Here is a 72,089-nt window from a genome sequence, read left to right on the forward strand (position 1 = left end):
ATTACTGAGGGACAATCTCCACTCATTGATATGTTTTGCTTTCCACAACCAAATCTCTGTACAACTTCTCATCAGTGATGTACCTAAATACTTGAATGCTAATATCTAAACTGTATTCTTAAATTTATTTTCCTAAATTTGGGTTATTGCTGATTATGTGCTCTATGTATCATATGACTTTTAAAAACAAACTTTGTATTTGTGGATAATCTAAGCACTATACCCAGATGTACAGACACTCTTTTCTCAACCTATGTATTACATATTTTTTTCTTTTAACATTAGCTTTAATACAATTTTAAATATGTTCTTATCAGTTTAATTACTGAGGCAGAAACTACACCTTCTAAAAGACTCAGCTTGCTATCCTGAAGAAGACTACTGCTTTGAAGATGGATTCTGCTGCTGCTGCTTCAAAAAAAGATCTGCATGCTGCTTTGGAGACTCCAGGACAAGCTGAGAAGACAAGATCTCCCTTGGTGATCCCACAGAAACCTTTAACTGCCGCTCGAACCGCTGCTGCTCCATGGAATGCCCATCGGGAAACAGCCTCTAAGAAGACCCTCATTGCTTCCAGGACTTTCCAGATGAGTAGCCTGAATGGGAAAACCAGCGCTTCCGGGACATCACTGCCAGGACAAACATCGTCTCCCCAGCTCTTCAGGCAAAGCATGATACAAGGAGAACTTCTTCCACCTCCTCTACTGCCCAGGACCCTGATGCTGGTCGTTGTCCTGCTGTACAAAAAGGTCCCTCAGCCGGTGGGACCAGCCTCTCCTCAGAAACTGCCCAGTGGGACCTCAACACCTCACTAGATGCTTGCCTCACTAGATGAAGTTCTGAGATTCCAAATATCCTTGATTTAGTGCTCAGTCAAGGTTAGGCTCGTTGTTGTTCAGAGTGGTGCTTATGTAATTGGGGACACTGTGATCACTCTTACAAAATAAACTCTTCTGGGAAGAAAAACTCACATGACACATCAATATCCATTTATACAAAATACCTCTGGGGCATCTTGCAACAATAAGTTATATATTAATAGAACTTTTCCCCTACTAAATCATATTGCTACAGTTAAAAGAAAGATCGTCCCTTATATCTCTAAAAGGGAACCTCAGTTTTAGTGGTATGCATTCAGCTAATACATTTAATACCACTAACTTATGAACTTAGTCGCTTTGCCATATCAAACACAGACATTAAATAGAATTGTGCAATAGCTATATGTTCATGCTAATCAAGCCATGGAAAACAGACAATATCAAATTATTCCTTGTAGACAATTCATGGCTTGCTTTAGATTTTTCCAAAAGTTAGACATGCAGCATATGGATTTGTCCACATTTGCCGAGGCTTTATGGTGATCCTTCTAACATGCAGGCTTCTAGAGAAGACACTGTCTTTTTTTGCTGTTACAAAAAAGCAACAGTAAAATGTTCTTATAAAATGAATATTTGTATGGAAAGTCTGAACAACAGATTTTGGTAGTTTGTTTATGTGGATAAACTTATTACCTCAGGCCTGATTCCCAAAAGTGTTGAGCACCAGCAGCTTTCATTGACTTCAGACGGAGTTTGAACATTCAGCACTTCTGGAAATCAGTCCCTTAATGGAAACAAAGACTTTGGGCCAGATTCTTCATTTGGATGTACTTGTATGGGTTCTATCAATTTTACCCTTTCACAGGGCCTGATCCAGACTGAATTTGCCTCTGCAGCACAGAACCCATGGAAATTATGGTGCTATCTCATCTCCACCTATGAACAAACCCACGAAAGGGAGAAGACATGTAGGCTATATTGAAGGTTAACACTTCATAATTCCCAACTCATCATCCCCACACATACAATAAATTTTGGGATTCATGGAGTATCATGGCTGTTTGATCAAGTGCATGTCTAAAGGTCTGAGGGGACATTTATATGCAGGCCAAGCCTTCCATAAGCCCCCTTTCACTCATGACAGCACAGCTCCTTTTAGAGCGGCTGGCCCCAGCCATCTTCCCTTCCACAAACCCACAAGGTAAGGGTTCAGTGGTGGGAAAGGGACAGTTGGGGCTTTTGGACACCAAGGAAGTATCAGAAGGCAGTTTGGATTTTCTGGCACCCAGGAAATGGTTAAACCTTTTGCTTCTTCTTTGTTTCTCTGCATTCCCTCCCCCTTACTGTGGTGCCAAGATTTTGTGCAGCGTCACTTGGCGTTTCTTGCCAGTGAGAACAGTCAGCTGATTTCCCCTTCAGGATGCCCCCTGAACAGTGGGAAGCGTGTGGCGGGTAGAAGGAAGATGCCTATCCCTCATGCCTTGCAGAGGCAATGAGTTGGAGGGGTAGCTTGTAAGTGGAGGGAGCTGAGGTGACTTGGGACTCTGGAGAAGCTAGTAGGAACCAGAGCCAGTTAACTGCAAAGGGAAACAAAGGGCTTTTTTTTTTGAGGATGGTAGAAGACCCTTCTCCATCCTAGCCCCTCCTTCCCATTACTATATCTGTCCCATCCTAGTAGTCTAGTGGTACCCCAGACTGTCACAGTCCTCTCTGTTCTTGTTCTTCCTCAGCCTCTGACTCCTCCACCCTTCCCTGGCTCCTCTCTGCTCCCATTTGGCCCTTGCCACTGTTCCTTTCCCTCTGTGTTTGATTCAGGGATTTTACTGATCCTCCTTCCTACAGCAGGCAGCTCCATGTTGCCAGGGTGCCATCAGGAGGAGCAGTGAAAACACAGGTGAGACACCCTGTTCTTAGTGTAGCACACAGCATGACAGTAATTGCAATAAATGACTAACAGAGGGAACACATGAGGAGAAGGGAAAATGTGTGACTGGCATGCCTAATGCATGACACTTGGCAGGTCTATTTTTATAGGCAAGGTCAAAGGTGACTTGAAATTTTGGGATGTATTTGCACTCGTTTCACAATGTAACTATCCTTGATAGCACCATCTTCCCCACTGAACTGCTACTTCAATATCTATCTTAGCATTCAACAAGGTGAATAAGCATAGTTAATGGGTGAGTCTGTTAAAAGGATCAGCAGAAAAATTGTTTTTAAAATACCATTTAAATTGTCACTATTAGATGTTAGAGTCAACACCTCATTGAGATGAGTGGGGCAATTTACACCTCCGTTGGAGTTTCTAATATCAGGTTCTTTCTCTGCAATTACTGCATTGGTTTACAGTCCATTCACTTTTGGAAGATTATCTTAAGCTACGATAAGTACTAAAATTTTGTTGCATAAAATGATGGATTATGCCACACAATTCTGTGATGAGGTGGATTCACTTGGAAATCTTGCAGACAGAATCATAGAGCTCTGTTTTTTGGCAGGTTTGTAAAAGGAACCTAGATTTTTTTGTTCAAACTTTATCAAGTGTGTTTAAAAAAAAAAATACTGTTCCTAACACAACAAATTAGGTTTGAAAAACATACTAGATTTTTAGTAGAGAGCCTTAAAATCAATAAGCAAAAAGCCTTAATAACTTCTTCAAACCTTGTTTTCATCCTGGCATGAAATGGGCTCATTACAAATACACATTAGTTTGCTCTCTATGAATAGCTAAGTGAACATCAACACAACTGGGGAATTTACAAAACTGTACCATTTAATGCAATATAAAACAAGAGGTTTAGGAAGATGCTACATTAACATGTGGGAGATGTATGAGGAAAATGCAGATTTCTTTGTAAGAACATGGAGGATATTTGAATTTGTAATTAGGCTTTGAAAAAAATGTAACATATTGCAGTTTTCAAAAACCTCAGGGCTCTTAATTTGGTAATATAGTTCATGCACTCCAATTTTCCATATAATTTAAGCATACTGAATATTTGTTTTCACACTTTAGGTTTGTCTGTTTTTCTGACAAACAAATTTAACTGCACAGTTGTTATGAGAAACTTCATCACTTTTTTCAGCATTTCAGAGATGTAAGGTGGAGCCACCTTTTTATAATGTTTTAACATATAAGGAACCCCAGAATGTATCTATTTTTCCTAGCCAAAAAAATAAGTCCTTTATCATCACAAAGGGCAAATTCTGGCCCTTACCCACCTATGGACATGCCCATGGAAGGCCCCAAGCCCTTGCAGGAAGCTAGACATTGGCGCGTCCAGGACTTTTCCCCCTCCCCAGCATGTCACAGAGTTCCATAGTGGCTCTTTGTGTTGGAATGTGTAAGTGACAACAACTTTGGGCTCAGGGCATGACAGGGCTAGCAAGTCAATTCATTCTGAGGGTCCACTTGTCTGTAACTCCACCTACAGCAAAGGGTGTGTAGCAAAGCCATATCAACTACTACTCTCCATTCCCTGTACCAGTGGTGCTGGAACTAGGAGTGCTGGGGGTGCTGCTGCACAACCTGGTTTGAAGTAGTAATAACAAACACCAAATACATTATCAGCACCCCCACTACAAAAATTGTTCCAGCCCCTCTGCCCTGTCATAGTGGGCACAGCCCAGCTATCTAAACATCCTGACTGGATGAGTCTGAGGATTCTGATTCTCTGGCCCACAGTATAGGTCCACTTCATGCAACAGAACTGGAATGAAATGGCACAGTTTGCTCTCTGTCTGTTAAAGAGTATTGGACCATCTTGTGCTTGCAGGGCCATATCATACTCATGTTGTTCCACCAGCAGAAAGTGTGAGAGGTCTAGAAGAGTCTGACCTAAAAAGTGCAGAAAGATTAATCTTCCTCTTTTTACTCAGGCTCCCTGGAAGCCCCTCCACAGAGGCTCCTTGGGGCTCAGGTTCTTTGACAGGGAAAGGAGAAGGAGGCAATGAATCGGATAGAACAGCCATTGTCTGTGCTGTCCAAACCCACAAATCTTTTGTGTGTAATGTAATGATGACCAGGTCTTAATTTACCCAGATTCCTCCACTGTAGGTATGAATTTCATCCCCCTTAGGGACCAACAGACTAGTCTCTGACAGAGCAGCTCTTAGCTACACTTTCAGGGAGCTGGAGGGGGCCAGCATGAAGTAATGAGACCTCTATGAAGATGACTCTGGACCTCCACAGATCCCTCAGCTTCCACACGGATTTCAGAGTTCTACTCCCTCATCCTCCGATGGAAGAATTCCAGGGAAATTCACAAAGTACAAGTATAGAAATCCCCAGCTCTTGTGCAGAAGGGAGTAAGGGGGCATGATGTGGCTCTTCGTTACACTGATACAAATCTCAAGTAATCCCACAAACTTCAGTGGAGTCACTCCAGATTAACATTGCTACGACTGAAAACAGAATTTGAATCATAGTATTTGGGGGGTGGAGGAGTGGTGTTCTGATCATTTAAAATTGTTGCATTGCTATCATTTCAACAAGAAATGCTTTAGCCAATTCAATTCACATAAAATCTGAGCAGCGTTTGATCAATTAAGAGACCTGACTGTATTCAGAGATTTGGTTTTTGCATGCTGTCCTGGTTACGAAGAAATCTAGTAATATTATGTGTAAAAACATTTTTGAAGCAAATACTACATTAGTTGGGAGCTGTCAGTGATCACATTTTTCAGGACACAATTATGCTGGTGAATTTTACTACTCAGATGGATATTCATATCAGAATACAGCCTGAGAATGTTCAGCTAGTTCCGCTCAAAGGAAACAATGGAGCTTGTAGACATGGTAGGCTACCATTCTAATTGGCAAGCTTCCCGTTACAAATATTCCCTCCTTTGAATATCTCTTGCCATCCAAGCCCTACATGATGCATATAATTTAAGCATTCTTATTAATGAATTTCAAATGAAGAGCAATGTTTACAAGGAAATTTCAAGTAAAGTATGGGCTTTATCCTGTGACATGCTGAGCAAGCACTTCCACAGAAGTCAGTGAGAGTCGAAGGCCTGATCCCTGATCCAAAGCCCATTGAAGTCAACATGGAAACTTCAATGCTGATTGAAAAAGGCTATGGATCCAGCCTGGTGGGCACTCAGCGCTTCTCAGGTGGCATTCAACCACTTGCAGGATTGGGCACTATCTGAACACATAAAGATTAGTGGTCTGTTAAGTATTTTTTCTACACTTAGGGTGTAGTCCTGCAGTTCTTTCCCAGCAAAACTCCCGTTGGATTGGCTAAGTGTTTTGTCTGAGTAAAGGCTATATAGGGCAGGGCCCTAAATTACTGAAAATAAAATGTATATTGTTATATGTTGCTACTATATGTTTTGTACAGTTTGTATATGAAAAAGAAAGTATGATTAAAAGTCGATGAGAGACTGTTTATAAATTTTGATTGCTTCATAATTTTAACTTTGAGCAACATTTTTATCATAATTATAGGCTTTCTTAAAGCGTTTATGCAGATTGTTTTACTCAAAAGGGGTTTATTCCATTTTTGTATAAACTACACTCTTTTATCTCTTCATAAAATTAGTGTGGGAATTTCCAGCACCCAGTGCTCAACTAGACAGACACAACACAAATAACCAGGGAACTTTCCTTAAATGCAAGAGGTACTCTTTCCCTTCTTCCTCACTTTCCCAGTCCAAGATTAGTAGTAGGCCTAGTAATGATAATATTATAATAATATAATAATAATAATATTTAGCATGCATATAATCTTGTTGCTCTCAGTGCACTTTAGACCCATTAGTTTGCTAATTCTTGTATGCCCCTAAATGGTATCACACCCATTTTACAGGTCGTTCAACTAAGACTCAGAGAGGTTAAGTCTGAGACTATTCGAAGCCATCTATAAGGATTTAGATGTACAACTTCTGTTAATTTCAATGGGAATTCTGTGTCTAAATCCCTTAGGCATATTTGAAAATCTCAGCGAAAGTGACCTGCCCAAGAGCACCAGGACATTTCCTGATCACTTTACTCATTCAAGTAATTCCGTTGACTTCAGTGACTGTTTTTGTGATGTGAATAGTATTTAGCCTACTGGAAGAATAGGTACCTGATCTGGGAACACAACACCGGAGTCCTATAAAATTATTATTCCTTCTTGGAAGAGCAGCAATAGGATAGGAAGAGCATTGTAGCAACTGCATCACCATGCTACACAATCCTGGAGCCTTAGTGTGATTACCTGTAGGTTACTTCTCTAGTGCTACAACACTCATCACTGTGAGTGTAACAGGACAAAATATAAACACTCAATTTAGATATAAATAGGCCTGAAGAACACTTAGTGAGGAAAGAGTCATCACATTACTAAGAAATATAAATAAATGAAACATATTTTGATAAATATATAAACTGGTTTACATGTATTTTTTTTCTTGTGTTTAACAGTCATAATTGGACCTTTCAAAGCTTTTTTAAACTTTGAAATAAAATGATCATTGTAAAGCTATAGCTTATTCAAACTAATTGATGTAAGACTATGATGATGAAGACTCTATACATTATATACTCCTCCTTCATCTCTTTGAATGGTAATCACAGGGCCTGATGCTAAACCATTCCAAATGTTCTGTTCACAACAGTTGAATCTTTAGTGAATTCCTCTGACAATTGGACCAGGTTCAGTCATGGGGCCTGATTCACTGCTGTATTTCTTCAGTCCTGCACCAGTGTCAAACCATTTTAAACAATGGACTTACACCAACATAAGACTGGAATTTAACGTTACAATTATATAGCTATACAATTGTAAAGTGATAGTACCCAATCCTGCAGGCCTTGTTCCAGAAAATTTCTAAATATTCCTAATTAATATAATATGATAAAATAATGAATGTATGGTGCAGCATGTCCGCTGCTATTAAATTAAGTGTGATGGTCGTCACTTTTTACTGACCCTATTGATTTTAGAACAATCAGGTTTTCTCCTCATTTCTCTTTTCAATGACATGTTATAGCCTCATTCTGATCTCTCTTATAGTGATGTAAATCAGGAATAATTCCTTTGAAGTCAATGGAATTAAGCTGACACACCAGAGTCAGACTCTATAGTTCTATTTCCTTCCTACAGACTGACACAGGCTTCCTCCCTTAAGCTGTAAAAAACTAGTCTCCTTCATTTCAGTTCCCAATGTTACTGTACAGTCATTCACCACATCTATTGTTTATAAAAGTGCAATAATACTTCCAGCTGAAAAACATGCTAATATTAATGCTTGAAATACAGGAATAAATATAAATTGAGTGCTCTGTTTTTCTGGTGACATTGCAGTTACAGAGATGCTGATGTATGTTTTAAAGCAATTTTAAGATACTCAGACTGTCACTGGATTTCATTTCTAGACTTCATAAAACTGCAGCAGTTGATTAAAAACTACAAAACTAGGGTCAATTACACTTGGCAATCTGGGGATTAGAACTACTTCATGCCAGTGTACTGGAAGACATGGAATCATGCTTATATGGAAATGTAATAATATACTTACTTCTGAATAGCAAGAAAATAGTATCAATGGCCATAATAGTTAAAGAATAAAATTATTTCTTTTGGGATGACAATAGCAGTCACTGTCTATCAAAGACTATTGGTATTAAATATTAATATTTTCCCAGAAGAGCTGATCACTTCAGTGAAAATAATGATCACACAGGTATAGTTTTACAGTGGCACTGCATTTTGTATACCTTCATTGGATTTTGGGAGTATATTATTTTTCTGCATAAGAAAACTAAATAGAGAATTCCAGGGCACACATTCTAATTCCATGGAAAAATTTTTGGTCCATTCTGTATATTTTAACACGTTGCTGAACAAGCTGTAGCTATAACTGACTTATAAAGTTGGTTTCTCATGTGTATAAACTTTAATGTAAACATGCAAAAATAAAGCAAGTGGATTCACTTAATATTTTGCCAAATACAAAGTTTGTATTTTTATTTATAATGGCATGGACATAATAATTCTGCATGCTAGATGCCACTGTGAGTTCTGCTATTGACTCCACTGGCTCAGGATCAGCCCCAAGAGGGCTTTGAGTAGTCTGATAAATTCATATTATAGACTCACAGATGTTCATTATCTCTTTCACATTTTCCAAAGTCTACATTTTATTATCAGAAATGGAAATGAAGTGCAGGGCAACTTTCAGGTGAATTTCAGTTGAATTGGGTCTGCTTAATTGACAGAGGAGTCCATACTCTGATTATGAACAATTGCTCTGAAAGCGCTGTGAGTCCATATTTGCAGCGCAAAGTCAGAATTTTAAAATAATGTACTAAATACAATATACTTACTAAGGAGGGAAAGATTTTCCCTGCCCCCGAGCTCTAAAAAAATCTGAAGGATAAAGTATATTCCCTTCACCAAGTTTTGTGAGTAGTCAAAATCTTGTAATCTAATGTTCCTGGTACAAATTACACTTCTAAAAATGAAGAATTGATAAGTTATACCACGAGGAAAGCATTGTAATCAAAACACTAATTGATACTAATTTCTATGAGTGATCAAAGCCAAATATGGCATAAAGTTAACAGCAACTATATATTATTAATAATAATTTCATATAAAATACTCTATTAAGTCAATGTAAAATATGATCATGTAAATGTGCCAGTTAAGTGCACAAACCTATGTATAAAATCATCAGAGTGTGTGTTTAATTTATGGTTAATGATTAATATGAATAATCCTACATATACCTGTTTCATTTAATCCACTCATTATGTTGCTTTGTTCAGGAACTCTGAAATGATAAAGTGGGCACAAAGAAAGTGATACTAGCAATATAACATGCTTTGTAGGATGAATGATCATTTTTCCCCTTGCTGCATTCTGACCACCTCATGCAATGAACACTTTTGGGTATAAATATTTATGACCTTTTTTAAATGTTCAAAGGAAATTTGACAGGGGGTGTCTAAAGCAAAAAAAAAAATCATATATTGGGAAAGAGAGAGACCTTGAAATGACACGTTAAAAAAAATCAGCTCGTCATTTGAATATTAGCTGCAGTTAAATTAACTGTAAACGTTATTTTCCTCAGCGTGTCCTTTAATGTAGTGGCCAAGAATCATTCCGATGATTTTCTGGTGTTATGGCACAGTTCCTTAAACACTCCTGGTAACCTATGCACTTTGCATGGCTCAGCCTCAGTCAGAATTGTATCTGTTTTATGTGCCCTTCCCCACCCCACACCCATAACTCCAGTTCTGCCCAGAGGAACTTATGGTTTAACAGTCCCCCAAAACTTCAGCTTTACAAATACCTTTCTTTCTCCTTCCTAATACTTTACAGCTGAACAGCGAAACCTTACGGAAGAAATCGAGCTTTCTATTTTTCAATATATTCGGCACTCAGCCCTTGAAATGCGCCATCATATCTGTCTTTAATTTATACCTTGCCAAGAAGCGTTCTTATAGTCCACTGCTAGGGAGATGTAACTATAATTTGGCGGTCAGATTTCTAGTTTAAATAACAAGCATACACGGGAGATTGTCAGTGTCTCCGTGTTGTATAGAGTTTACACACTGGCATCGCTTTTTAAAAACCTATATGTGGGTTAAAACTCAATTTTACAACCCACATTTATATGAGATGTAGGTTTGACATCTGTTTGCCAGAGTGTTTTGCACTTAGCCTAACACCCACTATTAAGTGACAAAATTGTGGCAGGCTGTCAAAGCCAGCTGACTGACAGCTGCTCTACTTTACAAAACCCATTCAAATATTTGCAGGGTTTGAAGCTTGCCGTAATGTCGTACCCATTCTTTCGGTTATTTAACATGTAAAATATAAGTCAAAATTTTAAATCTGTCTTCCAAAATGTTTCCATTTTCCATATAAAAAGGAAACGCGTTTGCTGCTGGAAAAGATCCAGTCCCAAACGTATTGCATGTGCATTTTTTCTTGTGTCCCCGAGTTGCTCCTGTCTGCACCAGCCCGATAAAACTGCCATTTATCAGCGTTTCTTAATACTGCAGGTAGTTAGAGTCGGTGTGTTAGGGAAGTGGGAGCAAAAATTCACTTAAAAGCAACGGGGGAGTTAAAATAAATAGAATTTCAGAAAATGGACCCCCAGATTCTGTTTTATTGAGGGGGGTTATTTATACATATACGTGTGCGTGCAGGGTTTTTAAAGACCCATTCCTCTGTGGAGAAATACACAGACCCTTCAGAAAACATGCACGGTATTCCATTGCTTTTCTACCATTCACAGTTTAAAAGGGGGTCCTGGGATGTTTTGCCTTGGCTAATTCAAGCGCAGCTAAGAAACAATCTACAAATGGCAGCGTTTGTCTATGGATTGATACTGGTCGAATAACGAGCAGTTACGTGTTCTGTGTCTTGGCTCTCAGAGTCATACCCAATGATACATATAGAGCATGGCTTTCTGGGGAAATCATATTTGCCTTTCCATTTCCAACAAACAAAGACATAACAAATAAAAAGTATTCGCTATTTAAAATGGAAAGCGGCTCTTGTTAAAAGATCTGTAATGAACGTAGGTGATTAAAAGGCATCTTAGATACAGATAATCTTAGAGTCACTGGACAAGAATTGCTGCGGGATAGGTTAACCTCAGATGCTTTCTGTAATCTTCACAAGACAAACAGGTAGAGCTCTAATCTCACTGCAAATATAACAAGTAGCCGCTTAAAGTTAGGATCCTTTGTTATGAGGACTACATCCATTCCAGAACGTATGGAAGCAAATGGACAGTATCCATATATAATAATGTTGGCAAGCAGCTGCCTCCAGTGCCCATGCAGACTGCCCTGGCCTCTCTGATCCCCCTGCAGGGTAGGAACGGCCACAGCCTCCTTCATGGCTAGCTCAGGCTCAGGTGCTGGCCAAAAATCCCCATTACCCCCCACCCCCTTCCCTACACACACACACATATACGCCCTCGCCCACCCAGCCACCTAGAGCAGAAAAAAAACGGGTTGCTCTTCGCTTTACCTGGAAATCTTTAGCTGCTTTGTGTCCATTTTAATAACCTCTATCGACTGTCTTTCCTAGATCAGTTGTCATGTTGATAGGAAAGGGACTGGAGAGGAGTGTTACAAAAAGTACATGAAGAAAACTAGCAGCTCTCTATATAAAACAGAAGAGATTAACATGAGCATCACAGATTGCGAAAGGTGCAAACCTTCAATAAAATCCCTCGGGAAGAGAAGGGGAAACTGACAAGGAGCAAAAAGCTTTATCCTCAAGAAACTAAAGGGAGGAAAAGAGCGCGGAATAAGCAGCTCATCCTCCAGATTATATAACCCCAAGGAAGCCATGGAAGGCTCAGTGAGAAATCCAAGTTTATTGGCAACAAAGGAGTGGCAAGGAGAGTCTGGCAGTGTGCGAAGTGTTAATTCGGAGCTGTGGGGCTATTTAAAGACTACGGGGAAGAAAAGAAGGAAATCTAAGAAGCGATCAAAGACAGGGATGATCGAGGGGGTGGGGGGTGAAGGATCCAAATAGAGGTAACTGTGCAGCACAGGTGCCTGGAGCAGCTGAGGCTACCGAAAGGATGCTCTTTGCATACACGAAATATTCCCAGGGAAAGGGGAAGGCTGAGAGAGAGAGAAGGGAAAGTGGGCCAGCACGCAAAGGAGGGAGAAAGACAAGGTTAGAGCAGAAAGCGCATCTGAGCCAGAGAGAGAGAGAAGGGAAGGGAAGAGAAAGGAAAGGAAGGGCTCGGCTCCACCTCCCTGTTCAAAGCAGCGTCCCAGCTGCTCTCAAACCAACTGCTCAATTCTATTCACTGTCGAGACGGAACAAAAAAGTGGCTATTTATTAGAGTACTTGTTTGGTATTGTTCAAGGCCACACAAAAGGCGTTTCATTATGTGAGGGGGGGGGAGAGACAAGCCCCTCTTTTTCCAGAGCGAAACAATAACTTGAAATTGTCTTTAAAGTCTTTTCTATCAATAATAAATTTCATTTCCTTCTCTCTCTCTCTCTCTCTCCCGTGCAGTGTGTGGATGGGTGTGAGTGCTGAGTGTGCCTGTGTAGCCGGGCACTGCTGGCTGTGACACAGCAGCTTGGGCTCTTAGGCTGGGCTAGGGGCTAGGGGGGTAGGTATTTCCCCAGCTCGCTCGAGGTGTAAGTCGCCAGCGCTGTAGCGAGCTCGCCAGATGTGTGGGTCTGTACAGCGATGCTTGAGGAAGGTGTCAATGTCAGATTGCCCAGGGGGAAAGCCTGGCCCTGAGCTGCTGTTGGGAGGAGGCTGGAGCTGGAAGAGGAACTGTAAGTGTGCCTGGAACTTTTTTGGGGAGGGGGGTCTTCACCCTGGCGGGTGCGGGTGGGGGGGCCGAGGGGAGGTTTCAAAGCTGAGTTTCCTGAGGGTAGGGCTGCTCCCAGCTTGCTTTTGACAGAGCAGGGGGAAGGGACGTTGCCCTCGCCGGTTTCTCGGCTGTGACACTAAGCGGGGCTTTTTGCAGTGTTTTTTTCGGGCTGTGCACCCCCCCCCCACCCAGAAGGGAGCGGAGGGTGGAGTGGTTTCTGGCGTGGCGCGGGGCTGCTGCTCTCTCCAGGCTCAGCGGAGGGGGAGGCTGCGGGCTCCCCTCGCCTGCGCGCTGCAGAAGGCGCTAACTCGGCGGGTTTACAATTACATTTAAAAAAAATTAACATGTCGCAGCGCGAGTGCCATTGAGTGAAAGCTGTTTGGGGCAAAGAATCAATTTAACGTTGACTGACCGGCGGTCCTGACTGTATAATCCTGCCAAAACCAAATCAATAGCAAAGGCAGCCCTCTGCTATTAGAAGGGATGCCCTGCCTCGGGTGAGGCGCGTTCAAACGGGCTGCGAGCATTTCTCATGCTGCCTGGTTGAGCAGCACCTACTCTCTATTCTCCCCGCGAGTTTGGGGCAACACATACTTTGATCTGATCTAATTACATTTGGGTCGGAGCCTTGTGTGAAGGTGACACGGAAATCTATTACTTCCTGCGTGTGAAATCGCACTCCCGTTAAATTTCATTATGTAGAAGGACGAGAGCCTTCAATCAACAAATAAGTACCGCTGAAGAAACTCTTAATTCTTGGGGATAATCTTTCCTGGTCTTGAGATCAGAGTGTACCCTCTAGCCCTGAGCTGTTGTAGGTATTGTGTGTGGCCTCCCCTTATGGTTGCCATAAACTGTGACGAACTTTAAAAGGTGAAATGGATTTTTTGTTTTGTTTTGGTCGATCAACAGCCAGTGGAGCAGCTATCGATTGGGGAGGGGACAGGATTTGGCTGAATCTCCTTTCAGAAACAGGTGTTTAAACATGATAGCAACTCCAGTCAATTAACCCATTAAAACCCCGTTTTATCGCATTGATTCCCGCAGGCTGCTGCAGCGGGTTTCGGTTTGAAAGCCTCTTTGTTAAGGGGGGGGGGGGGTGTGAGCGAAAGAGAGATTAGGGGAAGAATTTGGATATTTACAGGATTCACTAGAGAAAGGGACGCGGAAAACTCTTCTTGTCATTAAGCAAAGTTGTTGTAAAGTAAACCGCGACCCCCCGCCAAATCTGCTAAATAATAGCTCATTGCTGATCACAAAATATAGATAGTAGCTAGTTAGCTTAGGGAGAGAGTAGCTATGTTACCTGCAACATTCCGTTCGAGATAAACTTCATAGGTCAGGCTGCCTATCTAAGGAAAACGCTATGCCTGTACTACAGCATGCTTAAAAAGTTGGCCCGAAACTTTAAAAATGTGAAGGTGTTCTCCCAGCTAGTGCACGCTTGGGACTAAGAGGATATCCAGGAAAGGGCGAGACAACCCAGCGGTCTGCGGGTAATTTAGTTTCTCTGCCTTGTAAATGTTGGAACATCCACCTTGACTTGAGCGCGTATATATTGACTTGGGCGTGACAGTGAGGTGCAGTTGGGAGCCAATTTGCGAGGCTTGTCTTCTGTATGAGGCCAATGGTGCCTTGGTAGCCATCAGCCCCTAAAGTGTGATGACACTTGCAGCACATGCAGATAGTAGGAAATGAAACCCTGGGACAAGAGTTCAAAGTAACTTCACAAATCCCTCTTGGGAGACGGACCCTTCAGGGGCGGGGGAAGACAGCCCCATCAGAGCTAAGGGTTAACCATGAACCTGCAATCTCTGGAAGTCATGGAGTTGGCTCCACATGTGCCTGGAAGGGGGTGGGGGGAGGAATGCAGCCCCGGTCCCAGGACTATCCTGCCCAAGTGTTGGGTGGTGTAGGGCAAACGGGGAGTGACAGGTATTGGGCGGCTGTAGCCAAAGCGCAGGATACACACGATCCTGCATACAACTACGTTGTGAAAATACCCTCCTGTAAACCAGAACAGCGGGATTTGGTTTAGTGAAATACGATCCGGACTAAACAAACGAACTATAGGAATCAAAAGGAAGGAAAGGTTTCGGCGTTCAATTTCTCAAGTTTAGCGATACATGCAGATTATTGTCCATCAGAAAGGATTAGTAGCTAGATTAATAAATCCAGATAATCAAAGTAAATATAAATAACCCTTGTCATCCGAAGTTCCGTTACAAATAGGTTTAGGAAGCCAGAGCTGATTGGACGATAGTTACGTGTATATGGCACTAAAGAAAAAGAGAAAAGCTAGTATTATATTTTGAAGCGAAGAAACCTGTTTTTTACCTGCACAGGTTCATAGACCTGAGAGTGTTCTAAATTAGCGGAATCTGTGTGGTTTTGTATACATCTTACCTTTTGCATCAACGTTGCTGGTTTCAGTTAAAGAACAAACGTAGGAAGTTGCGAGCGCTTTCATTTTCTACTCTGGACTGTTTGTTAATAAAGCAGCCCCCCACCACTCTTTTTTCAGGCTTTCCAATGATCATGTTATAAAATATTTATTTGTATAGCGTGTGTAGTTCTATAGCTATCCAGCATTACAGTGTGCAGAAGGTACACCTCATTAACAATTCGTGCAGGTATAATGTGAAGTATCAGGGAAATGATCTTGTAAAATTAGGATTTTTTTTTCAAATCACTCGCACCCAAAGAGGCAAATAAACACGGCGAGGGGATCTCCTAGCTGCAGCCAAGTAGTCATAATATCTCCACTTGCTGCAAAGGAAATAGGATTATTCTCTTTACTTGGTGGAGTTAGGTTGATGCCTTTGGATGAATACGGTAATTGCTTTAGATGGAGCAAAAGGATCATTTATTTCCTCTGGGTGTTTTTAACTTCCAGTATAGAATTGTGAAATTATTTAGATGTTCCTACTTTTCCCCTTGTTTGTTTTTTTCTGAAATAAGCACTGGATGCGACTGAAAAGGCTTGAAATCGTGTCAAAGTGATGTTTTAATCTCATTGAAAAGTGTATTAAAGGACAAGATGTAATTTATGTGAGATGCTTTGATGAAAAGAGAGATTGGAGTGGATGATACTTTCACTCTCCTGTGAACCTCATGTCATGTTTATATTGAAGCCTGTGTAGCTAATCTAATTTGCAATAACTAGAATGGTCCGCCAGAAAAAGCTGCTGTGATTTCTCTTCTTTCTTTATTTACTTATTTCATGTAAATTCGTTCTGACTTGTCTACCTCTTTGACTGAGTGAGGCCTTTTCTATTTTTGGCTAACGAGTGAGGATGTCAGATATAAATATTTTAGTTAAAATGCTATCATTCCAGTTTTTCTAGGCGACGCGCCATAAATTCGTGAGATATCGTCTTACTGTTGTTTACAAACAATACTGTACTGTGGTTGTAGCGCTTTCCCGTATCTTAATGATACATATACCAGAAGCCCAATTTTAAAGCCTAATTTTCTAATAATGCCCGTTTCTTGCCCACTTTACCTGGTCTTTTTCTCGATTTAAAAGTCTAACTTCACAAAAACATAACTACAATTTTTTTCTCTATACTAGGCTGTCAATTATTCGACACATTTTTTGTCTAAAGTATCTTTTGTTTAACGTATCTTGTGAAAAGAAATGGTCTAGTATCCCTTAAAACTGACAAAATGAGACAACATAAACCTACATTTCATAATACATTTGGTATTTTGCATCCTGACTTGCACATATTACACGTGTGTACTTCAACAGTAAAAAAAAACAGAATAGACTTGAAAATTACAACTTTTAGGTAAGGCAGAAAAGGTGTATTCAGGCTGTTAATTACAGGGGTTCGTGTCACTGGAATCTTATCAATGACCCGTTTAATATTACTGTAATTACTGACAAAATAAGACAAGGATGGATCACAATACAGAATATTTCTCTATCAAAACAATATTGTGCTGGAAGTCTGGTTAATATGGAATATAAACAAACATTTTATAAAAGACTCGTTCTGACAAAACGTGATTAGAAGACTCGTCCTGGCTTTTTTTTTTTTGAGAACCCCAAACTCCTATTGGACTAAGGATTAGGCCCTGTTCAAATAGATACTAATATCGATATAACCTGTAATGAAAAAGAAAAAAGAAAAACAAAGGCAGAGAACTCTCCCATTGGTCTCAGGCTAACAATCCCAACTTCATTTAAGTGTGTCTTGCAGTTTCTCCCTGATCGTTAGCTCTTGAATCTGACAACTTGGTACTGCCAGTTCATTCACAAGCCAGAGCTCCGATGAAACTTCAGTGTTACTGCAGACTGCAGTGTAGATCAAACATACAGAAGATCGATACTATTTCATTTAGGCGCAACCAAAACATAAAGCACTTACTGAAAGTCAGTGTCAGATAGAAATGAAGGAGTGACAACAAAAGCTAGGGATTTCTAAACTCTTCCTATCGCACTGAAGAGTAATTTATCAATACTGGCTTGAGCTGGAAAAAGTTGAGCAAAATTCCCTTGGAAAATGGCTCTTCCGGACCTCATTTAAACATCTGGTTTTGCGATAATGATGGTTTACAAAACCATAATTACAGACGTATTTAGTAAGTTATCGAATTGTTTATTAACAACCATTTATTCTTTTTTTAAAATCAGACTAATGTACTGAATACACTTTTTTATTTAGTTTAGTATCTCTATCTAGAGAACTGCTAGAAACGTCCCAGGAGTACAGTCAGTTCCATTTAAGTAGCTTCAGAGGTACATTTATTTCCCACGCAGTTGGAGTTGTTGCTTGTACTAAGGGAATCTGCTTGGTTTTAATAATATTTCATCGACATTTACATTAATCGTCACACGTTAATATCCGTCTGTTTTTCCTTTCTATGTGTATGTCCCATTCCTTTGTCCCTTACGGATTCCTGTCTATTGTCATTAAGTTTTGGTGACTTTGGCGTTTGCTCATCAGTGCGCTAACATTGAAAAAAGAGCAGTGGTCCATGTTTACGAAGCTCTGTTTTCGTTGATTTTGAGGGGAAACAAGATCGAACCCAACTTCAGAGATAGGACAAATCATTCCAGTTTCCTAGTAATAGTTTGTATGACTAACAATAAAAAGCTGCCGTTCGAGTCTCACTGGGGTTTTCATTTTAACCGTAATACGGATAAGAAAAAAAAACAGTAACTAAAGGATTTGGAGAAGGATCATGACTGCTCATTTTGGGGGGGTACATGGTGTGTGGTTAGAGTAAGCTTTGCCTTTTGGAGCTTTCCCTTGATGGCACAGCTCGCCTTGGGAAAGGGGAAAGACATTTCTTGACGGAGGTTTAGCCTTTTCCCTTTTCTTTCATTCATAAACCTGGTGGCTGTAGACACAGCTTGAATATTGACGTCTCTTCCCCCAACTGCTCCTCCGTTAACCCAATTACAGAATTCATCAAGAACTGTGTTGAATTATCTCTTTCCATACAGTATCAGCATTAGCCTAATTAAAAGCTATAATGTCTGATATAATGATTAAATCGTTAGCTCTGCTGTAGGGAAGCAATATTTTGTTTTCCCTTCAATTAGAAGCTGATTGAGGTTTTCAGAGCAGGTCAGCTGTGAAATTTGAATTATATGTGCGAGTACTGTTCACAGGGTGAGCCCCTACTCGAAAGCTCCAGAGATTCTCCAAACGCTTTCACCCAGCGAGCAAGGAAGCGTCAACAGAAAACACACAGAGAGATTATATATTTGCTTTAGGATTGTGGAGTTAGGATCTCCAGATTAACTGTTAGTATTGGAAAGGGAAAGGACTTTATTTATTTATCCTTGTCTCAGTCGCTATCCATCCCAACTGGCTATTACTTTGAGTCCAAAGCATGATCACATTCTTGCGAAGTTACCGAGACACTAAAGACTTGTTCTTTTGCTCCGGTTGCTTGTCGCTGGTCCAGAGGATGCTCCGAGCTGGATTTCACAAGCAGAGTCGGTTTTGATTCTGCACTGGCCAGGAGCCTGTTCAGTAAGGGCATGGGCGACCTGGAAGGGATGCTGCTTAAAGCCAAGGCTGTGGGGGGACATCCGCACGGGGATTGTCACAGGACTGCAATGAGACGGGGAAGAGGCTGAACCCGGGGCTGTGGGGAGAGAGGACTAGAGCTGGAGGGGGCGGAAGCAGCCGGCTCCGGGCACTGCTCTGGGCAGGGAAGCAGAGCCAAGGCAGCGAGGCGGTGTTTCTGAGTTACTTTGCAGCCAGCAGACGGCGATCGCAGCCTGCGCTGGGGATCTCCTCCAGAGTCCAGCGCTGGCTCGCTGCAGCCCGCAGCTGGGTCCTCTGCTGCAGGCGTTGCTTCCTCCTCCTCCTCCTCCTCCTCACAGGGGCCCAGCAGCTCACGACCTCTGGCAGCAGCCACAGCGCCGGCTTCTGGCCCGCTGGGGGAGGCGCAGGCGGGCTGCAGAGGAGGCAAGGCGGGATCCCCCAGCTGGGCTCCCTTCCCGCCACAAGCGCGCTCACGCAGGAGGGAGACACCGCCTGGGGAGGAGCGGCTCGCAGCCAAGAGGAGCCTGGTGGCAGGGGAGGGAATCACTTGTGGCTCCCGACGCAGCGCAAGCGGGGCAAGCCTGCGCTTCCTCCACCCCAGCGCTGCGCCAGCGCCGGATACGGGACCTTTCACCCTTTCTTCCCTGCTGCCGGCGCGGGGGGGCGGACGCATTCCGCTCTCTGGGGACGCCTCCGCTGGGCGGGCTTTCCCCGACATTTAGGTTTCCTCGTGGGATCCTGGTCCCAGAGGAGCGGAGGCATCAGCCCTGTATTTATTTCCTAAAAATACCGTCCCCCGCCCACACACACACACACAGGCTCGCCCCCGCCCCCGCTCTCCTCTCCTGCCCCCGCCTAACTTCGGGGCTGGCTTGAACTGCACTTCTCGCTGCAGAGAGCGAGTTTAGGGAAATCTCTTCCCCGCAGCCAGCCCAAGTAGCTGCCGGCAGCCTCCGCTCCCGGCCGGGCGATGCCAGCAGGTCATGTCCGTCCTGCCATTACACAGCGTCGCGGAGTCCACTGGGCTTTTAGCTGCACGCTGGGAAACTTATGAATAGGGTGACCAGACAGCAAATGTGAAAACTGGGGGGGGGGGGTGTAATAGGAGCCTGTATAAGAAAAAGACCCCCAAATCGGGACTCTCCCTGTAAAATCAGAACATCCTAGTTGTTCAAGGCCTGGAGGCCTGATTGCTCGAGCCTGGATCTGCTCTGTAAACCAGGACATACTGGGAAGTGAGGCCAGAGAAAAGAACAGGAACTTAGATGCCTGCTCATGACCCTGGGCTGCTCTTTATCCTAAGTCGATGTTGTACAAGAACACCACAATCTCCTGTCAGAATACACAAGAACCAAGTGCAAATATAGTCAAGGAGCTAAACTACACACACACACACACACACAAAATGAACCCACCAATGAAGCTCTGAGTGTGAGTGCAAAGATTGGCAGTCAGCCCTCTCGCTTCACAGCTAGCTGTGCTGTCTGTCCCGGGGGGCCATGGGGTGTGCGGGCTGCAATCATACAGCGCTATTCCCCTGGAGATCTTCAAAGGGATGGCTCAATGTGACATGGCCTCATCCAAATAGCATCAGTGCTGGGCAGAGCTCCTCGCCCTGGCCTGTTTGTGTTTGGTTTGCTGGTGGGTATTTTCTTCGCGGCATTTTTGTAGTTGTGGAAGGAGAGGAGCCGATGAGTTGTATTGTTTGGGGTTTGTTTGTTTACTGGAAGAGGGGGTGGCATTGCTTCCAGGGAAAGCAGAAAGATTACGGATGAGCTAGTGTACGGCTTTTCTTCTTCCTTTGCCAGACTCGGAGTCTTGGCGCTGGGTGTCCTGCTGCTGCCTGATTGGCACACGCAGCAGCTGTCAATCAACTGTCACTTGGCAACAAGTTACACCTGCCGTTTGAGTTTAACGCTCATAAATGCAGGCACCCAAAGTGCCTGCAACTGGGCCATAGTAACATAATCCATAAAAGCTTTATTGCGGATGCTTTGAACACTTGCTATAGCGCAGTATATATAATTCAAGCCTAAGCATCTACTGTCAGTTGAAATGCACGGGGAAACAAAGGGCAATATCATATTTGGAAACAATTTGCGAGAATATGATTGATAGAGAAAAAAAATCTACACTGAGTCAAAGTCAGTTATCTAAATTCCAAAGATTATAACTTCTTCCTGTGATGAACGTTAGATTTCGGGGCATGTGTTAAACGAATTGCCGGACTCCTATGGAAAAGATGGCACCAAAACTGTTTCATACAACTTATTTTCAGGTCTTTGGTATTTTAAAATCTAATTTCAAAAATAAAATATCATTCGGTCCTTAAGTGACAAAAACAGTTATAACTTCTCATAAATCATTGCCTTTATCTGTTGGTTTATTACAATACTCAACTCTCCTTTCTTTGTCAGCTGTCAAAGGGGAAACGTATTTATTTCTTAAACAATTCCCCTCCACACACACACACACGCACGCATATTAATTGGTAACTTTTAAAATGCATTATTAAACAACTAAACTGTTTGGCTTATTTTTTCCCCTACAGATGTAACAAACTATTATCATTAACTAAAATAAACAAGCTACTAAAACACGGAGGGCCCGATCCTATAATCTTTAGTTAAGTAAATCTCCCATTGATTTCACTAATGACTTCAAGGGAAGTTTTGCATCAAAGAAACAAACAGCAGATTGCAAAAGAGCGCCTGGATCCTGCACCCATTAAAGTCAATGGCAAAACTCTCATTGAATATAGTGGGAGCAGGATCTGGCCTCATACATTTAATCGAAAATGTATGTAAAGTAATATTATTCCTCTAAATTAATCAAAATGAACGTGAGGAGATTACTACTTAATGTCAAGTAATCTAAAATGAAAATTGTTTAATCTGGACACAGAACATCACGCTGTTGCCTTGTATATTATAACAACCCTACTATATAAAAGTTCTACAGCAATAACAGTAATGGCGATGACTGGTATTATTTCTGTAATTTGGACAGCCATTAGGGTCACGAAAATTAACACTCACATAAAGTGGGAGAAAAAGAGGAGATGCCAGGTGTCCATTTCCTCCCACACAATGAAATATTATTATGATCGTGATTCATATATGTTTATTTGTACTATAGAATGGGCATTTGCAGAACGATATTAATGGTATACAGTCACTTTCGTTATACACCCTTATTTGCACCGCAATACAAAATCACTGGAATCTGTCTCACTGCTCAGCCAGGGAACAAAAATGTTCCCTTTAACGTTTTCACAAAGAATTAAGTTGTCCATGTTTACTTTACAGAAATGCAAGATGTTTATATATACATTTAGGAGTATCAGGTACTTTAACGCCCCTAGATCTTAATATATAACAATAGCAATTTAGGTGATTAGCCTATATTATGGTCTAGGCCTTTGTGTATTTTCAGTACTTGGAACAGCCATGTCATTAACTTGGGTAGAAACATTTATGGTCCGAGTTTACAGTCATCATTCAGGCAATGCTCCAGTAGATATAACTCCTTAGGAAGAATGGAGAGATCTCTACCACACAATTCGGAGATCTGCGCTGATCCAGCCGTGGGAGGTTTCTCTGAGTCACGGGTGCGGGATCGGGCCATTGTCTTTTCAACTCCACATTTAACATAGTAAACATCGAGTTATGGACTGGCATATTGATTTTATTTATTAATCTACTGAGGTGTGCTACTCTATACAAACCACTGTAACAGTTGCTCTGGAAGTCAATAGCGCAGGCTTTAAACAAGTGCGTTCATATGGATGTACTGGATTGATTAAAAGGTCTGGATTGAGTAAATATATTAAAATAATATAGGCTCCCCCAACCATTTCACCACCCCCATCTTTTAAAAGGCGTGAGAGAAAGTTCAGTGAGAATTTAAGGAAGCATTAGGTCTCTAAGGACACGCAGGCAGAAGATTCAAATGTAAGGCTACCGCTCAGGAATGCAGATGGTGTGTTCCTGTGGTTCTCCAGCGAACATACAGGCACGCAACGCCATGCCAACAAAACATTTCATGTATCCCACCACGCACCATCGTGTAGTCCTGACACAGGCACAAACGTACCTGCCAGGGTTAAGGCAAGAATGTCATCTCTAACTTTGTAATTGCCTGACTTTTGTAGGCTATGTAGCTAGCACTCTGTGTGTTTCGAGTACGGGGTATTATTGTTGCAGGATTATAATGGTATTTAATTACTATTAACTCCTCTTTACCTAGCAGGGCAAAGCAGGGTAGCCGTGACCCCAGCTCTGGCCCCTCCCAACCTCCCCTCCACCCCCAGAATAGTTTATACTTCTCACCTCCGGACGTCACTCCTCAGCGCGCCATGCAAATAATCCCCCGCCGCCGCGTTCCGATTGGCCACGGCAAACTCATTTAATCCCAGTTCGGTGCGCGGTGTATGGCTGCTGGACTCCTCTCTCTGTGTGTCTCTCGCCAGCTCCTCCTCTCCTGATTCCTCCCGGGCAAGAGGAGGGAAACCACAGAGAACAAATTACTGTGCAACTTCTCTCTGGCTCCGGGGTTTTTTTTTTCTCCCCCTCCTCTCTATTTTCTTCTCCTCACTCCCTCTCCCTCTTTTTTAGTTCTCGTTTAATTACTTTTTTCGGAAGCTTTTCCTCTTTCTTCTGCTCTGTTCACCTGGGAGCAGCGGACGCAAGTCACACACAAGCTCTCTAGAAGTTAACAAAGAACAACAACAACAAAATAGCTCTGTTAAGAATCAGGGGGAGACAGAGAGAGAGAGGAGGGGTGTGCGTGTGTGTGTGCCGGAGAGAGAGAAGGACATTTCTGAGTGCTCTGCACACTCCTCCTCCTTGCAAAGTGAAGCAGCAAGTTTGCCTTGCACCTGTTTGAGCAGCTTGAATCCAGATCGCCAGCAAGCCCTGAAAGTGGTTTTCAAAGGAGAAAGTTTTTTTTCCTAAGGTGTTCCCGGGTGTGCTTTTTTTTTTTTTTTTTTTTTTTTTTGTCTTTTCTCGTCCCTTCCTTCTTGGTTCTCTGTGTTTGATATTTTTATGCTTGGTGCCGGTGGAAAATAAAAAGCTACTTGAATGTACAGCATGATGATGGAAACGGACTTGCACTCCCCCGGCGGAGCCCAGGGCCCCACTAATCTAACGGGCCAGACCGGAGCGGGAGGCGGTGGAGGCGGCGGCGGCGGTGGGAACAAAGCGAACCAAGACCGGGTCAAGAGACCCATGAATGCCTTCATGGTGTGGTCCCGGGGCCAGCGCCGGAAGATGGCCCAAGAGAACCCCAAAATGCACAACTCGGAGATCAGCAAGCGCCTGGGGGCCGAGTGGAAAGTCATGTCCGAGGCCGAGAAAAGACCCTTCATCGACGAAGCGAAGCGACTTCGGGCGCTGCACATGAAGGAGCATCCGGATTATAAATACCGGCCCCGCAGGAAGACCAAGACCCTGCTCAAGAAGGACAAGTACTCGCTGGCCGGGGGGCTGCTCAGCGCCGGCTCGGCAGGGGGCGGCCCCGCCGGGGTCGGGGTGGGCATGGGGGTCGGGGTGAGCCCTGCCGGCGTGGGCCAGCGGCTGGAGAGCCCCGGCGGCACGGCCAGCGGGGGATACGCTCACATGAACGGCTGGGCCAACGGCGCCTACCCGGGCTCTGTGGCCGCGGCGGCGGCGGCGGCCGCGATGATGCAGGAGGCGCAGCTTGCCTACGGGCAGCACCCGGGTAGCGGCGGGCACCCGCACCATCCGCACCCGCACCACCCGCACCCGCACAACCCGCAGCCCATGCACCGCTACGACATGAGCGCGCTGCAGTACAGCCCCATCTCCAACTCGCAGGGCTACATGAGCGCCTCGCCCTCCGGCTACGGGGCCATCTCCTACGGCGCCCAGCCCCACCAGAACTCGGCCGCGGCGGCCGCGGCGGCCGCTGCCGCGGCGGCGGCTTCCTCCGGAGCTCTGGGCGCCTTGGGCTCGCTGGTCAAGTCGGAGCCCAGCGTGAGCCCGCCCGTCACCTCGCACTCACGGGCCCCGTGCCCCGGGGACCTGCGGGAGATGATCAGTATGTACTTACCGGCCGGAGAAGGAGGGGACCCGGCTGCGGCTCAGAGCCGGCTTCACTCCCTGCCCCAGCATTACCAGAGCGCCAGCACGGGGGTCAATGGCACGGTCCCCTTGACACACATCTGAGCCGGGAGGGAAGGAGAGGGACAGAAACTTGCATTGAACCCGGCTGAACTGTACCTCTGTCCGCCTGGCCGCCGCCACCACTCCCCTCCCCAGCGCACACACCGCCGGCTCCCTTTTTGTACAGAAAATGTTTGGATGTTCTTGTAATAACAAATAATAATAATAATAATTAATAAAAATAATGAGGGGGAAAGGTAACGATTGCTCTAATTACCTTTTTTTAGGACTAGTTTCTGAAACTAGTTTTTGCGTTTTAGACTGAACTTCTGTGTTTTATTGAGACTTTTGTACAGTATTTATCATTCATCCACGAGGCACAGAGCGTTTTATTTGCTAAAGAGAAAAAAATCACAAAAAGACAAAAAAAAATAAGAATAATCACACAAAGATCTAGGCGATGCCAACTTTTATATTGCAGAAGCGTTACCCGCTTCTTCCTGGGATCGCTTCTTGTGTAGGCTTTTTACTGCCTAATTAAGACAAAGTTGATGGGGAAACAGTTCTCATTTATTACACATGTACTAAGACAAATCCAAAACCACACGTAAAAGTTTTTGTAGATGTTATTGCGGGGGGTTTATTTGTTTGTTTATTTATAAAACTTTTTTTTCCCGACTGCAACATTATTGTTGGTTTTGTAAAACTTTATTGTACCTTTTTTTATTTTATTTTTGTTTTGTTTGTTTTTGTATGATTTCTTGTAAATGCATTGTGAATTAATTTTTATTTTAGGCGTTACGAGGGAATTGTGTATATAGTTTACTAAAAAGCCTTTCTGCTAAAGAAAAATCCTAAGGATGCGTTCGTTGACTACTGAGTTAAATAAATTTCAAAGTGGAAAAAGTCACCTGTTTTTTTTTCAATAAACCCGAAAGGTACTAATTTTATACGCATGGTATGCCTTAAAATATAACCGGTAAACCTAGAAATTGAAAAGGAATTTAAAAAAATATGATCAGAAAATAACATAAAACAAATCCCATATTGTGTTTAGATTTCTCACAATCTATATAAAACTGAAGGGATGAAAGTAACAAAACTAGTTAGCTTTTTTTAAAAGATTATTTTAATAGCTGTTAAGGTACTGTTAAGAAGGCGACCTATTAAAATACTTTCCATAGTACTCATGGTTCATTTTGTTTATTTTATTTGTGGAACTGACTGTCCAAACCTGGAGTGACTTCATAGCTAGGGGCTCTTATCAGGTCTGGACGATCTGCCTTCCCTTTCTCTCAGATTTCAGACTGGGGATCCCAGCAGCGATGGGGAAACCTCGTCCCGGAGGGATGCAAAGGCTCCAGCGTATGCACAAGTTCCTCTCTAATCACCACAACAATTGCAAGAGAAACTGATTGGGTTTGAGTGTAATGAAAAACAATCTCTGTACCAAAAATATTAAAAGAAGTCCTGGCTCTCCCAACTCCCCCCCCCCTCCCCAGGGGGCTGCAAACAACGCTGGATTTCACGCACGCACACACGCGCGCGCGCACACACACACAAATCCTGTGTAACTGGAATGCAAGTTCTTAAAAACTGGTGTGAAAAGCTGTCAAGCAAAAATGATGTATTTGTTCCTAACAGGATCCTGATGTTGTTTAATGCTTTGAAAATTTATTATATTTTTTTCTACGTGTTTATCGGTACCTTGCTATGTTCTGGAATTAAAAGTTTGCTGTAAACTTCATTTAATAGTAACGACAGCACTCAGAATTGCATTTAAAAATCATATTGTAGCAAATAAATTTTGAAAGTAGTCGTAACATATTTAAACAAAAAAGAAGAGGAAATATTTTAACATCCAGAGTGGAAACATCGTTACAGCAGGCTTTAGAGCATCTTTTTATTGGTGGTGAATACGTAATTTATCCATCCAAAAATGGGGCACTGTTAGTTGGTTAATAAGGAGCGGGTTCGGTCCGTATTAGAGATTGCACTTTAACTATAATGCTAACATGACAATTGACATATGTAACTATTTGGAGTCATTTTGATAATTTTGTTTAAACCACTCATTCGTTAAAGTGCGAAATTTTACTGAAAGATGTCTATTGATTTCTAACAAGGTAATAAAAATCCTTTTTGTAACTATTTGGATCCTTTATTAAACCGTTGTGTGTGCAGGTTTAGATTTTCAGCAAGTAGGTTTGTGAAACGTTCAGTGTACAAACACCGCACACACAAACCGTACCTTATGGGAAAGCTCTGTAGTTGTGCTCCTTCTAGCTAGGCATGATCCTACATCTTTCTAATCTAAAATAATCACATTTGTACTTTTAAATATGCAGAATAAATTGAGTACCTGTTGAACTATTTCTTAATACGACACACACATACACACACATATTTCTCGGCTCATAGCGCAATATGAGTGTATATGTACACATGTGTGTTTATAGGGGTATATATATATTTAAAAGTTTGGTGCACCCTTGATAGCTGCCCTTCCTCTAAGAGTTACAGAGTAACTGAAGTTCAGATTTATTCGGGGGAGAAATAAGTCACTAAATTTGCATAAACAAAATATAATTTGAAAATGCTGTTGTATGCACTGTTCTACATACTAAATTATGTAATAATCCTTTTTGGGGAAATAAACATTTGAACAGTTCCAAACTAAATATAGAACGATTTCCATCCACTCTTGGCGAGATTTTTCTTTTCTTTCTTCCTTTTCTATCCCCTCACTCTTCCTTCCCCTCCCCTATTTAGCATTAGCCCTATAAATAATAGAAATATCTGCACTTTTAATTTATCGGGATTAAAAAAGAACAAACCCGAATACAGTTAAATAAATATCGAATATTCTGCGCATTCCTTTCAAGGGAATAAAATCCTCTCCATGAATGTCAAAGACAGAATTATATGAATATGTAATGTATTATCTGCTCATGGGTTATTGGTTTTGCTCCATGGATTTTTTTTAATCATGTGTAGCTATAGACAGCATCTACAAGCAACATTAAAACAACTTTGTTAGGCGGAAAAATATGGTTAGGTATGGTAAAATAGTTCATTCTTCGGGCTCTTTTCTTTGCAAGTTATATATAAATGAATAATTTAATATGCAAAACTAAAGATAGGTTTAAACGATTTATGGATTAAGTACTTTACATCGAAAATGTATGAAATGTTCATCCTATAACATGATTGACAGAGCTATTAAAATCACCTATATGGAGGAATTAAAAACTACGCATTTCGTTTTCAGTAAAGGAGGAAATTCCAGGCATTAAAAAGAAGAGGGCGGAGGGGAGAATATCATTTGTACTGAGCTCTGTTATATGGAGCTGGGGGTTGGATTCAGGGCTTCCCCTCCAGGGGTAGAGATGCAGCTCTGCCTCCCACCCCTGGACACTGCTGCCCCTCTCTTGGCTCCTGGCCTGGCTCCGGCCCTCATCTAGACCTCTTGGGGAGAGGGACAAGCAGGGTCGGAGGCAGAACTTGCTAAGGCTGGGGGCGGCGGTCGATTCTTTCTAAACTTCAAACGAGTAGGCAAACTTGGCCTTGACTCGCAGCTATTTTCCCAACGGTTTGGGGAGGGGGCGGCTGGGGAGCCCGAGTAGCTGAGGTGATGATTGTGCTGGGCGGCTGGGGAGCCCGAGTAGCTGAGGTGATGGTTGTGCTGGGCTCTGGGGATTAGGGCTTCCCGCAAACTCCACTCCCCTCGGTGGGGAGGGCACCGTGCAAGAGCCCGAGGGCTGGTAAAAGTGGGGGAGGGACATTGGCGACTGAATACGCTGAGCTCTTGGCGAAGATATTAGGCTGCATGAAGTGGCCCGTTCAAATACTCTCTTTGGAAAGGGGGTGGGTCTCCAGAATCTACCCGCAAAGTTGCGGACACCCAGAGCAAAGCCCCTCGATCGCCACGGCGGGAGAGGAAGCTCAAGAGATGAGCCAGGCGGCTGGGCGCGGACCCTCCCTCCCAGCTGTGCTACCTCCTCCTTGCAACCTCAGCCCTCCGGGGCCGGGTGGAGACAGACGCTGAGCGCTTGGCCGCGCTATAACGTTTTCTTCTTATTCAGAAAGTAGACCCCTCCCCGGAACCCCCAGCTAATCCGGGCGGGCGGCGGGACACAATAACCTGGGACTGCACCACCACCTACACCGGCAGCTGCTTCTGTGCTTTCCCTTCACCCTGCTTTGCGGCGTGATTTGTTGGGGGAAATGAGGTGGCCGCTCGTGTTCCTGCCCTCTCCCACTTCCCTCCACCCTGCGCCCCGATCCCTATGCAGACTCCCGCCCACTCCCCTGCCCTCTGCTCCATTCCTCCCGCCCACTCCCTCTCCCCTTCCCTTCCTCCTCCCCTAGCCTCTGCTCATCTCCCCCAGTCCTTTAGCGCTGCTCCCTGCCTTTCTCCTCTCCTCCCCGTGCCTTTGCTTCCACTTCCCCTCCTCTGCCCCACCCCGGAGCCACATGGCAGACTGGTGGGCGGCTCTCGCAATACCCTCTGGTTGTGCGTGTGCTGGGGGCAGGTGCTCGTGGGCAAGGAGCCCCCTCCAGGAGAGGCCCAAGGCTGAGGGTGCCGGGGAAGGGGAGGGGGAAGGATCGCCTCGGCCTTCAGCGCAGCAAACCAAGGCGCCACAAGTGGCTGCGGCTCAGCGCTGGCGGCGCGGGCTGCTCCAGCCGGGTAGCAGCAGCCGGGCTGCTGCGGCTGAATGACGCAAGGGGCCGGGGGAGGAGGGGCTGTTTGGAGAGCGCGGGATTAGCGAAGAGGAGAGAGCCCTGACCCCGGGATCAGCGGCCAGTCAAACCCATTTACACTCACCCAGCGGAACACTGACGGCTCCCGCTGCAGCAAGCGGCCGGCCGGGCAACAGGTGAAACCAGCGTCCTCCCGCTGCGCCGGCGTGGGGGCGGGAGGCTCGGGGGAGCTGGAGGGTGGGCAGAGCCATCGCCGCCGAGGGAGGTAGCCAGGGGACAGGAGGCCGCTGGGGCCAGGGAGGGTGGGACGCTGCCGATCGCAGGAGGGAGGAGGCTAGCCTGGTGTGGGGAGGGGCATAGGCCAAAGCCGGCGGGCAGAGGCACCCCGGGAGTGAGCCAGGCTCTGCCTCGTCCCATGATGTCGTATTTGGCCCGAGCTTTTCCCCCCTTTCCCCGCAGGGCAGCAGATGAAAAGGAATCTATGTTCCCACCCAGCGGAGCGTCCAGAGTGCGGCTCAGCCAGGGAAAGGCCAGGGCCGGCATGGGCCAGGGCGCAGCTCCCGTGGGCTGACAGCGCCGCGCTGTGTTTCACGTGGGAATCTGCCACCTCCTAGGTCGGGCAAAAGGGCTCCGAAGGAGACCAAATCTCACTCTGTCCATTCAGTGCCCACACACCTGGACTCCTCCCCCGTCCAGAGCCGCACGTGCTCCTGGAAGGGGTTTGAAGAAGTGCCAAGGCGCACCTACACAAATGCCCCCCTGCACTCGTGTGAGTGTGTTTGTGCGCCTGCAACTGGCATGTCCACGCGCTGAATAAGGAGGCGCCTGCACGCGAAATGACCGCGCGCCCCACCGCCATTGCCCAGCTGGCACGTGCAGTTCTGCCGCTGACTTGACTCAGAGGCCGCCGAGACCTCCACTGTGCCCGCCGCAGTGCTTCTCATGGACTTCCCAGTTGGCTTCCAGAAGTGAGATCGCCTCAGACGTACAATGAGCAGGAGACAACCCTGAGGAGCAAGCACAGCCTGGGCAAAACAGGAACTACCGCCATCCTTGGAAAGAATCTCTTAAGAATGTCCCGTTCCACTTACAATGAAACTACACTTATTTTAAGGGTCGGCACCATGTATTGAGAGGAGATCCCCTTGCAACGCCTTTTAATCAAACAGAACTGGTGCCCACTCACTCTGATTTGCGTTCTTTACCAGTTCCTGGGCTTCATAGGAAGGAGAGATCCAGATCAGCCCTGGAGAAGTGCAGCTCCAGTGGGGAAGAAGGAAGGGGGTTACAGCTGGTGGTCACAAGGGCAACTGGTGGTCCGTGGTTGAACTGCACCCCGCGGGGGCCAGAAGAATGTACGTCCCACATCAAGGAAGGCCCGCATAACCCAGAGAACGAGAGTGAAATGAGCTCTGAAAAAGGAAAAACGAATCTCACAGGAGGAATAGGCGTAAGCGGTCTCACGGGGCTTGGGGAGAGGGCGAAATGAGGGAGGCTACGGGGAACCCAAAGTCCAGGGCAATGCAGGCTTTGCCAGGCTGAATAAGAAAACGGAACCTGAACAACTCGATTTCTTGCAGTTCCTGTGGGGAGAAAGGGGTGTCTACAGGCCAAACGAAATTTATGGTGACATGGAAAGGGAGTGCTCACCAGGTGGAATGGAGACATTACAGAGATAAGGGGTTAGATCCTTACTTGTTTACATTGTCAAAGCTCCATTGAAATCAGTGAAACTATTACAGTTTACACCAGCTGAGGATCTGTCTCGGGGATCCGCGCAGATTAAAGGAAAGTAGGTCCAGGAATACGAGAAAGAAGCTCTGCAGAGAGGTAAATATTTAACCGTCTCCAAGCAGACAGAGTTTGATCCTAGCTTACGTCATCACCTCTAGGACAATTCCTGAATTAAGACAGCAAAAGAAGGGAACCTGCAATACAGAGCTGAACTCATTTTATTCCCCAAAACATTAAAGGGGAGAAGGTTTTTTAGCGCGGGAATATTTTTATTGCCCAGAAATGCAAGGCCTGCAGGGGTAGTTGTTTTATAGCTGGAGACTTCAAACTTCAGACTTGGTAACGGAAACTGACTACTCCAAAGAATATAATGAAATATTTGTCTATGCGGGAAAATATGCAGCGGAAGCTACCTAACAGAAGTTTTGAGGCCGTCGTCATGACAAAAAATGTTGCTGGTTTTGTGGGAATTGGAAACTATTTTGCAGCTTTGCGGTTGGATCAGGAAAACGCGGGTGCATTAAGGATGATGGGTATGTATGGTGGGAATCATGCTAACATTGGGCAAATTGGCCTGCGTTTGCCTGAGGACTAATGCAAATAGACTCATTGCCTCCAACACACGCATGGAAGGACGAGCGGGAAACAAAGTCTGATCGCTGATGTAACACTTCCCAGAGTTTGCCAGCAGCAAGAAGAGGGGGACGTTGAAGCTAAATGTCTTGGAAACGAGACTCACCGAAAATGAAGAGAAAGCGGGAAATATCTTAGATAGTCGAACATGTACAATTGCTACAGAGAGAACATAACTCTGGAGAACGGGAAGAAGTGCCACTTTGAGCTGACAGAAGGGGTCCTGTAGCGTGCAGGGAAGTGTGCCCCTTCTGGAGGAAAGGACTGTGCGTGGGCTGAAGAAATAGAGCAGACACCACCACGTGGAAACCTAGACTGGAACTAGGGCATTTAAAAAATGGAGGCGCTGTCACCGGAAGGAGAGATCGAAAGTTTAGCAAGGGATAGAATCTCCATAACGACTGAAAACGAGCAGCGAACAGCTACACCCTAGGTTCTGGGTGGGATAATTTACCAAAGGGTCGGGGGGAATATGGAAACCTTGGTTTTCTGGGCCACATTATATTGCGCACATTTCACAAAGGCTCAGCTCTTTTTTGAAGGCGGAATGCATACAGAGGAATGACATAGAAAGACTATGTTGCAAGAACTTTTTTTTTCATTTGTTCGATCTTAGTTAGGTTTGCAAAATTTAATGGGAGAATCTTCCAGTTGAGAGTTTGCAAACTGTCTTATCGTAAAGGAGACAACGAATCCTGGGAAGAAAGACGTAATTTTTCAATCACGATCAAATTTAACGCGCTAATTGGAAAAAGGCCAGGCTCTGGGACACTCCAAATCACATTAGGTGTAAATACTTTCTCTCTCTCAGAGAGGCTAGCTCAATGGTTTGAGCACTGGCCTGCTTAAACCAAGGGTTGTGAACAGGGGGGGTTGGACTAGATGATCTTCTGAGGTCCCTTCCAAACCTTTTATTCTATTTCTCCCCTTTAGAAAAAACGAGAGTAATCAATTATCAATGATCTGGTTGGCTAAACATATTGAAGTGCTTCCTAACTTTACCTATACCTAGGTAAAGAGCAGACGGAAAGGTTTGTTTGTATTATATGTATGGAGAGTCTACCATTGAGTCACTTCATGGCTCTCAGTCAAAAGATATCTAGTACAGGGTAGTTGGAATTCTTTCTAGATATTAGAATTGGAATTTAGAAAATGAACAGGAAAAATAAAACTCTCATACATTGAATTTAGTTAGACCTTTAAAGGGGAGATTTTGAGAGAGAGAGAGAGAGAGACAGAGAGGAACACTGGGACAAGAAGCATCCTTGCAGAACGAAAAGTTTTCCAGCTAGGAAAGCTATACTGGGAAGGGGGATGAGTGTATATTCTAACTAGGCTACCACTCCCCAGCGAGATGCAGATCCCAGATATTGTGAGGGTGTTTAGCTAGAGATAAGTAAACAGCCAAAAATTATTCACAGAAAAAAGTATAAACAAACAACAAACAATAGTGTGTCACAAATATCATTAGATGAAGAGGAAGGCCTGTAAGCATGCCATGCATTCTCAGACTGAGTACTTGGTAAGCCACAATCTGACATCAAATAACTAGTTTAGCATCTAGCAATATAAGAATGGGAAAGGCGAAGAAAAATAAGCACGCAAATTACATTTTTCGAAACATTCTTGTGCTGAGCATCCAGTTAATGTGCTAACTTTGGATAGCTGGAAACCATGGCTCAGAAAGATGCCATTAACATTTCAACTAAAAGCTCCTTTTAATACAGCAAGGCATAGGTCATAATCTAAATAAAGCCTCTTTATTTGTTTCCCTTTCAATCTGCAGGAGTAAGCCACACATGATTTTCAGGAATATACCAACATTCTAGGAGCTGTAAAGTGAGCCTAACTAGATAAGTGGTCCAATCTCCAGATGATAAACATGTCAAAAGCTCCAAATACTGAAGATATGAATACCATGTATTTATTGACAAAGAGGGATAAATTCATAGACACATTTACTGATGTTGGATTTATACTTTTGTTGTAAAAGAGACATTGCAAACGTTTTAAGAAAACGCAGGAAATACCCATAAAAAGGTCTCTTGCTATTTGGCAAAATGGTTGGGCAATAGCTGGAGTGGTACTTTTACATTTAAACACAAACGCCATGCTTTTAAAGGCAAACTTCAGTGTAAAGTCACCAGATCGTTACTCCTTTAATTACTAACGCGCTGTAGCATGTTCTTGTTCTGTACATCTCTGTGTGTTTATAACTGAAAGTAGCAAATGTTATTTAAGAACTCTCTTCAACTTTTCTATTGTACCTCTGAATGGAAGCTGCCATTTTCCTGCTAACAAACACGAAATAAAAGAGGATAGGGGGAAAAAACTTGTTCTGCACTGAGATAATTGGGTACAACCTGGGTTTGGATTACCACGTTTAAATACATTTCAGTGCAGTATAACCTCCCCTAGCTGTACCTGTTATCTGAAACTCCCTGTTCAAAATCGGGCCATGTCCCTAGTGTCGATTATTTACATTGAAAATGAGGCTGATTAGCCAAACCTTGGTTGTCAAAAGCTATTTAATGTCTCCAGTTACATTAATATGGAGTTGAGAATGGGAGGGGGCGGGGTGTAAGTTTAGCTTTGTTTTAACTTAACTTGTATTTGTGTCCTTAGGAATGTTAAGGAATTTCACATGAAAGCATGAACTGGCCCCATCCATCTCTGCAGGGCGCTTTCCACCCCTACGAAAGACCTCTGTCCCATCACCCTCCCGCTTCAGCTCAGCATGTCAGACTCCACCACTCCTCAGAGACCAGGTGGAATCTTCGTGCTCTTGGCTGGTGATATCTGGAACAGAGGTCGGACTGCAGGTGGTAGACTTCGAGTGAGGTTTAGTGTCGAGGTTGCACTCCAGAGTGAGCGGGAGGATGATGCGGGCAAATGGTCTAGCCTGGTCCGACAGTACCAGACTGGAGAAAGGTAGTGGGAGTGCACAGATTGAAAGCCCGCTTTTTTTCAGAGAGAGGCACAGTTTATCTGACATCGTCTGAAATTCCTGGCCCTGGCTGTAATTAAGCTCAAATCCGCATTCTAAATCCAGCCCTTTTCCTGTTATCTTCTATATAGGATGAGTTTCTTCCTTCCCCGATTTCCTATTGACTGGCAACAAAATGGCAACTCCGAGGAACTAAGTTTTTACCTGTCTTTTTAAAAATAACGATAACAATATTTCCTGCTGCTTTTGAGTGAAGTCAGGGAATGCTGGAATTTGGATAGAGCACTGGAGTTCTCCGTTTAACTCCAGTGCTCTGTCCAAATTCCAGCATTCCCTGACTTCACTCAAAAGCAGCAGGAAAGAAAACCTGCTAATGTGTGAGACTCGTGACCAGGAGACATTTTTCCTGTGCATAGAACACAAAATAGAAACGTTAATTTAAATGGACACTTGAAAAAGAAACAAACACATTCACAGGGTAATCTTGCAGTACAATAAAAGGCCAAGGGAAAACTCACCCGTTAAATGAATAGCTCCATTAGGTCAATACCTTTCCTTGTATCGAATCAAAGATACTTCAGATTATCACAGCGTTCTCCATAATGTTACATCTTAAATATATACATTTCGTATGCGTTTTACAGAATATTGCTGTTTTATCAACACAAGAACAATGACGCAAGAGATGCAGGAAGGAATGCTACTGCAAGATTTGCTACTTGGATAATTTCTTCAAGGACAATTTCTTTCCAAATAGTGCCTAAGGAGATACAAAATCAGAATTTAGTGTATGTCTAGCATAATCTTTTAAACTTCAAAATAAACACAATCCCATAAACACTATTCTCAAATCGTCCAAGCGTTCTGGAAACTTTACAATACAATTATTGCAAAGTACTAAGATTACTACCACTGACCCTTCAACCATACTGCACAAATATTGCCAAATTGAATTCCCCTATCATTTCTCGGAGCCAGCAGTCTGCGGGGGCGGCGGGGTGGGGGGGGAGAAGAGCTCTCTTTTTAAAGTGAAAGACATTTCAGAAGTCTATAGGAAAACGGTCTAAAGCTAGATAGATTAGTATTGTCTCTTGTTCAACCTACATGTCTCCTGCAGGTTATTTTTTCTCTACTACAAATGTAATTTAATAGTTGAGGTTGATATTCTTTCACTTTCAGCTGTCTGCGCTATACTCCGGTGTCGTTCCACGCTAGATGATTACCTTACTATCCTATATGCACAATTTAAAGGGAATTACCTATTACTTCAATTATTTGTTTCTTATCAACTGATGTTACACTACAAGGATTTGCATTGAAAGGACACAAAGAAGGAGCAAGTCATGGCACATTGCCAAGTAAAAGAGTAATGTTCTGGTGAATTTAGACTAAATAATTTACTGCTATATAAAAGTGGAAAAGTGGAAGGTGAACCCTTTGACCAATAAATCTCTTCTGCATGTGAAACCCTTATCTTGTCCCCTCCAATATATTCCACACTAGGAAGCCATCATCATTGGCTCTGGTTTGTTATTTGTAAACCTTGATCTTCTGCACTCGGTGTCCTAAATATGGATAATTAGCATCAGTTTATCACGCCTCTGCATATTTTCTCTTCTCTCCAAACATGCATGCTTCTATTGGCTGCCATTCTGTCACAGAAGATTATGGAGACAGATTGCAGAGAATGAATGTGCTAAACGAGATTAGGAAGGAATAGAAATAGCAACTTGGCCAATAAATTCCTCGTGAGAGCCTTATCATATAATTACACGTTGACTTGTTTCACACTCTCCCAGCCTCTTAATCCAACGCCCCCACCAAGAATAAAATTTCACTAATTTCTGAATTACTGCATAGCCTCATGACTTGTCACCGAGAATGACTGGAAGAAGCAACACGGTTGAAAATAGCACATCCAACTTCCAAAAGGAAAAGAAACGTCCAAGGCAGAAATAGCTGGCGGTTTAAACCATTTGTAGGCATATTTAGAAGTGTTCGAGCCTCCACGGTTTCCCGTGGCAAGACATCACCACGAAACACTGACGCCTTTTCTTTTACCTCCAAACCTTTGTTTTAAAAAAGACACCGAGCTGATGCTGCTAAATTGTTTAAAATTAGGATTTGCTGCACTGAAATATTACTGCTAAACACTGTACAGAGTGCCAGACAGCTATTGCAAAAATACTTACTTCTCTTACTGGTTTCTTCAACGTCTTTGAAATGAATGTTGTCAATTAGGAATAGCAGCAAAGAGTCCTGTGGCATCTTATAGACTAACAGACGTTTTGGAGCATGAGCACGATAGCTCATGCTCCAAAACGTCTGTTAGTCTATAAGATGCCACAGGACTCTTTGCTGCTTTTACAGATCCAGACTAACACGAGTACCCTTCTGAATTAGGAATAGGTTAAGGGTATCGTAACACTGTTGGGACAATATACCTGTGCAGTTACATGGGGGTAGTTGTCCACTGAGATCTTTGGGAATAGTTGCAAGCAGTGAAATGGATGCGATCTTTTCAGTGTGGAAGTTATAAACCATGACATATTATTTAATATTAAAAAATCAAATCAAACCACCTATGGGGGTAGGGACAGTGAAAAAAAATCTAATTTTTTAAAAACACTAAAGACGTATTACTCACTCTGGCCCAGAAGATGTATACGTCTTGCATAGCGATGCTACTGTTTGTGGTACTGTTGCTTTAGTTATTTTGGATACATGGAAGGAGAGAACAAAACAAAAAAAATCAGAAGTCCCATAGTGACGCCCAGGACCGGCGTTAGAGTTTTCTGCGCCCTAGGTGCACTGCCATTTCGCCGCTCCCGCGGCTCCGGTGGAGCTGCCACAGCCATTTCTGCGGAGGGTCCGTTGGTCCGCGGCTCTGGTGGAGCTGCAGCAGCCGTGCCTGCGGGAGGTCCACCGGAGCCACCTGCCACCCCTACCCCCCGGTAAAATGCCGCCCCCCGAAAATCCTGGCGCCCTAGGCGATTGCCTAGTTCACCTCAATGGAAGTGCCGGCCCTGGTGACCGCCCCAGCTCAACAGAACTAAACTAAATACAGTTAGATTGTGTCCTACAACTTGTTTAATGGTTTCAGCAGATTTAAGATGTTGGCAGCTTTCTGTTATTGTAAAATGACTGCTTTAAGGAGACCTTAGCTGTATGAAGGGAGTTATTTTTCAAACTAAAAGTGAGTCGATAGCTGCCTACGCATAAGCCAGACCTTCAAAGCATGAGTTAAACTATGAAAAAGTAGTGCCAAGTGCTTGCAAGTTGAGTGGCACCATTTATGCTGCACACTAGCCCTATGTCACGAGATGCTGAATAAGTTTGATGCAACAAGACGTTATATTTTAATTACTTCGCAATAACAAGTGTAGAGTAAAAAGCGACAAAGAGTCCCGTGGTACCTGATAGACTAACAGAAGTATTGGAGCATGAGCTTTAGTGGGTGAATACCCACTTCGTCAGATGCATGTAGAGTGTAGAGTAGATTCCAATCAATACTGAAGAAAACAAAATATGGCTAATTGGGAACTTTTCTTAAAACAGCTAATCCCGGTGGAAAAGAATAAATACTCTATACAATATATTGTATCATAAAACTCTACCGAAAATAAAATGATACTGGAATGAAAGTGGCCATCTTTGGAATTTTGGGTAACATAACATCCTGAACTGCAAAACAGAGCATACATACCCGTTGGTCAGGCCCCTTGCATCAGTGGGGACTGGAGGGAGGTACCCTCACCTTCGGGGATAGTATCTGTAGATACTTTGCTATAAGTAAACAATTCATAAAACATTTCAAAACCCTTCCTGCAAATATATATCTAGACCCAAGACAATGAGCATGTATGGAAACGCCTGTCGCAACGTTCCTGGGCCCCTAACACGTCTAATCAAAGAGGATTTTTTTTTAGATGAGTCTTACACATTGTACAGATTTTTAGTGGTTTGTTTGTAATTCAGCTTTCTCTTACTTTCCCACTGATCCTTGCCCAGGCTTCCTTCCCCACTTTGCAGCATGTCCACGTGCAAAATTGTCTACAGCTGTGGGTCACCTTCCTCCATAGCCTTAAAACCATAATGTTGCTGAAAATATTGAGACGACAAGCCTGACCTGGGGAGAGTGATACTAAGTGAGGAAGCCCTGATACCTGTGTGTTACAACAGCAGTCTTTGCAATCTGCCATCAGGTATAGTGATATTAACAACGTTCCCCCCCCCCCCAACACACACACACACACACACACACACACACACACACACACACACACACACTTTTTTTTTATATCCCCTGAATTGGTTAGTTACATCAGGGAGAGGCGTTTGCCATTAATCTGGGAACAAACTGCTAACCTCGGTGACTGGTATTTTAGCTTTTCTTTTCTCACTTTTCTTAGTGTGGGGAAAGCAGTAAAGCTTGTGTGGACTGATTGTGAGGGGCTCTGCTGGAATTTGGCAGCCCAAAGGCTTGGAGAGCAGCCCCATGCTGACTCCTATTCAGCGGGCCAGTTTTCCGCGAGCTTTGGAAGTTTCACTCAGCCGTGCACTCAATGGCTTCACAAAGCTGATTACAAGCTTCAGCGCATTCCTGAAGGAGCCAAAAGCGACGCAGGTGCAAACGAGCCGAGGGAGCCCCTTATCCCGGTGACAGAATGGGACAAGCTGGGAAAGGCTTGGACCACACAAATCCAAGGCTCACCAGGCAGCAGCAAGCCTGCCTTGGGAACCGGGGGTCATTAGCCGCTCCATTCAGCGGGGACCCAGAAGCAGCAGCACGTACCAGCGCTGGGGACAGCTCCCCGGTCCCTCTGTCCCAGGAGACAGCAGCAGCTCTTCACCTGACACCTCCTCCCAGTTTATTCCATCCGCCTTCCCTTTAAACTAGCGCATAGTTGCTACCTTGCATCTATTCCTCAGCCTCCTTCCGTCTCCCTACTGTAACTCAACGTATAATAGCTTTTAGCCTCACAGCACGAAATATCTATGCTTGTTTTTCTTTAACCCAACACATATGAAATCTCCCTTCCCCCACTCCCTTCCTTGTATAAAATATTGCTCAAGGGTCTAACTTGAAATCCAGCATGGAAAATGAGCTGATCCTAAATGGCAGCCTCTTGATTGAAGTTCCTTAACACCACATTTTTAAGTGTGTCTTTTAATGGGACATTTCAGGGAGAAATAAGCAGATCCCGTATCGGTTTCCCCAGCCCTCTAGGTAAATCCAAGTCCCATATAACCTGCCTGCAAGTGTCAATATCTAGTCATTGTTTTCCTGCACAATGAAAGCAGCCCCCAGTCCCTGGCCTGCCTCCTTCCCGAGTGAGAGTAGGGGTGGGTGGGAAAGAGTCGAGGAGGGGGCTCTTTTTTGGCTGAAATGAGGCGTTGCTGGATTTTATTTGGGGTTACTAGGAGACGCACCCTCTTCCCAGTTCCTGATTCCCCTCGCTTTTCCCTGAGCCAGGCGAAGAAGCCGCAGTTTACTTTACGGTGAAATTTATGACGGCCCTTCCCCGCTATCAATTACTGAGAAATCAGCCTTTCCTGTAGAGAGGAGAAATAATCAAAGGGCTTTCAGTCTGGGGTTCGTCGGACTCGAGCGTGCACAATGCAACAGGCGAATTGCAGGACTGCTGGTCACTAGTTTCATATGCAAATAGGACCAGCCTCCAAGTTACTAGGATTTCTTTTTTTTTTAAGGACTGTATTACTGCGTTGATTTTTAACAAACCCCCCCTTCCCCACATGCCCTCCCTTTTCTTGCAGCGAGGGGCTCCTTGTTGCTACCTCTTCCTTGGGGTGCATTTCCTCCGGGTTTAGCGGCTATCCCACCTCCATGTTAATTTCGCCCCATGGAAATGAAGGCAGACTGGCGGGTTGCTAATATTAAAGAGATCTCCCAGTCCCTGGGTTCTCTCGCCCTTGCAGTGGCCATGCCCTCGCATGATCGTGGTGTGCTCCTGGCATGGCAGAGGCATGAAATCTCCCCCTCCCACTGAAACCCCCAAGTTCTCGTTTTCTTTCCTGTTTGCGGAACGTTGCGGGGGCAGGCAGCGGCGCGTTTGCTTGTGTGGAGCACACCGCCTGCAAGCGGTTGCCTTGGCAGAAAGGTGCAGCTTTCTGATGTTCTTTTGTCTGATAACTAATTCAAGTTAATGCGATCTTTATGTAAAGCTAACAGCGGATAATTGTCTATTTTCTCGCCAACAATCTCCATCACAATCACTTATCTGGAAACCTGCGGTTGTATTAATCGCTATATTCCCCGAGATAAGCGTCTCTCGAATTATCAGTAAACACTAGAGGGAAATTAAACAAACTCCAGAGCCACTTAAGTTTCTTCTGCAGCTTTAACCCCATGCATTGGGGATGGGGGTGAGGATAAACAGAAAATCTGGGACCTAATACAGAGCTAGGTCGCAGAAGATGAGAGGTAGGGGCGCAGGGGAGATGGGCCTGATTTTGTTTGTTTGTTTCAGGTGACTTCTCTGTTTGAGAAATACAGCAGCAAGCTCTGTTCAGTGTCTGGGGCTCTGCCTTTTGTAGCATGTGGGACTTTACAGGGAATTCTTGTTAATTACATAATTAAGTGTATTAGAAGATTCAGGGGGGAAAAAAGAAGGTAGGAGATAATGCATCGAGAGATTAAGAAAAGTTGTATGGCTTTAGTTGGGTTATACCAGGGAGGAAGGAGTCCTTCCTTCTGAAAATGTCCATATTAGCAATGTTTTGGCAATATTTATACTAGAGAGTTATTTAAACCTCAGGAGAAAAAGAGCGAAAGAGTGAAACTACAGTGGAAATATGTTTTACTGCTTAGATCCTATCAGTTCTGTTAGGTGTAAAGAAATTATAGCAAATCGTTCTGGAAACCCCTCAAGGGAAAACATATTCGTATGGCAAAGATTTTGTCTTTTTGAGATGAAGTCAAAACAGCAGTGTTGAATGAAGTGTGTGCGTGCGTGTGTGTGTGTATGTGTGTGTGTGAGAGAGAGAGAGAGAGAAGCCAGGGACAGACAGTACAGAGTTTTCAACTTTTGAAGAGGTGAACGCGTTTGGCGCATCCTCTCCTGAGTCCTGACCCTCGCAGATAACCGCTTTCTATCTGCCAACTCAGAAAACACCCCGTTCATTTTTTCTGAAAATAGAGGATTTCAGAGTGAAGCTGCGCGCTGTTTATTAATAATCACCGTCACATTTACCATCTGTATAGGGGCTTTACATGTTCATAGCGCTTTAAAAACATTAATTAATTAATCTTGCCATTTGGTTATAGAGCAGGCAACAAAGAACTGTAAAATAGGAATTTGTCCTGTGGTTACATTTATTTATAAGCAAACTTTTACATATAAAAGCCTTTAATTAAGCAGCTCTCTTTTTGGCCGGGGGCGGGGATGGAGGGGGAATAGATACTTCTGTGATATTTTTATATGTAAAGGCATAATGTTTCCATTAACAGCTGATTAGCTCTTTCTAATTACTAAAACTGCTTAAACTCTGAGGTCGTTTGTTCCTCTTGAGCTTCAGGTTCCCAGGGTAGCTTTTTCTTATGGCATTTGAGAGTCATCCCACTTCATCTCTCACCTGAATCTTGTCATCTCTGCCATCTTGAAGTGATCTGTGAACAATGCAGGTCCCTCGGACAGCCCAAGCTGGTCAATCAGGCAGAACAGACTATGCAAATGCAATCGAAAGGCGAAGCGATGGAGAACACTGGCTCCCATTGTCTTGAGAATTTCAAAGCGAAGCCCAGCTGCAGCAGCGTTGCTGTCTCGGACCTTGGTTGCTACTCTAATGTCATCATTGCAAAACATCAGATTTTGAAAACTATACACTCTGAATGCATGAGCAGCCCTCTGCAAAGATTTCACTGTTCCATACCACGTTTGTGAGTCACAAAAACCTAAGGTTGCTTAGGGAAGAAGTCGGGGCGGAGATTCGAGCACCATTATTTGATAAGATTCAGTGTCCTCTTATTATTCAATCATATACTATTAGATAACTGTTGTGAATCTGATGTTAAATGTCCTCCCCTTAGTTTTGTTGCAACATGCCCCCAGTTCCTGGTGCCTCTAGAGTCAAATCAGTTTGTCGGTTATCTTTATCTTAGTTTATATTGTGTTGTAGCAGTTTTTGAGGCGATCTAACTAGCTTGCTCCAGTCTTGGAAACTGCCAGTGAAATATTGCTTGAATCTTTGCTTGCAGTTCTTAAAATATGTAAAGCATTTCAGGGTCAAATAGTTAGACTATGTATCTGCAAGTAATTAATCCAGAAACGTAGTTATGTTTTAATGTAGGCTTTGGCATTTTTGACCAACCAGTTTTTAATTATCTTAAGTAGCTGTCCCTATTAAATATACATTAAAGCCCTGCTTAAGATCTTCAGTTTCCAGTGTGAGGACCACAATTAAATTCTTTAGATGCTACATGAAAATAAAACTTCATCTTAGTAGAGTTTAACGCAGTTAAATTGTTAATGTGTATTTTTTCAAGGACTAGATCGCTGCACATGTTTCACTTACAATTTCTTTTCCTTTTCTTTTGCCTTTAGATGACTTTTGTGATCACCATGTGGTTAGCTGAGGAAACGCCTCTCTCAAACGCCTTCGTGTCAGGAGACTGCATCTAGGAGCATACGTCTATGTGGCCAATGTCTCCCCCCCCCTTCACTTTCTCAGTTATCTTTCAGGAAAGAATGCACATGTATATTGACTATATTACATTATTCAATGGTGGGATACTCACACATTTTAATGCAGACTTTAATTTAGAACAGAGTATGTTTAGTATTCACATGAGAATAAGGAAGAAAGTGTCATCTTGATAAAATAACTAATCTTCAGTGAAACCTAATCGTATTTTTTGCAGTAGCATATAAATTTGAACTGACCTTTTCTGTTCCCTACCTTAACTCTTTTACTGTAAAGGAGGTGATGTTTTCATGAACAATACGAGTTCCAGGAAAGGGGTCAGACAGGTGTTAATATTGAAGCTATCTTGGATTAAGGAATTCCTATTAAAAGTCATTAGCCTCTTGAATTTACGCCTCGTCATTTTCAGAATAAAGTGACTGTGGCGCTAAGAAAAAATAGAGGGGATTACCGGAAAGAAAAAAAAAACCCAAAAGCAAATGAGCTCAATACATTAGAACAGTTGTGTCATTTGATCATCTGGCTGCAAGCTTTCCACTTAGGCAAAGAGAAACCCGTTTCCAATCCTTAGTACACAAAATAGAAATTATGGTTTAAAAGGCAACCAGAAAAAAAGTCACCAAAAAAAGGTCAGTCTCATGAAAATAACCAAATGAGGAAAGGGAGCACACAGCCCTCCACTCCTCCAGCCCATGCTCATGTCACTGGCCATGTTTAAGTGGAAATTGTGTATGTTTTAAATTCTGCACCGTTTCTCTCAAATAGATTCCAGGGAGGATATCTCCCCAAGTCCTTTTCTCCACAGTAAAGCTGACCACTGAACATATAAGACGTTCAATGTCTGCAGCCGGAAGATGCCCTGGGTATACCTCAGTTCCCGCTGGCCTTAGCTAACCCGAAATGCAGACCACCACAGACAGCCAATGCTGCTTATCGGGGAGGTCTCAGAGTCCGGGTCCCAGCCCCAGCAGGGATAACTCAGAGAATTTGTTCACATCTTAGCTCTCCACTGCTGTTTTTAGTCTGCTAGCTCAAGCCAGAGTCCATTGACCCGGGCCAGCTGCGGGTGTTTAATTGCTGTGTAGAAAGATGTACCCAAGTCCAGCTGCGGGATTTGTTTTGCAATGTAGGCATACCCCTTAGCCAACAGATAAAGCGATGTTTCCATGGGACTATCACGGTGCATGGGCCAAATATTCTGCTGGCATAAACCAGCGCAGCTCTAAGTGGAGCTCCGCCACTTGACCCTAGCGGAAATTTGGCTTCCTAGCTAACAAGTACGTTGGGCAGAGGGGACGACTGTAGTTGGTAAAGAGATTCAGCTGTCCCTCCACTCACATGTTGTCTCTTATCTTGCTGGTCAAGACGCCTCCCTTATCCCCAGCCCGGGAAGGGAACTCCACTGAAAGACCTTGCCCAGGAACCTGGCCAGTCACTATAGTCTTTAGTATTACTTTTTAAAACCGGGCCTTGGCCGGCCACCTGTGGTGATGTGCTTATTTCTGTTTACACTGGAATCCCGAAGCAGATCAGGAGCCCCAGAGCTAGGAAGAAGCTTAAAGGTGCCGAAAACTTCCGTCTCCCCCTGCTGAGCTGGCTCCCCTTCCAGAGAGCAGCCGGGCTCTCCCTGGGAGCGAACTCCGTGGCGTTTGGAGTGACAATGGCGAGCCTGGATCTGTGTCTTCCTGGGGCTGGGAGACGGGGATGGAGCGAGGCTGGGTCGGGAGAGAACTTAGTCGAACCAGGAGGATGACAGCTGGGGAGCTAGGGAACATTCTCCCTTGTTTCATGCACCAAAGTCCCCCATTAACCCCCTCTCCAAAGCACACTTTCTCCCCAGGCCTAATGCCTTTCAGAAAGGAGCATTGCCACATCCCTGTGCCACTGCACTCCTGCCCAGGTGCCAGGGGCAGCGCTCTGAGCTGGTTTGATCGGGTCCACATTGGCTTGTACCCTCTTTGTATGCTTGTACACTCCGGAGCATGCTGCCTCTGCCTCCGTCCTGTCATACCACTACATGATGTGACTTTGGCACGGGTGGCTACTGAGTTTCCCAGATTTCATCCCGTACAGTACCCGGGGTGGTGGTCACATTATTGATAGGACGTCCCAAACCAACTTTAGATAAACCTGTATCCTTCCCCCTGCCCACCGTCACCCAGAGCGTCTTCTTCATCTGTTGGCTCTGCTCCCAAGCTAATATTTAAAGCACATCAGCTGGACTCTTGCAAAACGCAACTTCATCTGCGCTCACAATTTTCCACTTCCGCCCCTTTCGCCCACCCGCAGCACCCCTGGTACATTCAGCCACAGTTATCTCTGCTCGTGCACTGACTGTATTTTTTATCATCCGAGGTTGTGTAGTGCCATCTGGCACACGCACACATGGGGGACGAAAATCATATAGTCAGTGAAAGGAGCATACAGGGGTATGCCTTTTCTTTCTTCCTGCAGTGTCTGTTTAAAATTAGGCAGAGGGGCTAAATGAACAATTCGCCCTCATGGCAAACGATCAGAAATACCAATCATGAAATTAAAAATCACTGTGGAGAAGCGACTCCAAGAATGGACAAGAAAGTGCTTTCCTCTGAAATATTGCCTTGTATGTTTCCTTTCACCTTATGTCCTAATAAGGAACAAAATTCCTTCAAGATGTTATGCTATCTCTGTTTCTTTCTGGATCTTTATTGATCTTTCAACTAGCCTATTCAAATATGAGACATATAGTTTAAATAAGTGGCACATATTAAACATCACTCCTCATATACATGAGTTCATCACATTGTGGATCAGGTTGCAATCCTTGAGCCCTTTCTCAGTTTTACTGCTATTGTACAGTGAGCGCAATACAAATATTTCTAACAGGTTCAGTGCAAGCTAGATGCCAAAGCATAGCCGCCTTATTTCAAAGCTACTGTAGTTTTATAACAGAGATATATAATCAAAGCGTCTTTCTTTCATGAGAATGCAAATAGTGTAACATTATCGGAGATGCCTTGTGGAGAAAACTACACAATGTATTGTAGTACTTGATTCATTTTCTTTCAATTTTTACTCTAATTCTGCCTAATTACTGTATTATGATCTAAGTCAGCAATCTTAAATTAACTATCAACTAAACTTTTGAAGAACCCCTGCAAGTGCTAGATAATGATGAAATTTAAATTACTACAAGTTATTGTGTAATGTCTACACAGTGGAAAAGCGAACCTGATATTTTCCTTTCACTCGCTCACGTCTCATTAGGTTTTTCTTGTATCATTTTTCAGCAGACAATTTTTCTGCTTTTTCTACGATATTACAAACAGAGAAAACATTTGGGGGCATTTTGTTTTCCTCATTGGAGGAAGACGGTGCCAAAAGGAGAATGAAAATATCTCCCACCCCAGCCAGGATTCTGAACTAGGTAGACTTATTCAGATGGGCAGCTGAATGATACATACATATCCATGTGCATGCACATATACTGTGATAACGCTCTTTTCTTATCCTGTTGAAACAGACTAATGGATTTCAGGACACCTCGTAACAGCTCTGCACATGGATTTGGGTCTGATCTCACACATTTTAACTTTAGGATACTCCTGGTTTAGGACCTAATCCAATGCCCTTTGAAGTCAATAGAAAGATTACTTCCATGGGCTTTGGATCAGGTCTTTACTCCAGTGTCATTTAGATCAGAATCTCATCTCTTCTTCTCTCTATATTTATTCTCCCATGAACTCTGATTAGTTATGGAACAAATTAGAAATGCTCAATTAGAAAAACAAGGTCGAGTTTAATTTATAGCAAATAATGCTTGAAATGTTTAATATAATCAGAGGTTGATTGCAACAATAAAAACTGTATTTTGCTATATGTTTCTGATTACCTCCGGTTCTTTTAGGGCACAGGGTGGGTATTTTTACGTGTGTATGCTCGTTGCTTTATTTTTTGGCTACATTGGGGAGGGTGTTGTGTAACTAACAAGTGAAAGAAGAAACTATTGTCAATTGTCAATTGTCAATTCATTGCAACAAGTCAAATCATTTAAATAATGGTTTTTCAATAAATGCCAAGAGCGCAATCCCACATCTTCCTTGATCGAAGCTGCTACGTAAGGTGTAAGAAAACGATGAAGGGAGACTTTTTATGCAGTAATCTATGATGCCTGTTACAGTTGTTAAGCACTTCATTAGAAATTCAGCAAGTCTTACCAAAGGGGGTCATAAACAACCGTAATTAAAAACTCAACTCTCTCTCGTTTTTGTACGGTGACGTGTATAGAAAAATATGTTTATTTTTTTGTCTGATGACTCATTAGCTGTAATTAAACTTTATATGTGGAAGCTAAAATGAAAAGCAAAAGGAACGCCGCTGTTTACTGTCAGATGTTGCTGTTCTACTTTGGAACCAAGAGAACTGCTTCAAACACCACCAGTAAAAGAGATCTTAAAGAAAAGGCACGAACATCATACTGCAGTGGTAAAACAAAACTATTCTTTGCTGTAAGTGTTGACCGGTAACAAAGCTGACAATCTCCACCTCTGTTTATTTCATACTGTAGTGCCCAAGTTCAATTACTGCTAAGTCTTGTAGTAAGGGTCCTAGTGTACAAAGAATACAAAGGTTCTACATTTTCAAATATTGAGAGTGGCGGTTCTCTGGATAAATAATCGAAGCTGTTCTACATTTGGTCAAAGATGAGAGTGATAGTTCCACATGTTGAAATTATCTTGTGCTAGCTACATTGATTGAAAAAGCACTACAGACAAAAATGGTGTTATTACAAGATGTTTCAAAAGTAGATAAGAGTGGAAGATACCCTATCGTAAATGAGTGACTTTATCTAGATTTTAATATGGTGGTAAGTAAATTATAAATGGCTGGCAAGTGAAACAACTCTTATTATAAACCCTAAGTCCTGGGAAAGTTTTCAATATTTCAAATGGCTGGAGATGTTATTTCATAACAAATGCTTTCCATATAGGACTCAATTTTTCCTATTTATTTCTCTTGTCCTGTCCCTCACATGGCCCAGGGAACAGGTGAGCCTGGATTTATTGCAAACTTTGTTACTGTTTTACTGTGATTGTTTGGATCATCCCAGGCAAATGTGACGGCTGAAACTAATGACTGAGCATCCATTGTGTTAGTGCTCTTTCCTGGTTATCTAGTTATTATTTATTTCCTGCTTCTCCTATTGTTTCTTTCTTTGTGAAGAGTCCTGTTAGCTGTGATAAAATTCCATATAACACGGCTGACACGCCACAGGTTGGTTTAAAAGGGTAAACTGAATGATAACAGAAAGAACATATAAAGAATCCATCAGAGCAGTCAGTAGGACAATACAATGTATTTTCACTAGACACCTCTTCACTACTGGATCAGTCACTTCACAAATGAGCAGATGACACATAACTCACATGAGTGGGGACTCAGTTGTTTAGGTCCTTTCGTCACCAGTGTAAATGAACTGCCAGTGCACTCACCATTATATAAGCTCTTCATGTTTATGGCGCCACCTTGTATTTCTTGCACATTCAGTACTCACTAGGAGTTTGGAGTGTGTAAGTAATTCAGGAGAAGGCATCAATCCAGGGAGTCATATACTTTATTGGGATTGTTCTTAAATGATTACTATGGATATGAATAAAGACACTGACATAGCCAGGTGGTCAAAGCTAGGAGGCCAGAGGTACACTGAAATAGTTTTAAAAGGCAATCTTTCTGTCAGCACACAGGCTAGTGCATGCCAAAATGCTTTTTCTCCTTCTGTGCTAGACATCCCTGGAGTTTGTCTCCAGTGCTCATGTTAGCAAGATATCCAGTCAAAGGATCAGATTTCCTTTCAGGACTAAGCAAAACTGACAGCATGAAATCTGAAAATTCCTGATAGTGTTAATAAAGACTAGGAGAGTTTGTAAGGCTATTACAGTGACTCTAAGAGCTACAGAATGGGTTCCAAGAGTCCAAGACTCTAGCTTAGGGGTGGCCAACCTGTGGCTCCAGAGCCACATGCAGCTCTTCAGAAGTTAATATGTGGCTTCTTGTATAGGCACCGACTCTGGACCTGGAGCTACAGATGCCAACTTTCCAATGTGCTGGGGGGTGCTCACTGCTCAACCCCCGGCTCTGTCACAGGCCCTGCCCCGACTCCACCTTTTCCCATCCCCTCCCGTGAGCCTGCCATGCCCTTGCTGCTCCCCTCCTCCCCCAAGCCTCCTGCATGCCACAAAACAGCTGACCGGGAGGTGGGGGAGGGAAGCGCTGATCTGCGGGGCGGCCTGTGGATGGGAGGTGCTGAGAGAGGGGGCAGGGAGAGGAACTGATGTGATGCTGCTGACATAATACTATGGTTCTTTGGCAATGTACATTAGTAAAATCTGGCTCCTTCTCAGGCTCAGGTTGGCAATACCTGCTCTACCTCTTGCCACTTAACTATGTAGTCTCTGACAGCTATTATATATATTTATCAAACCCATCCCTGAGACCTGATCCCATAATTATTGATTGAAATAACTGAAGTTCAGATCCAAATTCTATCCGCACATATAAATGATTAACTTTGGGAGATCGCTCTATGTGACTGGGAAAGAGGAAATGTTATCATATTCTGCACTTTGCTGTTCATGCACATAGATCTATGGGTAGGCAACAATTTCCATGTCTGGGCTTTGGTCAAGAGATGATATAGGCCTCTAATTTTGCATTTATGTATCAATTAGGCATCTTGTTTTGCCTGCCCAATCCAGGATTAGTCTGCCAGAGGTAAATTCAGACCAGCCCTAAACTGGCGCAGCTCTATTGGCTTTGGTGGAGTTGCTTTGCTGAGGGTTGAATTTATTCCCAAGTCACAGAGCATTTACCAGACATAAAACAGATCATCATAATTTGATAATCACAGTCTGAATCTGAATCAACAGAATTCCTACACTTTGCCCATCTGTACACAGGATCAGGTAGTAGAACTGTTCTCGGATCCTAAATAAGGGCCTGACCCAACACCCTCAAAGTCAGTATATAGATTCCAATTTTTTACTTCAGTGAACTTAATATCAGGCTTATGCATAATATTCTACCCTTATTCTACATCATTGATTGTTCTGTGCCAAAAAACAGGTTCGATTATGGCCTTATGAGTGTTTGAGTCACAAATAAATCAATTTATCTCAGCAGTACCATACAGAATTATATATCTGGCCACTGCATTATGTAGTAATATTTTATTGGATAAGTAATTGTTACAGATTTTTTAAGGCCAGAAGAGACCATTGTGATCATCTAATTTGACTAGAGATGGGGCAAAAAAATGGATGAACCTTTTTTCAATGAAAAATGTACATTTGGGTTGACCAAAACATTTTATGAATTCATGTCAAATTGGTGAATTGTTTTGGCTGAATTTGTTTTTAAAAAGTCAAAACATTTCATTCTAACATTTCCCAGATGAAATACTTTAAACTTTTTAAATTCAAAATGGCTTTTCATTTCCAAACAACTTGTCATTTTAAATTTTATTTCCTTTTTTTAAAAAAAAAAATCCTCAAAAACAAAATGAAATATTTTATTTTGGGATGAGTGAAATGTTTCACAAATTTCATTTTGGGTCAACCCAAAATGGATGTTTTTCATTTTGACCATTGAATTGTTCACACTGCTCTAAGTCTGATCTCCTTCGTAATCCATAGGCCTTCCTTGAATTAATTTCTGATTCAAGGCCAAAAGCTGTAGCTGAACTAGAGTTTAACATTTAGAATAGCATCTCACTCTTGATTTTCAAATGTCCAGTGACTGAGAATCCACCACAATCTTTGATAAATTATTCCAATGGTTAACTATCCTCACTGTTAAAAATTTGTTCCTTATTTCTAGTCTGATTTTGTCTAGCTTCAACTTCCAGTCACTGGATCTTGTTTTACCTATGTCGCTGAATTGAAGAGATCTCTATTATCAAACATCTGTGCCCCAGGTAGGTACTTACAGACTGTGAGCAAATCACCCTTTAACCTTCTCTTTGATAAACTCAAGAGATTGAGGTCCTTGTGTCTATCACTAAAAGATGTGTTTTCTAACTCTTTAATCATTCTAAGGAATCTTCTCTGAGCCCTCTTCAATTTATCAACAACATCTTGGGTTATTCCATTTTGTTCACTTAAGTAAAATTAAGACTATTTTAATCCTGAAATAGCAACTTGCACTGATTTATTACTGGAGAAATAAATGCATAAATAAATAAGCAAGCTGGTATCTTCAGCTTCATATCCCTTGTGTGAATGTTTTTCTAAAAGATATGCTCTAAGAATTATTTTAGGGAAATTCTACTGCCTATGTTGTACAGGAGGTTAGCCTGGATGATCACAGTGCTCCCTTCTGGCCTGGGAATTTATGAATCTATCCTGGGTATATAGAAGGATGGGAGGAGCGGATGAATGGGAGCTATTGTGTTGTCAGCATTGTTGAAAAACAGTCTATTTCTTTGGGTGTCTAAATATGGACTTAGGAACTAACTTGAGAGACCCATTTTTTGGAAAAGCTTATTGTCTCTGTGTTGGATGAAATATAAAACTTAAGTCCTACATTCATAGATTCTATGGCCAGAAGGGACCACTGTGACCATCCAGGCTTGACCATCTGTGGTTATGAACAATCTATTTCACTGCATAATCATAGAAGTGCTGACCTATGTGTTCTGGACACATTCCAGCTCAGTCAATCACTATGGCCCAGATCCTCAAAGGTATTTAGGCACCTAATTCCCACTGAAATCACTGAGAGTTAATTTAGAATCTAAAATATCTTTGAGGCTTTGGGTATATCTGTCTACCTAAATTCCCATTCTGATTCAATTAGATATGAAGTTCTTCATTTTTTGCCTTGAGTATTATATAGAGTTCCAATTGCTAGTATGCTCTATTGTTAAAGGAAAAAAGGCAGAATCAAGTCCATAATGTTCTACCCCGGAAGTAGCTGCATTTCAGTAGTGAGTGTAATAATAGCCGTATGTCCTATACAGCTATCTCACAGGGCTGTTGGGAGGCTTAATGTTTACAAAGTTCTTTGAGAGTCTTTTATGAAAGGCACTATGGAATTGCAAACACCTAATTTTATTTATTAGTAATTATAGTCTAGCAACCTCAAATATTCCCTGTAGCATCAGCTGAGGAGAGTATTCTTTGTTTTCTGTCTTGGAATGTTGCCGTGTGTGCATTGTTTATATGCGTTGTTAAATAGTCACTGGCTTTCACCACGGAGATGACTATGTCTAGTGCTGTATCAAGTAAATTTCTGTATATGTAAATTTGTAAAAGCACTTTCAAGTTCTTCTAGGTAAAAGACGCTATTTGCTTTCATCATGAGACTAAGATATTAATTTATATTATTCATCTTTTCTATACAATCTGTGATTTAACTGAAAGGTGAATAAAACATGTTGCTGGAGTTCCATATTTGTCTCCCATTTGAAGAGACTCACGTAAGTTATTGCAGTGAAGCTCACTAAATTGGCATGAGATACAGCTTTTTCATACAGCAGCATTAAAAAAAAGTGTGCATTTGACATTTTTGGCTTAGCCACACCCTTATTTTGTGGAGTTGCCCTGAGAAACATAGGAGCTCATTGTATGCTGGAGGAGCAGAATATTCTTCATAGATGATTCCACATTTCTTTAATACATGTCCGTGTGCTGGAGGAAATACTGCCTCATTATACTAACAAATGCTACAGCCAAGACTTCAGACAGAAACATAAATACCAGTTTCCTGATAGAATCATTCTCCATGTTCTATGAAACGCATATTATTCAAAATATATATTTATGTTTTTAACAATATGTTTTATGAGAAGAATAAACTATCTATCTATCTATATAGTTTGTTCTTCTCATAAAGCATATTGTTTTATTCTTCTCATCATGCCAGTCACAGAAAACAAGACGGGATAAACACAAAAGCAAATAATTAGTGATCCATAATGGATAATGAGTTTAGATTAAATGCTAACTGTGTGCTAAGTCTTGCTTCTTTTACTCATACTATTAGTTCCAATGAACTCAGAAAAAGACTACTCATCTGAGTTTGGAGGAATTCAGGGTGCATCTGAAGGGTTAAAAAGCCAGAGAGTAACAAAACTAAGTTTCCCTCTTCTGTGGGTTTTTATGAGAAAAGGAAAATAATGTCCTAATCAAGTCTTCAAACTGAGGCCCAAATACTCCTGCTTCTATGCGTGGCAGAGAGCTGAAACCAGGAATTGAAGTGCTGAAGGAAGGTAGGGAAAAGAAAACAGGCAACTTCCACACCTATGGCCGGACTATAGAATCCAAAGTAAGTTTGGGTGAGTGAGTGTTTTTCCAAAGACACCGGAAAAAACAACCAACCAACCAACCTCTGAAAAACAAAATTAAGCTATAAATTCAACGTCAGGTGAAGCAAACACTCACTTTCTTAAACATCTTTCCCATTTTCAGTTTTCCTTCCGCTCATTTCCTTTAGGTAGTTTCCTTCTTCTATTTAGCCTTCTCCCTTTATCATTTTTTATTCAGTGTTTTCCCTCTCTCCTCCTTTCTCCCTCAAACTCTCCCAACTATTCTCCCTCCTCTACTTCTCTCTCCCTTACAAACTCTTCTTGGGATGGGGGCTGTAGACTAGATCCTCCTCACTTTCCAGATGCAGGGGATGAGAGACAGCTGAGTGCTATCCTCTGCATGAAAGGGAGTTGGGCTGAGCCCTGAGGCATGTCCCAGAGTCCTGAGTACTCTGTTCAGAGTATTAAAAATGAGACTCAAAGGAGAAAGAACACAGAAAATCAACCCTTACAAGAGAGGGTTTTAAGTGAAATCCTTTTAGTTTTACTACTTTAAATCCACTGAATGAGGGTGAATATTGAATATTTGTGCATCTTCTGGTGTTTGATCTTCATGTCTGATAGTTACAATATTCTGCTCAAATTTCTACACAGTTTTGTAGTCAATTTATTGCAGAGTCACTTCTGTGTTTCATATAAGATATGTCCTGGGTCCAGCAACAGTCAGTGGCAAAACAAGTTCAGACCTGATTGTAAATGCCTGCAATAGTATAAATGACAAACCAGGAGATTAAATTCAGAGCTGCATACATGTTGCAGAGTCCCACCTTGGAATTATCCTAAACTAAGAAAGCTCTGGCTTCCACCCAGGTCTCTACACCCCTGCCAATTAGCTCAGCCATGCAATCTTCTTGGCATTGCAGAAGCCAAGACATATTTTTAGCTGAACACTGTGCTCTCTCCTCTGAATTCCTGGATCCCTGCTGAGCCAATGGAGCCCCAATCAGTGGGCTAGCTCTGATGCTGCCCCTTCACAAAATTGCCTATAAAGCCAGATCAGCCAAGGGAACTTTAATGAGCTCAACAACTAGGGGCTTTCACAGTAAACTGCAGAAGTGAAGTGAATTCATGTCTGAAACACCAGCCCTTTGATTCTTGAACATGCTATTGATTAGCTGTTTAACATGCAGAATAAAGATGCACATAGCTGTTCACTTGGCAATAGACTAGTCATACGATGTATTTGGATGTGTTGGTATTAATATTTGTATGAAGTCTGGCCAGTGTTTCACATTTAAGTTTAACAAGACTCCAATGCCTGATAAAAGATGTTTTCTTAATTTTATTACCTCTCACAATCCTACAAAGAACTTTTCAGTCCAGTCCAAACACAATATGCACAAGCAAAACATGAAGCCTTGTCAATTAAAAATTAAATCCATTCTGCCCACAGATCAAATGTTTCAGTAAGCAAAAAATGTATTAGAATGATGCAGGCGACATTTAAAAATGCAGGATATTGGTATTATAGCTCAAATGCTGTTTATTTCTTTTGGGAGCACACTAAGGATTTGCATCACACTGGAAACACTTTTGGAGCAATCAGTGACTCATGTCCTTCCACAGCCTCCCCTCTTCCTTCTCCCCTTCCTAGGATGATCTGGTTTTATTCCTTCACTAGTTCCTATGGACAGATTCTCTCTGAATCTATATTATATCATTTATTAATTATTAGTTGTTGTTATTCTATTATCATGTTGCCCTTTGTCAAAAATGACAAAAAGAAACATCTATCCATTCAGCCAGGTTCCCCATGGCCCCCACATCCACAGCCACTGCAGGAATACAGCTGGCTGAATTAATCACGGCCAACAATGCCATGACTATTTCTCTTTTGGCAAGTTGATCAGAACAGTTTCAATTTTACAAATGTGTTCATTTTTCATCACTGTTTGAGGAATATATGCCGTATATAGTATAGTTCAGCTGATAGGTTGCTGTATGCATTTGTTTTTTATTATTTGTCATTGCCACTGTGTGATCAGTCACCTGAGTCGCATGGTATTGTTTCTTGTCTGTTATTGGATGGGTGTAGCTAACAAAGAAAGAGAAGGCTTTATGAATTAGTTGTTTCCATCTTTCTGGGGAGTACATCCCCTGTTTTTTGGGTTGAATGTATAATTGCATACTTACCCAACCAAAGCTTTTACACAGAATAGGAAGATCAAGAAGTGGAGGGAGTGATCAACTCCCTGGGCCTCTGATTCCTTCAGGAAGAGAGCAGGTCTGCTTTGTGGAGGCCAGCAGATTTACGGATTATCTCAGACAGCTTTAGGCTTTTTCTTCTGGGCAATTTTGGTCAGTCCGTGCCTAACACACCACTGATAGAAAAACCTGCCACGTGTATCACAGTTGGGGCCAGCTTTAATATTCATTTTCATTTGTCAGAGTCGCAAAGAGGTTCACTCTCTCTCAGACATCACGTTGCTATTAACTCAAATTCAACATGGCCAAAACTCAGTTCATAATCTTTCTTCCACAAAACACTCCTTTACCTCTATTTTTTGATATACCTAACAATATACTTATAAGCTGGGAACAAACTTAGATTCCACTCACATACGGGGCCATGGCCAAATGATGGCCATTTTCCCCACCCTAACATTTCAGAAATCTCTCCAGTCAATTTTGTTTCCAGTTAAATTGCTTGTCCACACCCAGGGGTGCGTGCAGGAATTTAAATTTGATCACTTTGGGGGGGGAGGGCACCTTAAACACACACAAATGAAAGGTTTGTGTGACCACCCTCCCTCCCAGATTTCTCAGGACACCTCTGGTGGGATGTTCAGTAGCAAGGAGGGCAGCAGCCCTTCCTGGCAGTGGCACTATTTGAGTCCCTGCAACTCAGGGAGGGAGGAAGCAGAAAAGTGGCTCGCTGCCAGCTGAGCTCCTTCTCCCCTCATCCCTACAGCTGCTGTTTCTCCTTCCCTGCTGCTGGAGTCCCAGCACTGCTACCTGCTTTACAGGCTGCCCACTGATGTAAGCCAGTGGGTGGAGGCAAAGGCAATGCGTGGAGATTTTGGAGGTGGGCCATGACCCTGCTTGCCCCCCTTTGTGCACGCCCATGTCCACACACAAATCATCATCGGCTATTGCAATCTTTCCCTTGGGTCTTTTAAGCACTTACTTGTCCCTTCAAGCCACCAGCATTCTGTTCTACTCAGATTATTGTATCACCCCCATTATTATGACAAAACTGACTGAGGCCAAAGTAGGAGGTGTGAAATTCAAAGGTCCAGCTTTAGAGACTCTTGAGAATGGGGATGATAGTGCCTTACTTGAAAAGACTAGTAGCCAATTACAGCTAACGCCGGAAGAGCTGTGAAAAACTGCACAATCTATACACTTCAGATCAATGGGGGTAAAACCAAAACACCTATAAAACAGAAACAAATGACCTGCCAATGCTTCATGTAGATGGCAGTGACATTGCATGGGTGGATAGTTTTATCTGTCTGGGTAGTTGGGTGACAGCAGGAGGTTCTATAACTAAAGTCATGTATTGGATCCATCTTGCCTCACTCTCAACTCAGTATCTTCAATGGCCTCAGTTTGGGCAGTGGCATTTTTGGTGTGATGACTAAGCTATGAGTCTTCAAAACAGTGGTTTCTGCTTCTGTTATATGGAGCAGAAACACTGCCATTAAAAACAGCTGAGGAGAGGAACCTAAACAGTTTTCCATGTCAAAATTATGGTGTATTATTAATACTCACTGGTCTGATTTTGTTACAAACAAATTGATATTACATGTTCCTGGCAAGTTGCAGTCTTGTATCAGATTAGAACAAGACAACTGCAAAGATAGGTTCATGTTCAGAGTGCCAAAAAAAAGTTTATAGAGCTGAGGTTGAAAGAAATAGAGCACAAGGTTGACCACAAATGAAGTTGGAAGATACAATTTTGAGGGATGCAGATGAATTCCACGTATCTGGAGAGGAGTGATTAGTCATGAATATCATATGTAATGTATTTTCCTTCTAAAAGAGAGAGGAAGATGATAATAAAGGAATAATGTCCATGCCTTCTGGGGACAAGGAATAGGGAGAGAATGGAGTCACAGTGCTTAAGACCAGAACTTGGAAAAGGAAGACTATCTTGGAGCACTAATAATGATACATTCTCCATAACATGTTCCATGCAGAAAACATACAAAGCAACTGCCTACCTTGAAAAGAAAGCACACAATCTTTTTAATGGAGACAATTCAGTTTCAGTTAGTCAGATAAGTGTGGGGAGGGAAGCTCCAGACAGAGAGATCAGGAGCGAGAGTGAAAATACCAGACTCAGTATTAGGCAGCGGGCACTCAGCAGACAGGCAACACATAAGACAACCCAAGTCCACCAGTCAACAAGTCAGGACTGTCTCTCTCAAATGATTTTTATTGCATTTGATTGCACAACAGTTATAGTCATCTATGTCTCTGTATGCATTTAACATATGCTAACAGGTGGGCGAGAAGCCCCATTTCAGAATTTGTTCATAACCTCTATTTTAATTTAATTTAATTTAAAATTTGTAATGTATTTTGAGGAACATATGACTTGACATGGGAAATCCCTGTGCTTTATTTCCTTGAATGCAGTGCTTTGCAAAAGTACAGCATACTTATCTGTCCCAACAGGCCAGCCTCAGTGGGGCAAATGCTAATGAGAAACCATCTTGTGGGAGCTGGGGGACATTGATATTTCTCTCCATGTAATAAGTAGGATGGCACTGCTTCTGTTCCTGCAGTCACATAGGTCTAGCATTTAGTTCATGGGCCTTCTACTTCCATCTGAAATGACTTTCATTTAATCACAAAAATAATTTTGGCTACAAGCTTGAAATTAATTTCATACAAATAGCATTTTGCTTGTCTAAATGTTCATGGAAAGTCAATACAAGAGGGGTGTGAACTCTGAGATTCAAAATGTAATTTTCAAATGTTTATCGCTAAATTTTCCCACTATTCTCCCAGCTCTCCTCAATAGTTAAATGTTTAGAGCTGGATGCTAGTGACAGTAATGCTTCGGGGATATGCATGAGCCATGCGGCTCCTGTTTGTAATCTTGTATCTTCTTTGGCATGATATCTTGTTATAAATGTGATTGGGCCTAATTCTGTGCTGCATGACAGCTGATGAACCCCACTGACTTACAAAGAGTGTCAGTGCAGAGTGTGACCCACAATTCTATATGATATAAGAAAGATTTGCATTCATTCTTGGTTTTTATATGGTCCTTTGCACTGTTACATCTGAGAGTCTCATTGCACTATAGCAATAGGAGCTACACATCTAGGAAAACTTCTTGGACCCACTGCAAAATGTCTTAGGAATTGTCAACACATTTGAAATGATGAAGCCGTTTACTCTGACCTTGCTACGGAGCACATTAATCTTTCCTTCTGTATTTATATAAACATGTCAACGCCTTATCTGGAACAGAACAATCTGAAATAAGGGCTGCAAAGCAATTCTTCTCATTCTGGACTCATCGGTTGCAGCCACTGTCTTTTTACATCATTGAAACTAGAAAAGCATACAGTATATTAAGTACAACACTAACATGAGCTGTGTCACAGGATTCCACTTGAGATTATTTCAATTTGAAAAATGGTGTTAAATATAATCAGCTAACACAATTTGAAAAAAAAACAAACTTGATACCAGGTTGTAATATCATCACCCTCAGACATACAGCTGTAATCTCATTTGGAGGCAAGTAATACTGTCAGTGTTGTCTTTATGCATCTAAGGTCTATGGGCACTGTAATTTCAGAGTGTACTTTGCAATGGTAACTATTCTGCAGTAATATTTTCAAGATATCTTGACTTTAGTAAAGCTTTTGATACTGTCTCGCATGGCCTTCTCATAAACAAACCAGGGAAATGCAACCTAAGTGGAGCTACTATAAGGTGGGTGCAAAACTGATTGGAAAACTGTTCCCAGAGAGTAGTTATCAGTGGTTCTCAGTCATGCTGGAAGGACATAATGAGTGGGGTCCTGCAAGGATCAGTTCTGAGTCCTCTTCTGCTCAATATCTTCATTAACAATTTAGATAATGTCATAGAGAGTACATTTACAAAGTTGGTGTATGATATCAAGCTCAGAGGGGTGGCAAATGCTTTGCAGGATAGGATTAAAATTCAAAATGATCTGGACAAACTGGAGAAATGGTTTGAAGTAAATAGGATGAAATTCAATAAGGACAACACAAAGTACTCCACTTAGAAAGGAACAATCAGTTGCACACATACAAAATGGGAAATGACTGCCTAGGAAGGAGTATTGTGGAAAGGGATCTTGGCGTCATAGTGGACCACAAGCTAAATATGAGTCAACAGTGTAACACTGGTGCAAAAAAAGTGAATATCATTCTGGGATGATTAGTAGGAGTGTTGCAAGCAAGACAATAGAAGTAATTCTTCCACTCTACTCTGCACTGTTTAGGCCTCAACTGGAGTATTCTGTTCAGTTCTGGGCACCACATTTCAGGAAGGATGTGGACAAATCAGAGAGAGTCCAGAGAAGAGCAACAAAAATTATTAACATATAGAAAACATGATCTATGAGGGAAGACTGAAAAAATTGGGTTTGTTTAGTCTGGAAAAGAGAAGACTGAGAGGGAAGACAATAACCCAGGTGTTGCCCCTAGCCATCCAACATCCACACTCAAAATCCTCTCACCTGGTGGTGCTTTTGTCCTGGGCTAGCTGGCCTGGCTAAGGGTCTGGATTAGAGTCCAGGTGCTGTTTTCACTTAGGCTGATAACCCAACCATTTTGCAGTGAGTATAGAGGCTGAATCATTCCAGTGCTGATAGTCCTCCAATGCCTTCCCAGAATTCCCCCTGTGTTCCCTGAAAGACAGACAAGTTATCCACAATTCGCACACACACAAAAAAGTCATAGAACAGATCAGCTTACTGCAGCATAAAAAACCATAAAATATGCCCCCAAAAGCCTAGTGACACAGATGGGGGAGTGCAGCATCAGTGAGAACACAGTACCTTGAGTAGAGCTTTGCTGTAGGGACACTCACACCCAGCCCAGGCTAACCTGGGTGCTCAGATCTTGGTATCAATCACCTGGGCTAACTCTGCAGTGAAGATATACTCTTAGGTGCTGGGGCCTGGGGCCTGGGGCCTGAGTTAGAGGCCAGTGCCCTTAGAATATGTCTACACTGTATTATAAAGCTGGGTCTGTGGGTTCTGGGCTTGTGGACTCAGTGTTTTGAACCCCATGCTTGAGCGTCCATGTTGCATTGGGTTATAGTCATTGGACCTGGGTCTCACAACCATGCTAATACATCCATAGTGCACTACACCAGTGGTTCTCAAACTGGGGTCGCTGCTTGTTCAGGGAAAGCCCCTGGCGGGCCGGGCTGGTTTACCTGTTGTGTCTGCAGGTTCAGCCGATTGCAGCTCCCAGTGGCTGTGGTTCACTGCTCCAGGCCAATGGGGGCTGCGGGAAGCAGTGGCCAGTACGTCCCTTGGCCCGTGCCACTTCCTGCAGTTCCCTTTGGCCTGCAGCAGCGAACCGCTGCCACTGGGAGCTGCAATCGGCTGAACCTGTGGATGCGGCAGGTAAACAAACCGACCCAGCCCGCCAGGGGCTTTTCCTGAACAAGTGGCAGACCTAGTTTGAGAACCACTGCACTACACAGACCTTGACTTTGGTCTGCAACTTGAGTTGTGTTCACACTGGAAAGGGAACAGGGCTTGGACTTGAGTTTCAGCAGGACTTTGTCTCAGACTCAGCCCCCTCAGTGGGTCCTAAGACCTGGATCCGGAGTGCTTGCTAAACTGAATCAGACACAGTTGTGTGTGGATGGTGGCAGGGATTGGACTCAAACCAGAGTCTGACCCTGGATTTACAATGGAGCATAAATGAGACCAAGGCCTAATCAACATTGCAGAGTGTGTCTAACACTTCAGCTGAGTGTGTGCCTCCCAGCCATGTAGGCAGACTCGCACTAGCTCCATTCAAGCTAGCACACTAAAAATAGCAGCGTCAATTTTGTGCCCTGGGTGGCAGCTCAGGCAAGCCATGAGAGTCCAAGCCCATCTGATCCCCTGGATCTGAGCTCAAGGGGTTAACCCAAGCCACACCCATGATGAAGGATCTGTACTGCTATTTTTAGTGCACTATCTCAAATACAGCTAATGCCAGGCTTTCTACCCAGACCGGGAGGCTCACCCCCAGCTGCCATGTAGACATATGTTCACAGTCAAGTGGTCTCAGTGTTCACCACAATAAATGTTAATGAATAGTGTCCTTGAGTGCAATCAATTGCACTCAGTCTGTGTTTACAATAATGTAATTTTCCATAGAGGTGGTACTAATTAGGTGCATGAAGTTCACTATTTGCTGTCTCCCAAAGTTCAGAATCGCAACATGCTGTTACCATATAACTCAGGAGTGAAAGAACTGATTTTTTTAAATCTGGTTTTTAAACAGACAGGATTACAGAGTGGATTGTGTAGGGAAACAGAGAATAGCTCCACAGGAGCAATGATTCTTCCTATGAATCATCCCACCTATCTATCCCTTTCCTATTATATTTTTCTTAAAGGTTAAAAAAAATGATTCTAGGCAGATAGCTGTACTTTAAAGTGGCTGTAGCTGGCAGCTCAATACGCACTGGCTGCTAATTTGCTATTTGCCTTCTTACTTCCAGACAGAAAATGTATTTTAAGCATAAGAAAACACATTGTTAAAATAATAAACATACCTTCACCCTAAAATACTAAATACAACTAAAAATGATGCACTTTTAATATCTGGAAAGGGAATGGGATGGAAATGGTGGTAGATTCTTTTGAGAGTAATGTTTTGCTAACAGCAGCTCTTAGTCAACAGAAGTTACATATGGAGAGGAGTTGGTACTGCAGGAATATGGTGTAGAGAACTTGCAATGTATAACAGAGAAAATAAGGGACTGGAAGTTAAAGAAGTGACATTTAAAACTCAAATGAAAACAATGACTTGTTCATGATACATAAGTAGGAAAGGTTACGTATGTGCAAGTAATTCTTCGATATTATTGTCTAAAATTGTTTCCTGCAATATTCATTGAAGAGGAAGCTTCATTATCTGCAATATTACCTGCAATATTCTTGAAGAGGAAGCTTCTTTTAAATCTGTATGAGGTAAACTATTCAGGGCTTGGCTACACTTGCAGGTGTGCAGCACTGGGAGTTACAGCTGTCTTCGTACAGCTGTGTAGGGAAAGCGCTGGAGTGTGGCCACACTGACAGCTACCAGCGCTGCAGTGTGGCCACATTTGCAGCATTTGCAGCGCTGTTGGGAGTGGTGCATTATGGGCAGCTATCCCACAGAGCACCTCGTCCCATTTTGGCACCGTGGGTTGTGGGAAGGGGACAGAAGGATACAGGTCATTCTGCTTCCTGTCCCAATGCCCCGTGATGCATCGCTTCACATCCCAGCAGTCCCCGTTTTTCCATCCACGTTTGGTGCCATTGTGACTCTCCCAATGGTTTCTGTGCAGTGCAATTTCTGTGGGAAATGGAGCCCGAACTGCTGAGGAATATGCTGACAAGTCTCGCCAGCACATCATGTTTGGCAATTGAGCTATTCCTTAAGATCCAAAGTGATGAGGAGTCCGACGATGATAGCGAGTCGCCTGACGCGTACGACACGACATTGCTTGTGACAGTCACGGAAATGCTCAGCACAGTGGAACGCTGCTTTTGGGGTCGGGAAACAAGCACTGAGTGGTGGGATCATATCATCATGGAAGTCTGGGATGATGAGCAGTGGCTGCAGAACTTTCGGATGAGAAAAGCCACTTTCATGGGATTGTGTGAGGAGCTCGCTCCCCACCCTGCAGCGCAAGGACACAAGATTGAGAGCTGCCCTGCAGATAGAGAAGCGGCTGGCTATTGCAATCTGGAAGCTGGCAACTCCAGACAGCTACCGATCGGTCAGGAACCAGTTTGGAGTGGGAAAGTCAACCGTTGGGATCGTTTTGATGCAAGTTTGCAGGGCCATTAATCCCATCCTGCTAAGAAGAACCGTGACTCTGGGGAACGTGCAGGACTTTGTGGATGGCTTTGCACAAATGTGTTTCCCTAATTGTGGAGGGGCGATAAATGGGACGCATATTCCTATTCTAGCACCACCCCACCTAGCATCCGAGTAGATTAATCGGAAGGAGTATTTCGCTATGGTTCTCCAGGCATTTGTGGATCATCGTGGGCTTTTCATTGACATTAACACAGGCTGGCCTGGAAAAGTGCATGGTGCACACATCTTTCGGAACACTGGCCTGTTCCAGAAGCTGCAGGCAGGGACTTTTTTCCCAGACTGGAAGAGCACAGTAAGGGATGTTGAAATGCCCATTGTGATCCTTGGAGACCCCGCTTACCCATTAATGCCTTGGCTCATGAAACTGTATACAGGGAAGCTTGACAGGAGCAAGGACTGGTTCAACTACAGGCTGAGCCAGTGCCAAATGACTGTGGAGTGTGCTTTTGGCCGTTTAAAAGGGCACTGGCGATCTCTGTATGGGAAGCTAGACTTGGGGGAAAGCAGCATCCCTGTGGTTATATCCACGTGCTGTACCCTCCATAATATTTGTGAAGGGAAGGGTGAAACATTCAGTCAGGAAAGAGCCTCCAAGGTTCAATACCTGGAGGCTGAATTTGCACAGCCAGAGAGCAGGGCTACTAGAGAGGCCCAACACAGGGCTTCAAGGATTAGGAATGCCTTGAGGGAGGAATTTGAGACTGAAAACCAACAGTAATGTTTGGTGCCTTGCACGGGAGTGAAGTGCAGTGGTTACAATGTTAGTAGGAATCTGTGTTTGCTAAGCTGATTTGCAGTGCCTGTTTCTTTCCTGGGCTACGGTATCTTTGACTTTCTGCAATAATAAAGACTGTTTTCAAAGCCAAGAATTTATTTATTGAAAAGAAAATAACTTTATTGAGAGGCACACAACATTCTGGGAACCTAAAAGGGCCGGGGGGGGTGGGGGGTTGAACTGTACAGTCACAGGTTTGAATATGTCCTGTCTGGAGTGCTGTGCAATGATTGCTGCACTTCAGGATGAAAATACTGCATGGTGATGGGGGTTGAGTGCAGAGGGTAAGGGTCGTAGTTCTCAGAGCTGGTTGGTGACCGTACAGGTGTTGGAGGCAGCTGGTGGAGGTAAGAACCTGATGCTGGGGAAGTGGGTTTGGAGCTAACATTGAGGCACAAGGGAAAGAGTTTTGGGATGGGGGGTGGGTGCTGTAGTGCTCTGCCTGCATGGTTACAAGCGCCTGGATAGAGTCCGCTTGGCGCGCCAGGATGCTTATCAGCTGCTTTGTGCTTTTCTTCCTGGCCGCTGCGTTTCTCTGGTGGATCCTGCTTTCCCTTTCTCTCCTGTTCTGCAGTTTTTTATTCTCTGTGACAGAGTGATCCATAACTGCTTTCAGCAGGTCGTCTTTGCTTTTTTGCAGCTTCTTCTGCAGGTTTTGGTGTCTTTGAGCTGTTGATAACACAGGCAGCCGAGAAGTCAAAGTCCCTTGTGGAAAGGCAAAAAAGGCAACACTTAACAGAGGCAGCATTGTTTATATCTCAGACAGTTATTCCCACACAGTGAAGGAGTTTACAGTCTTCACTTTAGCATAATTTTCCCATACCAAAGAGAGCGCACATAACCCACAGGAGCCCCGAAATGGTGAGTAAGGGGGACTGATTGCTTCAGGGCTGTGCTGGGATTTCTGTGCGTTGGGGAAAGCAAACAACTGCAGGGGGCATCTACACTGAACACTCTCCCACATTTTCCACAGGAGTTAATCCTGGAAGCTATCTCGCTGCTGTGGGTCACCTGGGAAGAGCTGGAGGGTCTTCTACAGCAATGCGGATTCTGCCCTGGCCCCTATGCAGCTTGCCTGTGTGCAGCAATGGTCCCCCCACCCCTCGCGGCACAGTGGCGTGGATGCATTAGCCTGACTGGGACAAGGACCACAGTGGCTCTCCCTATAAACTTGCACAAGCGCATTGCCCACGCTCTGGCTGAAACTTTTGAAAAGATTACTGAGGCCAATTACCACGACATGATGGACCACATCAATGGGCTATTCCACGTCTAGGCATGCATGCATGCAGCCCTAACTCTCCCTCCTCTCCCTAAACATTTCCATCCTGAAAATAAAAGCCGCTTACCGGGAACCCGCTCCTCTGCTTGTCCTTCACCAAGTCCGGCTGCTGCAACTGGCTACCTTCCTCCTGGCTTGAGAAGAGCCCCTGGCTGCATGCCTCCTGGGATTCCAGGGTGTCTCCCCTCACCCCAGTACCCTCACTCTCGCTTTCCTCCTCCCCACCTCCTCCTTTTCCTCCGCCCCCCCCATCTCTGAAGTGTCCATTGTGGTCCTCGGCTTGGTGGTGGGGTCACCCCCAAGTATCTCATCCAGCTCCTTGTAAAAACAGTAGGTCGTGGGGGCAGCGCTGGAGCTGTGGTTTCCCTTGCAGGCTTTGCAGTAGGCACTCCGCAGCTCCTTCACTTTAACCCTGCACTGCCCCGCATCCCGGTCATGGCCCCTTTCCAGCATGACCCTTGTATCTGCCCATAGGTATCGTAATTCCTACGGCTGGAGCACAGCTGTGACTGCACAGTTTCCTCCTCCCAAACACTGATGAGGTCCAGCAACTCGCCATTGCTCCATGCTGGGGCTCATTTGGCGCATGGAGGCATGGTCACCTGAAAAGATTCACTGATTGCACTCCACACCTGGCTGAGCAAACAGGAAGGGGATTTTTAAAATTCCCGGGGCATTTAAAGGGCGGATCACCTGAGGCCAGGGCAGTAGAGTTCGAATTGATGAGCAGAGTGGCTGAGCAGGCATTCGGGGATACCTCCAAATACCTCTGGAGGCCAATAACAGCGCTTTTGGTGGCCACGCTGATGGAGCAGCGCTGCATCACCAGCGCTGCAATTGTTATTCCCCAGGCAGAGGTGGAGTACATGCAGCGCTGTAGCCAGGGAGATACAGCGCTGTATGTGCCTTGCAAGTGTGGATAGTGAGTAAGTTGCAGCGCTGTAAAGCCACCACCAGCGCTGCAACTCTCCAGTGTAGCCAAGCCCTCAGTTTCCCATTATGGCACAATCCAGCCTTGAGAAATGCAGGGCTGCTTCTTGCATGTCCCTGGCAGCACACTATTTGCACAGCACTTTCAATGAGCCAGCAGGTCATCCTATGAAGAAATTACTGGGCTGCACAAAGCACCAATAGACCCCTGACAATTCCACCTGCTGCGTTGAAGCCAATGTGGCCACTAGGTTCTGTGTTACAGAATAAGTGACCATGTTTGACAAAGGAAAGGATAGGGATGGGCAGGGCACAACAGGACTTAAACACAGTTACTGGCGATTCAGAAGATACAAAACAAATGCTGAAGTGCAACAGCTATTGTCCATGCACTCATCTCATTCCATTTTGAATTCCATAATCACCTACTACTTCTCAAATAATACTAACAATATCCTACCTTTGCCCCTACAACTTTTGTAGTGCTGTTTGATGCTTTTGAAAGCCTGCTTTATGGAATGCAAACAGTAAAACATACTCACTCAACATATTATAATCAGGGACAAATACTCAGATGCGACTGAGCTGTGCTTTCCACCAACTTCCTGCCACTTCATCTTGGTGCAAGTTAGAGCAGTCTCAGGGTGGCAGGAACATCCCTCTTGGGGCTACTTTGCTGTCCAGTGATCCCATTCCACCCCATTCCACCCCCTATGCTGGGGTGGGGAAACAATAGCCAGTCACACAGAACCAGCTACTCTAGTTGTAAAGCACCCAGGGATTCTTCTATCAAAAGTAAGTCCCCAGGTGACTGTTTAAGCCATCTCTCTGTCTCCTTTGCACTAGCAAAGTGGTAGCCAGGATCTGGCCCAAAATGCAATCACCCAGAGTCATAGTGCGAAATATTATGTGCCCACATACGAGTTCATTATAAAATGACAACAGGAACTCTTTCACTAATAACTGGGAAAGACAAGGTAGGTGAGGTAATACCTTTTATTGGACCAACTTGGGTTGGGGATGGTACAAGCTTTTGAGCTACACAGAGCTCTTCTCCAGCTCTTTGTAGCTCAAAAGCTTGTACCATTCACCAACAGAAGTTGGTCCAATCAAAGATCTTACCTCCCCCACCTTGTTTCTCTAATATCCCGGGAAAAGACGGCTACAACATCACTGTGAACAACTAATAACTGTGCCATGCCACTACTGGTGATGCTTCATAAGTACATCATCGTATAAATATACTATTATTGTATAGTACAGTTACATGTTTAGCATTTGAAAATACATACACACTCTACAGCTGTTTATGAGAAAAATCATTTTCCAATGTATTTGTAGGTATGATTTAGAAATATATTGCTAACTTTCCAGTCAGTACCAAACAAGCATTCATTCTCAGTACAAATTCTTATGTCAGATAAAAGAAAAAGCTTAAGAATATTTTAAAGAAAACACATCCAATATATAGAGAGACATACATATCAGACTAATCAGATTAATATTAAGACAGTGTGAGTACAGGTCACATGAAAAATACAAATTAGATACACATGTACATAAAAGAGACAGTCATAAAACCTATTACATTGTGCATGTGTATTTTCCTTTAGAAACTGCTTGAGAGATACTATGGTAATTTATTACTGTCTCAACAAGAACCCATCTTGTTACATAAGTTTATAGTATTGCTATGCAGAGAAATTTATGAAAACACATATCTTAGAGAGAGGAGGTTTTCTCATAGCAACAACTATGTCAATAAAGATTATGACAATGAAGTTAAGGTACTGGATTGAAAAGAATGTTACAAGATGTTACAAGATGCCATAATGTGAATTTAAGGTTATAGAAACAACTGTATGATATTGTGTTATTTGAGAAACTGGATGTGATCATTAGAGCTATGTGAATAACTGATATTTTGTTGGCTGGCAGTTTTGAACAGTGAACAGAAAAATCATTCAGGTCAACCTAAGACTAAATTTTTTTGGAATTTTTCATGAATTGAAAAGTTGGAAAAAAACTGTTCCAGGTCAGACAAAAAAATTCATTTGACCTGAAACAAAATGCTTTGCTTTGATTTCAAGCTTTTTTATATTTTTTCATTTTAAAAAAATTAAATTCAAGGAAATTTTGAAATAAAAAGTCCTGAAAAATTGAAACTTTGTGTTTCAAAAAGTCAAAACAAAACATTTTGACTTGTTCATAATTTTTTCTTCTGCCGAAATTGGTTGTTGAAACCAAAACATATGTGTGAAACATTTTGGTGTCACTGAATCTGTGCTTTCTGATGAAAAAAAATTTGGCCAAAAAATTTCACCTAACTCTAGTGATCATGTAATTAAAGACTATCAAAATACAAGCAAGTCAGGGGACAGTGTTGTGGCTGTGCAGTCAGGACTCAGTTTTGTGATCCTTAGCAATCCCATTGAACTCATGTTTTTGGGCTTGCACAGGACAAAAGATTTGACCTGATGTTACAATTGGATTATTATTCAATTAATCTGCAAATAAATCCCAAAGAATATCAATGGGAACTTTTTGTCAGAAGGACTGTGAGATCTGGCCCAAATATGAGTAACTGTGTGTCCTGATGTGAATAATTCTGTTACAGTAACCAGTTGCTTTAGACAAAAAGAGGCAGTCCCCGCCTCACAGTGTTTACAAACTTATTTTTGTCTGTTTTCTTCCCAAAATGAATCACCATTTATAAAATATCTAGACTAAACGTAGATAGCAAGACAGAAACAAAGATAGACAAATTCAAGTCTCTCAAGTAACCATCCAAGAGATCAACAAAAATCAATTCCCTTGCAGAGACAGTTGATCTTAAATAAAGATTGCAAAAAACAGCACTGGAAACCTCAGGAGTTCTTTAAATTGGGGATTTCCCACCGCATGTGTTCTCAGTGCAAGTTTCTTTGTGTGTGCATGCGTGTGTACGTGTGTGTGAGAAAGAGACAGATCAATCCCTATATAGACACACACAGACACTCTACATAGCACAAGTATTAAACAAGTTATTTTCAGCTATTAGCATGGATCCCATAATTCACAAGTAGCAAAGCAATAAAAAGCCAGCATTTATGCATAGTTCTCCCTAGAAAGTAAAAAAGGAATTTTTACAACCCCTCATATTGGATGTATTTTTAGAACACTTTCTAAAATAAGTGGATAGCTCAGTCGTGTTCTCTGATGCATGTCAATTCATGCCTACGTAGCGGATGGCAAGATTGAACCCTAAGTGCAGATCATGACATCTGCTGTGATAAAAGCTGTTTCTGTTTGCTTTAACATTCATATATAGCGGTGAATGCCACCTGTGAAACAGTGAGGATAAGTATAACTTATTTGTTGCAGTGAAAGAATATATATACTGAAAGTTATACTTATTTCTGAAAGTTATACCACTCCATCTGCTTGGCTAAATCCATTTATTCTTGGTTTTTAAGTTCTGTGAAAGCAGACTAGATATAGATAACACAGATGGAGACATAAATAGTGTCTACTTCCATGCAACTTCAAAACATGTTACACATTGATAACAAATAAAAACATGTTAACAGAAAGGCAGCTGCTACTGATATAGGCCTTGATGCAGCAACGCACTTAAGCACTTGCTTAAATCCAAGCCTGTTCAACACAGCACTGTTCAATCCCAGCTTGCTTCCTTAGTGTGCCTAAGTTCTTTGCTGAACCAGGGCCATGATAACTCTCTCTCTCTCTCTCTCTGTGTGCTCATATCCTTAGCAGAAGATTTTTTAGCCTCACCCCGCACCAGACCAGGACGCCTGCACCGCCTCTCAGAACTCTGCCTCTCCTTGCACAGTCCAATCAGACTAGTTCTACTGTCGGTTAAGTCACTGTGGTTGTGGAGGCAGGGTCAGAAATTGCCTGGAACCATTTAGATTCATTTAATCAATCAATCAGGTTGCTCACAAACTGGTAACATTATTGCTGATGTACTTATTGATGTATGATAGGGGCACTCAAGCAGGGCAGTCAAAATGGCAGCCTGCCCCCCAAATATTCTTCATGAAAAAGTTGTGCAGCTCCTCCAGGTGTCTCTCACTCTTGAAAAGGAGCTGACTGTGGGTGTGATGCTGCTCCTGTCCAAGTAAGGGGTAGAAATGATTTCTACCATTAGATCATAAGTTCTTTGGGGGCAGGGAGTATCATTTTGTTCTGTGTCTGTACAGTGCCTAGCGCAATGGGCTTCTGGCCCATGACTGAGGCTTCTAGACATTGTGGGAAGGAAAGAAAGAAAGAATCGAACTGTCTCTCTCCATCTGCCACCTGGGAGTGAGTTCGCTGTCTGAGAGCAGGGATGTCCCAAGGATGAGGAGCCATCAGCTTCCCTCAGCCTTTCTCAACACAAGAAGAAGCTTGCCAGTTCCTCTAACACCTCCTGTTCCATTCTGTGTGCCAAAGCCCACTTAGGCCCAGTTCTCTGAAATACTGAGCACCTGACATGAACACCTTCAAATCCCATTGATTTATGAGGCATTGAGCACCTTCCACAACTGAGCCCTTGAGGCACTAAACTCCCTATACCTCGTAAGGTCTTTAACATTTTAATAAAATGCAAATAGATAATAAAACAATTAGTGACTGTTTCCAGAGACAATACCAGTAAAACATAATAATAAAATTGCCCTCATTTAATATTTTCCTTGAATTGGGCAAACTGTCCTCAGATGTTAGCTTACAGCTGTGTGACACAATCTCAGCAACTTTTACCCTTCAGCAATTTTTTACTACTATGTGTGTATGCCTATGTGTTA

The 72,089-nt window shown here is 43.1% G+C and overlaps 1 protein-coding gene and 1 long non-coding RNA gene across 2 annotated transcripts; both read left to right on the forward strand.

Annotated features, from left to right (window-relative positions):
- The first annotated feature begins 12,860 nt into the window (after nt 1-12,860).
- On the forward strand, nt 12,861-44,330 carry LOC115654464. Its single transcript, XR_004001196.1, has 2 exons — nt 12,861-13,086; nt 43,843-44,330. It is a non-coding gene; the product is annotated as an uncharacterized LOC115654464 (long non-coding RNA).
- SOX1 (SRY-box transcription factor 1) lies at nt 24,129-27,428 on the forward strand. The gene has a single exon (XM_030568776.1). The coding sequence runs from the start codon at nt 24,217-24,219 to the stop codon at nt 25,321-25,323; it is 1,107 nt and encodes a 368-aa protein (XP_030424636.1). The 5' UTR covers nt 24,129-24,216; the 3' UTR covers nt 25,324-27,428.
- Nucleotides 44,331-72,089: the final 27,759 nt, after the last annotated feature.

Source organism: Gopherus evgoodei, chromosome 1 (assembly GCF_007399415.2).
Source record: "Gopherus evgoodei ecotype Sinaloan lineage chromosome 1, rGopEvg1_v1.p, whole genome shotgun sequence".
In the NCBI taxonomy this organism is placed as follows: domain Eukaryota; kingdom Metazoa; phylum Chordata; order Testudines; family Testudinidae; genus Gopherus; species Gopherus evgoodei.

Bases quoted from the DNA above. Each gene is read 5' to 3' on its own strand.
- SOX1 (XM_030568776.1), top strand. From the start codon at position 24,217: ATGTACAGCATGATGATGGAAACGGACTTGCACTCCCCCGGCGGAGCC.